The sequence below is a fragment of the Zea mays genome, chromosome 1 (genome assembly GCF_902167145.1).
Source record: "Zea mays cultivar B73 chromosome 1, Zm-B73-REFERENCE-NAM-5.0, whole genome shotgun sequence".
Lineage (NCBI taxonomy): Eukaryota > Viridiplantae > Streptophyta > Magnoliopsida > Poales > Poaceae > Zea > Zea mays.
In genome coordinates, this window is record NC_050096.1 from 91,353,190 (window position 1) to 91,423,830 (window position 70,641).

Consider the following 70,641-nt stretch of genomic DNA (forward strand, 5'->3'; position numbering starts at 1 on the left):
GTTTGGAGGAGTCCTCCTTCTTCTCCTTCCTCTTGGTGCGGGACTCTTCCGATGAAGTGCTCTCGTGGCTCGTAGTGGGCTTGTCGCCGGTCTCCATCTCCCTCTTGGTGTGATCTCCCGACATCACTTCGAGCGGTTAGGCTCTAATGAAGCACCGGGCTTTGATACCAATTGAAAGTCGCCTAAAGGGGGTGAATAGGGCGAAACTGAAATTCTCAAAAATAATCACAACTATAAGTCGGGTTAGCGTTAGAAATATAATCGAGTCCGCGAGAGAGGGTGCAAAACAAATCGCAAGCGAATAAGGAGTGAGACACGTGGATTTGTTTTACCGAGGTTCGGTTCTCGCAAACCTACTCCCCGTTGAGGTGGTCACAAAGACCGGGTCTCTTTCAACCCTTTCCCTCTCTCAAACGGTCCCTCGGACCGAGTGAGCTTTCTCTTCTCAAATGCTTGGAACACAAAGTTCCCACAAGGACCAACACAAGATTGGTGTCTCTTGCCTCAATTACAAGTGAGTTTGATCGCAATGAAGATTGAAAGAAAGCACGATTGCAAAAGCCAAGCGACAAGAGCGACAAATAACACACGGATCACTTTCTCTCTCAAGTCACTAATCACTAATGATCTCTTTTCTCAATTGTGAAGCTTGGAGAGATGGAGGCTTTGAATGTGTCTTGGAATGGATTGCTAGCTCTTGTATTGAATGTTGAAGGTTGGAATGCTTGGGTGTAGTGAATGGAGGTGGTTGGGGTTGTATTTATAGCCACCAACCACTTCCTAGTCGTTACTCCATTCTGCTGAGCGCGGACGGTCCGCCCCTGTAGATCAACGGCTGAAAATGCAACGGTCAGCAGTAACGGCTATATCAACGGCTATATTGCATTTAATGCGTCGTCAGATGTCAGACAGACCTAGTCGCGGACGGTCCGGTCGTGCACCCCGGACGGTCCGCGAGGCCGCTATAATTCATTTTTCCGAACCTATCACCTTCGGGTTTTTCGGATCCTTGCCTACCGGACGGTCCGCGCCTGAGGCCGGACGGTCCGAGCGAGGTCTCAGATGGTCCGCGCTTATCCTCCGGACGGTCCATAGTGCAGACTCGAATTTTTGCATTGGTTCTGTCCGAGGGTCATCCTTGTGTCGCGGACGGTCCGCCGCAAGGGCCCGGACGGTCCGCGCTTGGCCTGTTTTTCCAAAAAGCTTCTCCTGTCCGGAATAATCTACGGTATTCCGGACAGTCGATTTAGTATAGTTGTAGATGAACCTTTGACACCTGTAGAACATATAATCTAGAGCAAACTAGTTAGTCCAATTATTTGTGTTGGGCAATTCAACCACCAAAATCAATTAGGAAGTAGGTGTAAGCCTAATTCCCTTACACTAAGCATCAAAATCTTTTGTAAAACGGTTGATCAAGGAAGGTAATCAAATTCAAGGAAGGTAATGCAGGAATTGTTTTAGCAATCAACTCCTATCACCTAATGCACCAATCAAGTGAGAAAGATTTTAAAAACATCAAGGAAGGTGGCAAATGCACCGGGGCTTGCCTTCGTTCGTAGGTGAGTCTGGCTCAGGCCCGCAGATGTCAAAATAAAGACAAGATCCTGCCTGAGAGTCCGAAGGTGGTGGTGTCTTTTCTTCACTTACTTCAGTTTCTTCTTCGTTTTCTAAACATAACCACATATATGTATAAGAATGAATGCCATATAATGCTCATGAGAGTGCAAAGATAATATAAACTTATTATCTAAGTCTTGAATACAACTTTCCTTCACGGAACTCCGAGAACTTAGGGTTTCCGGAGTCAGTAAAGGAGTTCATAGAGCAGGGGTGGGGTTTTGGGTTCTAGTTATCAAACAAGGTCCAAATCAACCCAAACTTTACCCAAGGCTTCTAAATAATGCATAGGACTCACATAAAAAGTTTGGACATTTTTGGAATTACTATATGTTTTCTAAAAATCCAGAACTAGTACTTTAGGCTATTTTAAATGATCCAAAATTCCCTATTTGTCCCAAAAATCATAAAACTATTTTTATTAAATTCTATGAAAAATTAGGAATCTAACAAAATTGGTTTGACATTTTTAACATTTTTCTATAATTTTCTATAGATTTCTAAAGCTTGCTAGAAATAGAAAAAGAAAAACAATGAACAGACTCGGGCCGAAATTAGCCCAAGTCGGCCCAACTACAGCAGAAACACGTCCCCGTGCGCGCGCCCGCGGCAACTATGCACAGAGGCCCTTGGTTTAATAACTAAATCGAAGTAGGTTTGCTTACTGTTCCTCTGTGCCACTGACGTTTTTCAAATAAGCCCTCGAACTCCTATGTCTTCACAGAGTCCAGTCCACGACGGTGGACGGCGACACACCGATCATCGGCGTACCCGTACTGGCCGATTTACGCAATGACCGGTGCTCTCCGTCGACTGACACCTAATTCACACCTCAATCGACATTTCCCCTAAATTAATTTCACCAATAGCGCACTAAAACGCCCTGGCCACGGTGACCGTATGGGCAATGGAAGAACACGGGCGTTCATGGCAACCCAGGGCGGTCTAGTTCAATCAGAGGGGTCGTGAAGCTTGAGGAGGACCTAAGGACGCTAGAACAATTGATCAGGACACTGGGACTGACCTGGAATAGGCTGGCCGCGGTGAAGTGTTCTTGCGGTGAGTTCAAACCGATTTGGGGAGAATTAGAAATTTGAGCTCACTGGTGATTGACTGGGAGTAATATTGGTTGGGGTGGTGTGGGATAATGTGGTGGAGCTGGCCACAGGCTCAATTTATAGAAGGAGCGAGCGGTGACAAGCAATTTGGGCAGATTTCGCTGGCGGTCGGAGATGAAGAAGAAGGCACTGGTCGCGTGAGTGCGTGTCCACAGTCGTGGCGAGCTCACCGGCGACGATGGGACTGCTATAGGGAGTCACGGCGACGCGGTGGAAAGACTTGGACACGCGGCGCGCACGGAGATGGCACGACGGCGGCGAGCAGCTTTATCTACGGCGATGAGCAAGGGGGAATGAATTACGGCTAGCCGGAGTGGCTTCCAAGTCACCGGCGGCGAAGATATTTTGACCCAGCGACGTTATCGACTTACCCCGAGGGTGAATCATGACGCCGACGACGCGAATCACGGCGGGGGGTCACCGGCGGTGTGATTTTTCTGCGCTGGCAATCTGATCCGGTTCAGGCACTGTACCATGGCAATTCCCCCATCAGTCGACCTGATAGAGTACTTTGGAGCACCATTTTCTCCCAAATTTCTATGGCAACATCCCCAAGTCTCTGTATCAAAGTTGTAGTGCCACATACCAGCTACAAATCGACTATAGGGATTACACTTAGTTGAGCACTGGATCATGCTCAGAATTGAGCTTGAAGTTGCTGTCAGTCCACTGTTAGTCTGAAAATTCAGACTTTAACAGCCTCACAGCCAAAGTTTGAGCATGATTATCTCCAAATTTCTCACAAGAACATGGCTTGCACTCTTAAGCAAACTTGTTATCCATTAATAGGTCTATAAGTTTGATGTGGTGCCCTAGGGCAAAAACCCTATATTTTAAAAGTTGCAAGGCTCCAAAGTTGAGCTCACCAATCTGAAATTCAAACTTAGGCTGAAACCACAACTAGGGGCCTTTTTGCAAATGAATCCAAATCTTAGGTTTGGCCTCCAAATTCACACCTTAGTGAACCAAGTGACTTAAGATACTTTATTAACTTGGTTTTTGCACTTTAGTCCAAAAGTGGACTAATTTTGCACATAAGCCCTTAGGTTTTAGTTTTAGGGTTTTCCAGGGTTCAAATGGGGATTTTTGGTATTCCAGGGGTATAAAAGTGATTCAAGTTCATTTTTGGGAACATTTTGTGACCATTCCCCTAAAGCTTTTAGGTTTTCTTAATTTGGGTTATGTCTTACCCCTTTGATCCCTATTTAGGGTTGAGTTTCCTATTCCAGGGTCTTGTTTGCAAAACACCAAAACAATCCAACTTGTTTGAAATTTTTACCTAGTAAATGCACTCTAGGTGTGTCAAACATATGCAATGCCAATGTTTATGATGCTGTTGGGGACTTGTTCTCAAATGCTATGAGTTAAGAACAAGGCAACACAGAAAATGTTAATCGGTAAAGCCCTTCGTCCTTCAAAGCATTATTTCCCTTAGGATATAATGATTTTCGGACGAAGGTTATGAAGGACGTACCTTCATAAACACAGGCTACGATGACGAAGAATGAATCATAAAGAATATGAAGGATAACATAGGCAATTATATATTATTATCAACTTATTTTTGCATTATTATTATGGAGAAACAGAAATTACATCGAATTACAAATGTACCTTCAGCTTGGAATGAGATGAAAGTATAGGTGTGACGCAAAAGCAAATGCCAAATCAGCGTGAACAGTACGGGGGTACTGTTCACCTATTTATAGGCACGGGACACAGCCCATACAAAATTACATTCATGCCCTTTACATTTGGTAATAATTCTACAGTAATCCACCGAGGTCTGAATAGCCTTTTCATCTTTAAGTCGGTTTCATTTTCTGCTACCACGCCGAAGCTTTCCCGCTCACATCTTCGGCACTGTATCAACCTTCGTATTATTTTGGGCTTCTCCCACTGTGATACCGACTCGAGTCCGAAGATACCTGTTCACACATTATACTCCAGAAATACTGTTAAATCCTGTTTTTGAGGACCTTCGTAAGCCGAAGGCCCCCAACAGTAGCCCCTCGCAATATTAATTTGTTAAAATAATAAATTTAGATTGCGACATGGACGAAGGCTTTAAGTCGAAGGTCCGAAAAAACACCTTCCCTTTGCTAGAATAGCAACATTCACTGACAGGCGGTGTCTTTCAATTTTCAACGCACTGGGCGTATAAATAAGATCATACCGCAAGCTCATTTGGCACGCTCTCTTACCATCTGCTCTCGCTCACTCAATTTTTAGCTCTTGCGCACCAAGATTTGCTTAGCTTTTTAAGTTTTGAAGCTTCGGCATTGAAAACAGTTTTTTAGTGTTTCCGAAGATGTCTGAAGATAAGAAGGCTGCTGCCGAGATGAAGCTGAGTCTCTCTGAAGAGAAGAATCTGGGGTTTCTTATAGCAATGTCGAAGACCAATACAGAAAAAATCACCAAAGAGATTTTAGAAGGTTTGTCTGAAGATACTGATGACAGCGACAGTTATGATGTGGATAGTGGTGGTGAAGACTCCGAAGATCGCCCTTGGCGACCAAGCCATGCGGTTTTCGGCAAATCAAGTATCAAAGAAAATCACCTTGTCAACATGAGAGGAAGGTATTTCCGGGATTTGTCCATTGTGAGGGCCGACGAAGGAGAAAAGACTTGTCCGAACCCTGAAGAAAATGAAGTCGTAGTGTACCGAAGCTTTTTGAAAGCTGGACTTAGATTTCCCCTGAGTAACTTTGTCGTAGAGGTGCTGAAAATATTCGAAGTCTATCTTCACCAACTTACCCCCGAAGCAATCATAAGGCTGAATATCTTCGTGTGGGCCGTGAGAAGCCAAGGTCTGGAACCTGATGCGAAAAGTTTCTGCAATATACACGAATTATCATACGAGACAACCTTGGGGTAAGGAACAGTATCACAATAATTTTGGCTGCTACAGTTTCGTTTCTCGGTCTGGGTCAAGTTGTCCCGTGCCAACCTTTCGGAAGAGATGGCCCGGCGACTGGATGACAGAATGGTTTTATGTGAAGAATGACCTGAAAGTACGGGAAGATATCAAAGGTATAATTATGCGCCCTATTTGGCAAAGCTTCGGCCTGCGGAGGCCGAAGGTTGAAATGAATGAAGCTGCCGAAGAATGCCAGAGAGCCTTCGGTGTTATTTGTTCTTTTATTGGAACGAGAGATTTGGTACAAGAGCATATTGCCTTCAGAGTATGGCCGCTCGCGGAAAAATGGGAAATGCCGCAAGAAACCATAAAGGAGGCTGACGAAGGTGGACTTATCAGGCTGAAGTATACTTTCAAGTTCGGAGATAAATTCGTTGAGCCAGATGATGACTGGCTAAAAAGCATTGAAAATTTAAGTGATGAACTGCTTGGGGCTTACTCGAAGGCCGAAGATACTGCATTGTCAGCAGCCTTCGTAGGCCGAAAAAAGAAAAGACTGAACCGGGTGTTTGACGCAATCGGGTTTGTCTACCCTGACTATCGTTATCCCATTCGAGGGCAGAAAAGAAAAGGCACAACCTCTGCGAAAGAAGAAGCTGCAACTGCTCCTAGTGAGCCAGCACCAAAAAGAAAAAGGATAAAGGTCCTCACACATCGGCCACGCTATATTGAACCAGCCTCGGTGCCTGAGTTCACCGGAGAGACCTCTTCGGCCACCGAAGCTGAAAAGCCAACCAAGCCAACCTTGCTGCCAGAAGTCGCAGAAATGGCCGAAGCGCCAACAAGAATAGAATTGGAAGAACCAAAGATTTTGTTACCAGAAACCAAAGAGATGGCCGAAGCGCCATCGACAGAAAAAATGGAAGAAGTAAAAGGATCAACCGAGGGATCAAAAATATCAGAAGTTTTAAGTCCTTCAGCAAATATTGAGACAATAAAAAATCAAAAGGGGCCAGCGGTGACTCCGAAAAGAAAGAGAATGGTCAATGTGTTAGATGTTCTGGAAACAATTAAGTCCTCAAGCACAACTCCGAAGAAGACTGTTGCAACTTCTGAAGCGAAAACAGAAATTTCTGATACTAAGGCTCCGGAGCAAGAAACTGAAGCTGAAGCTGGGCCCTCAGAGCCTACGAAGGTAAAATCCTTGGAAACCGAGGAAGAAAAAATGACGGAGCCAATTCTTGTTGAAGAAATCAGTGCTGTTGCCCCCGAAGCATCGCCCAAAGTTCTTGATTATATTGTTCGTCATGCTTCGGGGAAAAAATTATCAGAAAAAGAGAAGCAAGAGGCCCAGCTTTACGCCCAAAAACTGAAGTATCCAAAGGGGGCATTAATATTCAACGGCAGTGGAGAAGAAGACTTTTTGTATTGTCTCCCTGACAGCAAGGAGATTTCTGTTTGTCGGGAGATGGGCAAGAGCTTCGGATTCCCAACACTAGAAGACGGGCTCTCGGTGCTGTCGAAAAACGAACTGGCCGACAGCCTGGCATACAATAGCTTAAAGGTGCAAAAAAATGAGATCTTTGTATTTTCTGTTGAGATCAAAAATTTTCGTTTGCTTAAATCTATTGACGCACACACATTTTTTTTGCAGGGCCTTATACTTAGCAATGCCCTCAGGGCCCAAAAAGATGCCGAAGACGAAGGGTGCGCTATAGCCCTAAGCAACCTTCGTTCCGAAGTAATTGAACTGAGGAACGAAGGTCTCGAAAAAGATAAAATATTACATTCATTGATAAATAGAATAAAAGAAGACGAAGCTACTTTTAAAGGTCAAGCTGAGGCTCAGAAGCGTGAAATTGAAGATCTTCGAAAACAACTGGCCAGAGCCAAAGAGGAACGCATACTTGAAGAAACGAAGCGAGAACTTAGCGACCAATGGGCAAATCATTTAGAGGGAACTGTTGAAGAGCTTCGTTCGTCCAAGAAAAGATGCTATAACAAATCTATGGAGTGTGTTAGGAAGCTGAAAGCTAGCTTCGCCAGCGTCGGCGCATTCTCGAGCGAAGAAAACTTTACAAGAGGCAACCCCGAAGGTCCCATCGAATGGATTAATCACGAAGCAGAGGCCTTCGAGGAAATTTTAAATAGCCGCAGAGACATATGTGCTTTCTCGGGTGCCAGGGGGATTGCCACCATTTTGGAGAAAAAGGGCTGCGAGCATGTAAAGATTTTAGCGCAATCCGAAGCTACCTTGTCCTTCGAAGATGCGAGAGATCCTTCAGCCGAAGCTAGCATGGTTGGTGGAAAAATTTTCACCGATGTCTGGGACAATGGTGGTCAAGAAATGGCTCGAGAAATTATCCAAAAAAGCAAGAAGGGCATTCACGATGCTAGAGAAGTGGCTAAGGCTGCTGAGAAGAGCGCAGAGCCCGAAGGGCAAATAGGTATTAACTAATGGTTTTTATTGTGTTGTAATTTTTGGTTTTAAACTTCGTTCGCAATTTGTAATAGCAATGTAGTCGTATCCTGTCCTCCTTCAGATCATACTAAAGCGTCTCCGGGCCCTCACCCGAAAGGAGACGACGAAATTAAAAAGATGGCTGAAGCTATCATGGATGAAGTTGTTAATCGGCTCCTGAACGAGGCTGCGGAAGTTGTTCTGAGAGAAGATTAAGTACTATTGTAAAAACTTCTGAAATGTAACATGTGTAACATCTTATAACCTTGAATATAATATACCTGTTTTTATTGTTCAATTCTTTACGATGCATGAAATTTTACATACGTACCGTTTTTGGGTCTTTGACGAAAAAACACCTTCCCTTCTTTTCATGCTTCGTGAAGAAGAATTTTTATTTGTCACAACAATATCTGTAGTGTTCTGATGAATAATATCCAAGCTTCGTGAAGATATTTTCCGAAGCTATACTTCCGAAGATCAATAGTGTATCTCCTTGTGACTTAGCATGATTTTCCCCCTTTTCCAAAACATTCTTCTGAAGATCGACATTGTGTCCCCCTCTTGTGCCATATGCAGCATGATGTATGATGCTTATGCTATGCAAAATGATGTGATGATGTTATGTTATGTAAGATGGTGTTTATTCCGAAGATACGCACACATCCTTGCGATAAAACACATAATCTTTTTGAATCAGCGTTGACTTTTGCTATAAGCCTCCCTTAGGAGCTTCTTCGCCTTTTACTTCAGCGGAATCAGCGTTTATTTTTCGCTGTAAGCCTCCCTTAGGAGCTTCTTCGCCTTTTACTTTCAGCGGTATTCGCGTTGACTTTTCGCGCTTCGCCTTTTACTTAGGCGGTATCAGCGTTGACTTTTCGCTGTAAGCTCTGCATTCCCTTTGGAACGACTTTGGAGCAGAAAACTTACACTGCGTTCCCTTTGGAACGGCTTTTTATGACTTCAGCAAACTTACTCTGCGTTCCTTAGAACGACTTTTTGTTGCTTCGAAGAATTTTTTGATAATTCGAAGGTCCTCCTTGTTATCGCAAATCTTTAAGCTTCAATGACTTAAGCCTGTGAAGAAAATATATTTTCCTTGTGGCAAACAACGAAACTATTACATGAAATTTGAAAAATGTCCTTTATTACACAAAAAATAAAACTGAATGAAAAAGACTGCTATCAAGGTAGGATATTTGTCAATAGATGTGCTTCGACTCTGGCACAGTGCTGTTGACTGTGCGAGCTTCGGACTGTTCTCTGAAGTCCCTTTGGTGTGGAGCATATTGGCTCCCTTCTGGCTGTTGGCCTTGTTGCAGCGGTGGTGGAGGCGGAGGCTGTTGCCAGGAAGCTTGAGGTTGACTCGCCGAAGCAACAGAAACTGCAGGGTGGTTGCCTACATATTCTGGGATGTAAGGCGAATGATACGAAGCAGTGTGCATGACCTGCTTCGGCTGAGCCTGTTGTGCCGCAGCTTCGGCTATTTCCTTTTGCTTCTGGATGGTAACATGGCACATCCTGGTGGTATGGCCCTTGTTCTCACCACAGAACAAACAAAAAATTCTTCTTGGTTGATCTCCAAATCTTCCGCCGAAGCCCCTGGCGCCTCTGCCTCTTGGAGCTGGTGGTCGGAAAGAGCCTTGCTGTTGCCCTGAAGCCTGTGAGGAGCACTGTGGCCTTTGCTGCTGGCTCCCCTTATCATCATTTTGAGTAGAGTTATGGATTGACCTAACGTGCCTCGGATAGAATCTTCCTCCGAAGCCCCTGGTCATTTCAGAAAACCTGAAAGCCTCCTCCCTTCTTTGACGAAAATCATTATCGGCCCGAATATATTCATCCATCTTCTGGAGCAGCTTCTCCAAAGTTTGAGGAGGCTTCCTAGCGAAGTACTGAGCTGAAGGTTCTGGCCGAAGCCCCTTGATCATAGCCTCAATGACAATTTCGTTGGGCACTGTTGGGGCCTGTGCCCTCAAACGCAAGAACCTCCGGACATACGCCTGAAGGTATTCTTCGTGATCCTGGGTGCACTGGAATAGAGCTTGAGCAGTGACCGGCTTCGTCTGAAACCCTTGGAAGCTGGTTAACAACAAGTCCTTCAGCTTTTGCCATGAAGTGATCGTTCCTGGTCGAAGGGAGGAATACCAGGTTTGAGCAACACTCCTGACAGCCATAACAAAAGATTTGGCCATGACTGCAGCATTGCCACCATACGAAGATATTGTTGCTTCGTAGCTCATCAAAAACTGCTTCGGGTCTGAGTGGCCATCGAATATGGGAAGCTGAGGCGGCTTGTAGGACGGAGGCCAAGGTGTAGCCTGCAGCTCAGCGGACAGAGGAGAAGCATCATCAAAAACAAAATTCCCATGATGGAAATTGTCATACCAGTCATCTTCGTTGAGGAAACCCTCCTGATGAAGGTCTTGGTGCTGAGGCCTTCGGTGTTGCTCATCCTGAGTAAGATGACGAACTTCTTCAGAGGCTTCGTCTATCTGCCTTTGCAGTTCAGCTAGCCTGGCCATCTTTTCCTTCTTCCTCTGCACCTGTTGATGAAGCATCTCCATATCTCTGATTTCTTGGTCTATCTCATCCTCTGGCGGTGTCGGGCTAACAGCCTTCCTTTTCTGGCTTCGGGCCTCCCGAAGGGAGACAGTCTCCTAATTGTGGTCCAGCGGTTGCAGAGCTGCAGCCCCAGTTGCTGAAGCTTTCTTCGGCGCCATAGTAAAGGTTTATGATCGCCGAAGGTGTTCAAAAACTCAAAGAGTGGAAGTGAGTTCACCGGAGGTGGGCGCCAATGTTGGGGACTTGTTCTCAAATGCTATGAGTTAAGAACAAGGCAACACAGAAAATGTTAATCGGTAAAGCCCTTCGTCCTTCAAAGCATTATTTCCCTTAGGATATAATGATTTTCGGACGAAGGTTATGAAGGACGTACCTTCATAAACACAGGCTACGATGACGAAGAATGAATCATAAAGAATATGAAGGATAACATAGGCAATTATATATTATTATCAACTTATTTTTGCATTATTATTATGGAGAAACAGAAATTACATCGAATTACAAATGTACCTTCAGCTTGGAATGAGATGAAAGTACAGGTGTGACGCAAAAGCAAATGCCAAATCAGCGTGAACAGTACGGGGGTACTGTTCACCTATTTATAGGCACGGAACACAGCCCATACAAAATTACATTCATGCCCTTTACATTTGGTAATAATTCTACAGTAATCCACCGAGGTCTGAATAGCCTTTTCATCTTTAAGTCGGTTTCATTTTCTGCTACCACGCCGAAGCTTTCCCGCTCACATCTTCGGCACTGTATCAACCTTCGTATTATTTTGGGCTTCTCCCACTGTGATACCGACTCGAGTCCGAAGATACCTGTTCACACATTATACTCCAGAAATACTGTTAAATCCTGTTTTTGAGGACCTTCGTAAGCCGAAGGCCCCCAACAGATGCCATGCTCAAGTTTTAGTTACAGTAACACCAGGGGTGTTACACACTCAACCCCGCAGCTCCTTCGCGTCGTTGTCGTCGTCGACATCCCATAACCTCTCCTCTCACTTCATCGCACTCGCGGTGTCGTCGTGAGGCCGCTAGGTGCCTGCCTCACGGGTTCGCTGTCGATTTTTTTTGTTTGGAACTGCTGGCCATATAATTAGCATTATTGTTGTCGTTATCTCCTGCAGCTCTTTGCGCTCGGCAAGCTGTCGTGCTCGACGTGCTTTTTCTGTGCTGCCCTACATGTTCCTCTCAATTCTTCGGCTTTGTCACGTGTTAGAGCAGGTATGGTTCGAATATATGCGTAAATGTGGGTGAAAGTCCAAAAGAAATGTATTCTAGTGTGATTGTGGTTGGCTATGGTTAGCGCCATTGTCCTTATTCCATATTTGTGCATGGTGGATTGGAGAAGAAAGGATTTAGATTGTATTTTACCCAATGCTTCTGGCGTCGCTCACCTGCTGATTGGTGTTTGGGCTAAACCAGGGATCGTCGTCGTTTCTCAGTTCCTGAGTCTGAATTAGTCGTGATTAGCTAGTTCGCTACTCCCGGTAGCTGGCATGTTGTATAGATAGGTTAGATTGATATGTTGGTCACCAAAATTAATGGTGGGTGCTGGAAGTGTTTAAAAATAGAGCACTAAAGATTGTAGAAAAATTTGTGTAAGGTTATCAGGGACATATTGGCTTTTGGATAAAGTTTAAAGCTGTTGAGCAGGGGTTTTCTTCGCAAACTATTTGTTGCTCAAAATAGAAAAAGGATTTCAACCTTGAGTACTTGGGCACCTAGTGTCTTATTGAAGTGATGAGGTGGCTCAACAAGCTTTGGAGTGATAGGTGAGGTCTAGGGTTAAGTAGCTCCCTGGTAATTGTAGCTTAAGATGCTGGATTATAGATTTAGTCTAGTAGTAATCTGGGTTGTCTCTTTTACGAGTTGCATTCTCTTTGACATAAGCAAGCATTCATATTCATATCATTTCATGTAGAACACCTAGAAGAAGTGATGTTTGAAGGAGTTCACTTCAGTGTCTGTTGATCCAGTGGTGGAGTTTTATCTAACTACTTACCAGAGTAGAATAATTTTGGGATCTTCTCCTGCAATAAGGCAAGCCCCGGTGCATTTGCTACCTCCCTTGTGTTTACAAAATTTTATCACTTATATGCTGCATTAGGTGATAGGAGTTGATTGATTAAACACTTGATACATTACCAACCTTGAAAGATTGATTACCATACCTTGTCACCTGTTTTATAAAAGCTAGAGATGCTTAGTCATGCTGATAGACTAAGAAAAATGTTTTTGATCTATGACTCATGTTCTTTTTACAAACAAGAAAATGGGCTTGGGATAATGAAGGCATCAAGACGTTGATAAATTCATTATCCAGGCATGGCCCCTCTACCAGGTGCCAAAATTTTGAAATAGTTTAAAATGGGACCAGACGCTGAGCAGGAAAGGTCGCTCGTCTGTGTCGATTAAGGACCGTACCGATTGTTGGCCTGATGATCGAGGACCTTTTAACTAGCCACATACCTCGTCATGGGTAAGCCTGAACCCGGCTATTCCATACGTGAAAAGACAACCGCACACTTAGCGCGGGAGATGGTGGGAGTAGCAGCTACCCTCCTGGCAAGAAGCTGAATGGTAGGGTAATGTGCTCCCGGGTAGCGCGGACCAGTTCATGTAGTGGAGGATCCGTGGGAATGGTTGACATATGCAAGGGTTAAGTGCTATATATGTCGTGTGGTTGGAGATCCCCAGCTGGGTATTAATCGATTTGGATCGCCGTTACTTCTCGGATATGAAGACTGGATCGCTGCCCATCATCGTAGATAACAAGTGAAACAAAATTTGGATTTTAAAAGCAACCTAGTGTAGGTCAAGTGAATGATCTAGATTAGAAAAATGCTAGATTCAGGCTAGAAGATTCAGGTAATAAACTAACTTGTGAAATAAAACTTGGCTTAAGGACCCACTTCTATTAAGCTTTTCTGCAAAATGAGTCCTTGAACTTTGATGAGCTTTACCTTGATTCCCAAAAGCCAGCATACCCTTGAGAGTCTTTTCTTTAGTCGGGTAAGTCTTGCTGAGTAATTGCGTACTCAGGGTTTTATCCCTTGTTGTTTTTGTAGGAGAAGTTTTATTCCCTTATCTTTGGGTTAGTTATTTCACGTGGAGGACTTGAAGCTTAGAAGGTTTTTATATATCTCTTATGGAAAGGCTTCACCCTTCCAATTATTCTAGTTAAGTTATGCTCTTCGAGTACTATCAGGACTTGTAATAAATACATCTCTTTCTACCATGTAAATTGTACTTTGAAAAAGTCTTCTGCTCTATCTCCAATGTGTGTGTATCAAATGCGATTACTATAATATACCTGTTATGTGGGAGATCCTTGGGATGATGAGTTCCAGTTGGCGAACTCGATAGCCTTGTTAAGTTACCTGGTACACGTGTACAGCCATTTGAGGCCATTAAGGCAAGGATTGGTGCATGTGGGCCAGATAACTTGGGAGGGCTGTCACAACGATTTTCCTCCATACTAGATACGAGATGTTAACTTGATTAGTTAAGTAAATCATGCCCCTAATCTAATAAACCACACTAATACAAGAAAAATCATTTCACGGGACCCTAAATCATATAAAATAACCTTATTTCCGAGGGCATAATAATTACCCTCGGAAATTAATAGTTTAATTATATAGGCACCACTACATAACATTGTCACGGGTGACAAATCATATAAAATGACCTTATTTCCGAGGGCATAATAATTACCCTCGGAAATTAAAAATTTAAATTATCTAAGCACCACTAAGTAAACGAAAACAAACTAAATTAATTACATAATCAAAAATGGCAACTACAAAACAATATTAACATATACAAAAATAATATTAAAAATACTCACTTAGAGAATGCGGGGCGGGGCAGTTCCGACGTGGGCAGCGATGCGGTCGGCGGCGACGGGGCAGCACCGGCGGGGGTGACCGGCGCGAGCGGGGCTATGGCGGGCAAAGGCTACGGCGGCGGGCGGGGCGGCGACGGGGCAGTGGGCGGCGGGACAGGACGGCGCTGGCGGGGGTGACCGGCGTCGGCGTGGTCGCGACTGGGCTGGCGGGGCGGCGCGTTGCTGTCGGCGGCGGCAGGCGACGACGGCAGCAAGCAGAGAAAATGGCAGCGCGCGCATGAAAATGAAACGGCGCGCGGGGCCTGGCCCGCGTTAAAACAATTTATCTCCGACGACTATTAACCCGGTCGTCGGACGTAAGCTTATGTCCGATGGCTACCCTAACAGCCATCGGACATAAGGTACTATTTTCGAGAGCCAGCAGAGGCCGTCGGACATAACCTTATGTCCGACGACCTCGTAGGCAGCCGTCGGATGTGCGTCGTTTTACTGTAGTGAAAGCCGGTTCGATTGAATAAGGCCAATATTGAAGTAAATCACTTAAAAAGAGTTATAATAGTTTTGTAAATTAGTGTGATCAATATGATAATCTAAAGTGATCATAGAATGAGTTATTCTATGCCTGACCATTGAGTACTATATGTTCTTGTTAATTTGACGCACGGTCGATCGATGCAAGAGTTTCCGGCTAGCTTAACACGTGCCTTGCATCGACTTGTTGCGCTGCGAACAGTGTACAGTTCTGTGATGTTTGCAGCTGCCCCAGCAGAGGCGCTGTAGTGCGTGGAGCTAGGAAGAACTCCCATCACACATGAAGCCTCGTATAGTCATGTCCTTTTTTGCTGTCAAACGTGGATCTCCTGTGTCCAAGACTTCCTCCATGAGTGGATGAAATGGACCCGTATTTCCGTTTTCGCCTTTTGGGAACATCCAAGAAAGCAACCCCGAGTAGCAGAATCATTCACAAGATTATTATTCTTCGCGCACCAACGACATTCAACCAGCGGAAATTTGCAAGTGACAATGAGCAAACGAAATAATTAATAAAGGACGATATATATATGGACCAAGTTTGTTTTCAGTTCCTACTTGAAAGTTGAAATCAGATTAATACAAACCCAAAAGGTGTCTTCAGGGTGTGACAGGGTGCGATACTTTGTGTTCCCCGACTTATTACCAGCTGATGATGATAAATGACCCAGAGTCCAGCTGCCCGCTCCATCTCCGCTGCCTGCCCCAGCCCCCTACCCCTAGATCCAGCAGCGGATATTGCCCAGCGGGCGGAGCTCCGTTCCCTGGTTGCGGCTTCTGGGGAAGGTGGTAGCAAGGACGGTTGTTCTGGGTTGGTCCTCGAGGCAGATCTGGCGGAGCGGATTTCGCAAAAGAGGATCTCTGCATCTGAGAAGTTGAAGTGGGGTCTGGATGAGCACGTCTTCAATGCTTCGCGGGGCTTGAATGCTGGTGGTGCTGGTGGTGTCTTGTCCCATCGGCGTGGGGAGTTCGGCGGAACAGTACCGACGGTCACTTCGTGTCGCCCTTTCCATAGGTCGTGCAGCTGGAAGGTGAAGGCAGGTGCTTCGTCGATCTTTGATGAAGGCTGGTCACTGGTCAAGCCAAAATTCTGGTGGAGGAAGAGTCTTGATTCTCATGGAGAATTGCCTCTGAAACAGCATAGAGAGATGAAGAACACCAGTTTTTTTAAGAAGAAATTAAGTGGAAAATGCTTCAACTGTCTGGCGTCTGACCACTACGCCTTTCTTTGCTCAGCGCCGGTTCGCTGCTGGCAATGTCTGCAGACCGGACACAGGGCTAGGTCTTGTCCTAGAGATATTTCCCAGAGAAGATCTCATTCATTTCGTGACCTACCTGTTTCACTCAAGCATTCAATTCAGAGAGACGGGTATTCAACTCAGAGAGTCAGCCCTTTCTCCTCGAGCCATCAACAGCTGAATCCTCTCTCAGGCCCTCTTCAAAAGGGGCTGGAGTTGCATCCTGTGCAAGCACCTCCCACTTCCTCCTTGCTGCAACGGAAGTCTTACCTTCAGGTTGTCCAGAGTGGTCAGGCAATGGATGCTCGCTACCCCGGAGACCCAAGGGCTCGGTCTGCAAGGGCTGTCTGCGCCATCACCGCGACTGGTTTGATCCGTCGACGCAGGGATGAGTTAATCAGTAAGGCGGTGGTTTGCTCCTTTGATGGGAACAGTCATGAGGTGGATGTGCTGGCAGCGGGGGATATGCTGAGGGATTCTTTTGATCTTCATCACGGTCAGTATCAGCTTGTCAAGCATTTTCCTGAACAGTTCTTTATCATCTTCGCTGATTCAAGAACCAAGCAGTGGGCTCTGGATAGGAGGTCGGTCTCATATCGTGGTCGGGTTTTTCACTTTGGGGACTGGTCTGAAGAGTGTTATGCCAGGAAAACTTGCTTTGAATTCAGAGTGAAGGTTAGGGTTGAGGGGATTCCAGTTCACTGTTGGGGAGAAGATGTGGCTGCTAGGGCTTTGGGCAGGAGCTGCGCTATTCACTATGTCCAGGAGCGCTCTAGGCGTAGAGAACGCACTAGGTCCTTCGATCTTTGGGCTTGGTGCTCAGATCCTTGTGATATCCCCAAGGAGGTCTGTTTAACGGTCACAGTTCCTGATAGGGAGCTCCCTCCTTCTAGTGCCCCTCTTCCTCTAGTTGGGGCAATGCATGACTCACCAGCTGATCTAAAGGAGGGCCATGTGTACACCATTCGCAACCACATTGAAGTTGTTGAAGATCTTTCCTTCATCCAAGGAAGGGATGTTAGAGGGGGTCCCCCTGGTCGTAGACCACGCAGAGAATTTGTATGGAGCTATGGTTTGCCAGATTCAGTTGGAGAAAAGAGAGAGAGATCAGAGGATCGCAGAGGCAGGGACTTCGTTCGACGCGACTGGGGTCACGATGATGATGAGGATTTCCAGCAGACTAGGCGTCATGGCACCCGGAGACATCGCAGTCTCTCTGGCTGGGCGCGTTCTTCGCGGTGTCGTGGAGGTCCGGGGGATTGCATCAGTTCGAGCGGCAGAAACAGACCTTCCACTCCATTCCGTCGTCGTGGCTTGGTGATTGGGCCAACTGTGCGCTGGATTCCAAAGGTTAAGACCAAGTCGGTCTCTTTTGCTGACCCCCTCATATCTGCTGTTTGGTCTCCAGCTGCTGTAGGTGAGCCAGGTGGTGATATAAGTCTGAAACATGCTACCAGAGAGACTCCTGGCGACATGGCAGTTCAGCGACCTTTTTTTGCTGCTCCTTCAAAGGTATGTTCAGACCAAAAAAATATATCAGATAATGTGATAAGTTGTAATTCAGCAGAGGCTGTTTTTGCTATTCCTAGTTCAATCATGAGTCCTATACAAATTCTAGATACTCAAAGGTTGGCAGCAGCTTCTAATTCACCTAACCAGTTGTCGGTTTTGGAGTCTCAAGCTCTGGAACTTTCTGATTTTAATAGTACTCCAGCCATTCCGTGCAATAACGCTAGTTTGCAATTGGCTGAGGAAGCAAGGGTGACAGCAGATCCTGTTTTACCAAATCAGATGTTGATTTTAGAATCTCAAGCACCCCATCTCTCAGATTTGAATAGCTCATCAGTCACGCCGCAAGGTTTATTAAATTCAGACTTAGTCCCTGTCGCTCCGTCTTGTGGCATATCAGTTCCCTCAAACAATAGTCTAGAAGATTTCATTATGTCTATCTCTGAAGATCCTGAACCACCGCTAATTCGATCACAGCCTAACACTAGCTTTATCGCAAATTCCTCAGTTGAGGGGGGGTCAGTGCAGCCGGCTGTTGATGTGGGTGTGATCTCCTCTCCTATTGGCAAGAGGTCTAGTGCTAGGTTGGCTGCTAAGAAAAAAATGAAGATTGGGAGAAATAGAAATGCCATAGTCAAAGCACAAGAAATTCTACTTGCTAAGTTAAATAATTCCGCTTCATCACATTTTCAAAATTCAAAGGCTTCTGTTTCTAATGACCAGGTGGATCTGGTTGAGCAGCTTGCGAGGCATTTCTCTAGGCCTCTTACCAAGGAACAAATGGAGGCAATTATGGAGCTGGCAACTCAGGGGAAGGAAAAGGAAAGGACCAAGAAGAAGGGCAGCAAGGTGACACCGCTCAAGGCTCCTATTATCGAGGCTGCTAAGATGCTCTGAGTTGTATTATGAGATGTGTGGGTTGTTCTAGTGAACCATGTTATGTCGTTGGTGTACTTGTCTTTGGGTCGCCCGGGATCTTTTGTTGGCTGCTTTGTGTAGCAGGTTGTTGTCTGGGCAGTGGTGTCTGTTTCCTTGGCTAGCAATGTCTGTGTTTCTGTCTGCTTTAGTTTCTGTTGTAAGTCGCTGGTTGTTCGCTGCTGGAAGGGTGTTATGGACGGTGGAATGCCGGTTGGCTCCTGTTTTCCTTTCCTATCCTGTGTACCACTTGTGTGTCATTATTTTGTTAAGTAGGGGTGCTGTTTTTGATTAATGAATATCAACTGTTGTATTCTGTCTTGGAATGTGAGGGGGCTAAATGACCCTGCTAAGAGAGAAAGTGTGAAACAATTGATTCTCTCTTCTGGAGCAACTATTGTTTGTCTTCAAGAAACAAAGATAATGAGCTGGAATTCAAACTTATTAAAGGAAACACTGGGGTGTAAGTTAGCAACTCAGTCGACTTATTTACCATCCCTTGGAGCATCTGGTGGGATTCTAATCGCTTGCGATGCAGATTTTTTTGATATGGTTGCTATTCCCTATCCATCGGTATATTCGTTATCTGTCAGGGTCTGCTCCCGCCTATGCGATGTGGCGTGGGACCTTACAGGAGTTTATGGCCCTCAACCTGAGAATGAGAAAATGTCTTTCTTAACAGAGCTGCGCAATATTCGAAATATGATGAAGCCGGAATGGTTGATATTAGGTGACTTTAACATGATAAGGAGAGCAAGGGAGAAAAATAAAGGTTCAATAAATAGAAGAGTGATAAGACAATTCAATCTCACAATTGACTACCTTCAGCTTTTAGAGATTGATCTCAACGGTAAATTATACACTTGGTCAAACGAACAAGACGACCCTACGATGACTAGAATTGCCAGATTTTTGGCGACTACGGAGTGGCATGATACGTTTCCTCAGGCTGATCTGCAGGCCATTGGGACCATGACCTCGGATCATTGCCCTCTAGTTTTGCAAGGTTGCTCAGATTTTGGTTTCTATAGGGGGTTTCGTTTTGAGGCTTTTTGGACAAAAATTGATGGGTTCAATGAGGTGGTTCAGCAAGCGTGGACGTCTAGTGTTAGTTCCTCAGATGCCATCCTTCGACTGCATGTGAAAATGGCCCGAACGGCTAAAGCTCTAAAGATCTGGAGTCGAAAGACTGTAGGCAATTTTAAAATGCAATTAGCAATCATTCAGACCGTCCTTACCTTCCTTGAGAAAGCGCAAGAATCCAGACAACTCTCTGGGGATGAGCTAGAATTTAGGAGAAGTCTGAAATTGAAAATCCTCGGAATTGTGTCAGTTCAAAAGGCAAGAGCTAAACAACATTCAAGACTCGTCTGGATGCGCCTGGGTGATGCAAACACAAAAATTTTTCACTTGATGGCAAATAACAGAAGAAGAAAAAACTTTATTAGATCGCTGGTTCGAGACGGTAGACTGCTCACTAGTCAGGAAGATAAATTGCACGAGGCCCATAATCATTTCACTCAAGTTATTGGCAGGGCAGGTGCTAGACAACGTGCTGTTCGTTGGGACAACTTAGGCTATAGCCCCTTTGAGTTATCAGATCTGGACTCTACGATCAACGATGATGAGATTAAAAATGTGGTTATGGGGATGCACTCTGAAAAGGCACCGGGTCCAGATGGTTTCATAGGGTTATTTTATAAGTGTTGTTTTGAGCTGATTAAGGATGATCTATTCATTGCTATTCATGATTTTTATAATCATAGATGCAAAAGCCTGCATCTTGTTAATGAGGCAAATATCACTCTTTTGCAAAAGAGGGAAGGGGCTGACAGGATTGACATGTTTAGACCAATCGGTCTCATCAACAGTTTTATGAAAATTCTAACCAAGATTTTAGCAAATAGACTTGCGCCAAGAATGAACGAGATCGTCTCCACTGCCCAGAACGCGTTCATTCAGAAACGATCAATTCATGATAATTTCCTCTACGTTCAAAAAGTTACTCAGAAACTTCATAAGAGCAAACAGCCAGCACTTTTTGTCAAGCTTGACATATCAAAAGCGTTTGACTCCATCAACTGGGCATATTTGATAGAGGTTTTAAGAGCTTTAGGATTTTCTCAGAAGTGGAGGAATTGGATCGCCACAATTTTGGGCACTTCCTCCTCCAAAATCTTAATCAATGGCCAACAAACAAATGCAATCAGGCACATGCGTGGTGTTCGTCAAGGGGATCCCCTATCCCCGTTCCTGTTTATTTTAGCTATGGACCCGCTTCAGAGGATGATTGAGATGGCGGCAGATGTTGGGCTTTTGGGGCGGGTTTTGCCGAGAGCAGCTAAGCTTCGCTGTTCTCTTTATGCTGATGATGCAGGAGTGTTTGTTAAAGCAGAAAAAGAGGATTTGAAAGTTCTGAAGAGGATCCTGGAAGTTTTTAAAGGGTGTTCAGGGCTAAAGATTAATTTTGATAAAACTGAAACTTTCCCGATTTGTTACCCTGAGACTCTCTGGCCAGATCTGATGGATGTGTTCCCTGGCAAATACTCAAAATTTCCGGGGAAGTATCTTGGTCTGCCGCTTCATTTCAGGACTGTTAGGAGAGTGGATTTTCAACCGTTAATCGATAAAATTACTAATAGGCTAGCAGGATGGAAAGGCAGGATGCTCTCTAAGGCAGGTAGGGAAACCTTGGTTAAAGCGGTGCTATCTGCTCAGCCTATTTACCATCTGACGATCTTTCCGGCGCAGAGATGGCTTCTTAAAAGAATTGACAAATTAAGAAGAAGCTTTCTTTGGAAAGGGAATAATCTAGAATTTTGCAGTGGGGGTCATTGCTTGATTAACTGGTCCACAACTTGTCTGCCAAAGAATAGGGGGGGTCTAGGAATTCTAGACCTGGAGCGTTTTGCAAGAGCGCTAAGACTAAGATGGTTGTGGCTACGGTGGACGGTTAAAGAAAAGGCATGGGCTGGCATGCCATTACCATGCGACAAGGTGGATGTAGATCTTTTCAATGCTTCAACAATTGTGACTATTGGTAATGGGAAGATGGCGGATTTTTGGGGTTCCAGTTGGATTGAAGGGCAGGCTCCAAAGAATATGGCACCAAATCTATACAAGAAAGCAAGAAGGAAAAACATCACGGTGTTCAAGGCTCTTCGAAATAATTATTGGATTCGTTTCTGCGCGCCGTTCACTCGGGAGGAGGAAGTGAGAGAATTTGTCTCACTTTGGCATTCAATCAGCAGACACAGCCTTAATGATCTCGATGACACCATTTTTTGGAGATGGTCGGCAGATGGGAACTATAGTTCAAGTAGTGCCTATAAAATTCAGTTCGCAACAAACTTCTGTAAAATTAAAATCAATCCCATTTGGAAAGCAAAAACTGAACCAAAGTGTCGTTTCTTTGCTTGGACTTTGTTGCACAACAAAATCTTAACTGCTGACAATTTGCAAAAAAGGGGATGGCCCTGCAATCATAATTGTTCTCTTTGTTCTTTGTCCCTGGAGACAGTGACTCATCTTTGTAAGGATTGTCCCTTCGCTGTGGAAGTGTGGAGCATGATTTTGTCTTGGGCTGAGCTGCAGTTCCTTTTCGGTATTTCAAAGACGGGAACGCTTAGCGAATGGTGGTATAGACTGAGGATGCTCTGTAGCAAGCATTCAAGAAAAAGTTTCGATGGCCTTCTAATTTATTTCTGGTGGAGCTTATGGGTGGAGAGAAACAACAGAATCTTCAAGGGTCAACAGAGAACGACAGAGCAAGTTGTGCAGATGGTGAAAGATTTTGTGGGTAGAGGTATGGCCTGCTAGTAGTGTCCGGGGGACTGGTGAGGGGGTTAGTTTTTTCCCCCCTTTTCTGGTGCCAGTGTCATAGCTAGGTCTTGCTTGGCTAGTTGTTTTTTGTGGTGGCGCCAGCTTTGGTGCCAGTATTTGTACAGTGTTTGCTCTTTTCGTCTAATATATTGGAAGGGCAATTCTTGTGTCTTTCCATTTCAAAAAAAAAAGATGATAAATGACCCATTGTTTCTGCATTTTGTAGCAGATTGTATGAAAAAAAAAACACAAAAAAAAAGTTATGTAGCTCCATTCTGTGATGCAAAAGTTAGTATTTTTCTGACGATCAAACCAGTACAGCACAAACAACCAAATCGATCCATAGAAGAAAGAACAGGAACACCCATGTATTGCCTGTTGGCAAACGATCCACGCTATGGCCTATGGAGCGACGACAAAGGTGGCTCCGGATCCTCCACGTAAGAATCCCTCGCGTCTCATATCTCTTGCTCCTCTCTTATTGGCCGCATCAGCATCACGGCACGCGCGTACTTATTCTTCTCCCCCGCCCTAGTTCTCTCCCTCTCTTCTCCTCCACACACCAAGCCTGCCCCGCCGATCGAGCACGTCATCATTCGCTCGCCCAGCTCGCGGGAGGAGCAGGAGCTAGGAAGAAGCAAACAAGCAGGCCGGGGGCCGGGGGGAGAGACAGAGTTCACAAACCACACAGGGAAGAGTGGTGGAAGGAGGAGGAAGAGGGGTACGTCAAGAGAGCGAGTTCATTATTCATACGTGCGGCGGCGACATCGTCGCGCGCACGCAGGATGTCGGCAGCGTCGAGCGCCACGTGCCGCGTATGCGGTGGCGCAGGGGAGTGCGCGTGCCGCCACGGCCACGGGATCGGCGGCGCGCGGTGCGGCGGGGTCGTCGCTGTCGCCGACCTCAACCGCGGGTTTCCTGCGTTGTGGCACCAGCCGGAGGAGGAACCCAGTGGCGCTGGCGCGGCGCCGGGGCTGCACGAGTTCCAGTTCTTCGGCCACGACGAGGACCACGACAGCGTCACGTGGCTGTTCACCGACCCGTCTCCCCACCTGCACCGCGGGCCGGCGGCCGCCGAGGTCGGGAACGGGGTGGCCGAGGCTGAGCAGCGGAGGCCGCCGCCGGTGTTCGACGGCGGGTACGCGCACGCACAGTACGGGGAGCTGCCGGGTCACGGCCTCACGTTCGACGTGCCGCTGAGCGGCCGACGCGGCGGCGAGGTGGCCTCCGTGGCGCCGGTTCTGGAGGCAGGGCTGGGGCTAGGCGGTGGCGGTGGCGGCGATCTGGCCACGTCCTCCAGCGCCACAATCGTGAGTGCTTGCGCTTCGGTTCCAAAATCTCTTTCCTGAATCATGATCGCCCCTGGACAAGTCTAATAATTTCAAGATGATGTGCATGCGGTTTGTGTTCGTATGTGCACGCTGAATTAACCGCTGACGATCGATGTGTCCCTCCAGGCTTGCCAGCCACACCACTGCTCGTGCTCGGCCATTTCAGTTTCGAGTAAACATGCATGCATCTTGACTTGGTGCAATCAATCTATCGCGCTAGCTTCCTGTAAAGATTCCGCTAGCGCACGTACATGATTCCGCTAGCTAGCTTAATTTGCATCTTTATATTTATCTAGCTGTTTGGCCCGATTAAAAGTGACTGAAAAATAGTGACAAAAGCCGCTGTCAATTTGTGGTCCAGCGCTCCAACTAGTAAAGGACTACGGAGGAATAGCTAGTCCAAAACATGAACCATCATGTGACTAAGTTTTCCTGTTCGTCTCTACCTATCCAATAGGATGAAGCCACATTATTATCAAAGCTTGACTGTGTTATTTATCTAAGAAGAAGGTACAGAAACTGCAAACCATGCATGCATACATACTAATTTATAGTATATAGGCAGATGGATGGGAACAATCATGGAGAACATCAGTTAATTGCAGATTTACATTTGATTTTATTTGTTCAGAGGCTACTGACTTACTGAGAACACTAAAAGGACATTTGATTGGATTTACAAATGAACTCGAACAAAGGTCCCTGCCCAAATGCAAGTTTTTTTCCTGTCTCTTCACCCTTCAGTATCGCTATCTTTCTGTCGACATGAAAACCACAACGCAATTTTCTTTCTTGCTTGCTTGCACCGTCTGTCTATAAACATGCTCACGCCGGAGTGTCTTGAAGATAACCATGGCCACCAGGCAGATCAACTCTCATTTCATGTGTGGTTCTACAATATTGATCCCAACTTCTCGTGTTTCTATGTTCGAGTAGTGTTAATAGTGTATTCGGCACGTCCTTTTCAGATGTCCTTCTGCGGGACCACGTTCACAGACGCGGCGAGCGCCGTCCCGGGCGACGCGGCCGCAGCGGCGCCCAACGGCAGCGCAAGCGGTGCCGCCGACCCGGCAGTGGACCGGGAGGCGAAGGTGATGCGGTACAAGGAGAAGCGGAAGAGGAGGCGCTACGAGAAGCAGATTCGGTACGCCTCCCGCAAGGCCTATGCAGAGATGCGGCCGCGCGTCAAGGGCCGCTTCGCCAAGGTGCCCGACGGTGAGGCTCCGTCGCCACCGGCGCCGGCCGCAGCATGCTACGAACCAGGCCGGCTCGACCTCGGATGGTTCCGTTCATAGCAAAGAGGCCACTGGTTAAATTCTTTTTTTTAGAGTGTGTAACGTACAGATAAACTACAAGCTTGATAGGGTGTTTGATTTGAGGAATAAATTAATTTATTATCTTCTCATTTCTCATTATTTTTATTTGGTTTGTGACATATGACCTTATAGTTAGTTACTACTAACATGAGAAATAGGGTAATCCTACCAAATTTAAAGAATAAACTTATGATACACCACTTCATATAGGATAGAGTGATTCCTCAAACAAAACACCCCCTTAGAACTAATTTGGAAGCACCACAATTTCTAAGAAATTGGTTTCTATCTAAAAACTGATTTATACAAGAAAAAAACTAGGTATGCTTGTTTGGAAATAGTTTCTTAGAAACCAATTTCTAACTTTTTCGATACACAAAAGACAAGTCTAACCTTACTGAATATAGGACTAGGAGCCGTGGCAATCATAGTAGTTTTTACCAAACCAACTAAGAGCAACGCGTAATTTACCAAGCAAAAACTGGTTTTAGCTAGCTTCTTGGTTTCTTAGAAACTGGGAATCCAGTTTCTGGAAATTGGAGCATAAATGGCATGTTTTGAAGCACCCCTATTTCTATAAACCAATTTCTTAAAAAGTTCGGTGCTTCCAAACAGGCCCTTAGACTGCGTACGATGTGATTAGATGAACATTGGTTAATTAAGGGTACATAGATAAATATGCACGAAAATATCAAATGTATAATGGAGCCGTCTTGGGACGGTGCCATGCGTGTGGATCGTATATAATGTATAACTTCTGTAAAGTTTACAATCCATTCAAATGATCTCTATGCTTGATATATGATATGTTGGACACTATAACTATCTAAGCTACATGCTCATGGACCGACGTAAGTGGGCCGATCGCACATAGCCTCTAAAATTTTAAGGTTCCCAACTCTTGCACATATTATGCTATGATCTGCTATATGCTAAAAATACGGATACTTTGTTCAATTCGAATCAACGAGATAATAGAATATAAGGGCCTGTTTGAGAGAGCTTTGCTTCAAAAAATTCAGCTTTGGTTTTCTAGTTTCACTATAAAACAGCTCCAGCAAATTGTTAAGGTGAGTTCTAGGAGCGTTTGGTTTGTATATGGACTCCAACTTCTATAGTACAATTGATTTGTGTGGGTTTCCTTGATTACCCTTCATGATTAGTGGGTTGTCGCCAGAGAGAACGGAAGTTGTATGTTGCGTAACCATGGTATGGTGGGTAATTTTCGTACAGCTTCATGAGGAGATATAAAAATAGTGATTTTGAAGCACCCTCTAAGGAGCTTCATGAATTTCATGAAACGGGCCTCTAGTTTCGATTTTTTTAAAAACTAAAGCTCATGGAGCTGGACCTGTTTGGGTTGAAAAAGTTAGAACGAAATTGAAATATTTGAAGTGAAGCTCTCCCAAATAGGGCCTAAATGCCTATTGTTTCTAATTTCTTATTTGATAGTTTGGTTATTTATATTTCCTTTTATAGGACCTCAATCTATGTTTCACGTCAAGGCGCTTCACTAATCCGCATGGATAGCCAACATGGCAATACTAGGCAAACGAGAATCTAACTGAGTTGGTTAAATGGCTTTAATAGCACTCCTCGAGTTCTATGTTTGATTTTCAAGAAATTTTATTTTCAGTTTAAAAAGGTCACTCGTTGTTTTCTGTGCACACGAAACCTGATATACAGAGCGCGGACCCTCATGTAGGCCAGCTTTTATGACCTTTTCTAGGTTGGTGTTGGGGGCTATAGATATCCCTTGGCTAGCTATTTGAAGAGTGTAGGAGTTGAGGAATATGGCAAAGGAGTTGAGGCTCCACTCTAGCACTTTTATCACCATGATGCTTATGAAATCACTTGGTGTTTTACATATGTGTTTTGCAAAGTACTTAGGCGAGTTAGATTACTACTAAAAGCACTTGCTCTAGGTTTAGGCCAAGTGTTAGTGGGGTTTACATATCTTTCTTACTCAATGTTTTGTGTGCACTATTGTTAGGCATGAGAGGGCTTGTAGTCTTGTGAGACCACACCAACCATGTTTGTGGTATAGCCAACACTGTGTATCAGAGGAATGAGACCTACAACGATTTGATCGGATCTCGATAGTGAAGACGTCAGAGAGTGTTCTAGGAGAGACCATGTTGGACACTCATTTGCATGTGGGTAAGGCTCATGGCTATCCACAAAGTTTCCAACTAGGACCTTGGCTCTTACGAAGACATATTTCTGAGGGGCTCCAATAAGAACTAGGGTAGAACGTGAGCTTCTCGATACCTCATTAAAAATACTAGAATCGTTAACCGGAGTTTGCATCTCTATCTCTGTGGAGCATCCGCATTTATATTGTGCACTTAGGTTGTGTGAGAAAGGGGCCTCTAGCGTAATAATTAAGTCTTCCGAGTAGCACCTCCAGGTCCCGGGTTTGATCCCCTCAGAGGTGAATTTCTGTCTTGGTTAAAAAATCTCCTCGTTATGCCTCGCTCGCTCCCGAGTTACGTCATACGCGCCACCCTCTAGTTGGCCCGTTGCAGAGTGGACAGTGACAGCCCGGTAGTGATGGGGCGCCAAAGTTCGAGAATTTTCTAGATCGGACCATGTTTAGGTCTCTTCTTAAATTAATACCAGAAGGACGGTCTTTCCTAACTGAGTTTTTTTTACAAACATATAAAAATATTCCGTATAAATGTCATCATTACATAGTATGTGGTATAGCGTGTAAGTCAGTGACAAACAAGAGCACGACCAATCTGCTACCATGAAAGTGGATATACTGAGGCTGCACTAGCTGAGTTTTACTAGTCCCATTCCATTCCCTACTTGACCATGGCCATGCAGAGCCGCCTCACGAAGCAGGCTCTGCACGTCGTCAACCCACTTCCGCTTGCTCGCGCTGCCCTCGCACTCCAACTCCACGAGACCTTGCGCGGTGCTAAGGCCGAAGCAGCATGTCTCCTCTACGGAGCCCTTCCCAGCCCACGTCGGAAGCTCGCTGTACACGCCGTAAACCACGCCTGCAGCACCGGTTACAATTACAAGCCAAGAGGGTTAGTTCTGAAATTGGATCTCATAAACCAGCACCGGTTACAATTACAAGCCAAGAGGGTTAGTTCTGAAATTGGATCTTATAAATCACTCGATGTCTCGGAACCTACTCTTGTTGTTCTTTGACAGCGCGCCTCCAAGGTGTTTGCTTTTCAGCTTCAGTATCACCTGTCGTCACACACGTATCACCTGCTGTCAGCAACTGTGCATCTCTCTCTCTCTCTCTAGTCTGCCACTCTGCCTGACCAGTATCTGGAGCTCAACGATGGAGAGAGATCTTCTTACCTGTGACCTCTTGTTGATGTAGATAGATACTCTTATCCTGTGCAAACCCCCTGCATCATCAAGAACGGAACTCTGCGCCTTAGCTTTATTATTATTATTATTATTATGCTCCAGGTTTCTGTAGCTGGTGGATGCGTGTTCTGGAACCTGAACTTACCTTTCCTCGTGCGTTTCAGCAGGTCCCCCTCCTTGCACCAGATGTCCGGGCTCCACGAACTCCCTCTCTCGTACGGGAGGACGCTCGCGTTGCTCCTCGCCGTCTCTCGCTGCACCCTCTGCTTCAGCGTCGCCGCTCCTCGCAGAGCTGGTCGACGACACAGCCAGAGAGCGCACATAGAAACTTAGCATCCTGTTGTTGAATCCAACTCAACCTCCAACGCCACGACGACACGGCACCGTCGGACTGCGTACGTACCGGTCGCGGCGGCCGCCGTGAGCGTGACCAGATCGCCGGGGCTTCCGACGCCGACCGCGGCCTGCACCGCGGCAGCCACCTGATCGTGGCGCGCGCCCGCGTGCTGGGCCGCCTCGACGCAGTGGGAGGCTAGCAGCTCGGTGGCCGACGCCATGGCCCTGGCCATCTTGGTGGCCTGGGTCTGGGTGTCGCCGGAGCCCGCGACGGCGGCGACCGCGGCCGCCACCCGGGCCACGGACACCATGGCGTGCACGTGGGCCTTCTCGGCGCGCTGCTTCTCCTTGCCGCTCTGCTTCGCCCGGCACGTTTCCCTGTGGTGAGCCTGCTGGAACCACCTGCCGATCGATTGGTGGTGGCCGCCGCTCGTGGAGTACCTCCTCGCATCTCTCTGCAGGTAATTAGGTATATCGCAGTAGCACCAAGAATCAGATGAGGGGAAAAGAAGATACAATAAAATCACAAAGAGGACTGAGCGAGCGAGATGCGCGTTGGTTACATTACATACATGCTGCTGAGGAGACGGGAGATGGACGGTGGAGGACGTGGCGAGCACAGGCGCCTGCTCCGGTATAGACATAGCCGCCTCCGGAAGGCGGCACGCCGCGGCGGCAACGCTGCTGGGCTTGTTGCCTCCGGCGACGAGGATCTTGGAGATCTCCGACGCCGACACGCTCCACGACCGAGAGAGGTACTCCATGGGCTCCAGCGGCGTCTGCGGCGGCGGTATCGCCGGCGGCGCCGCGTCGTCCTCGTCGTCCACCAGCTCCAGCGCCATGCTGAAAGCACCGGCAGCGGCGTCTCTCGGCTTCCAGCGCTTCTGCATCGCGCCGTCCTGTGGTTCCAAGCTAGCTGCCTCAGACCAGCTGCTGCTGTGGTCGCGTGCCGTGCGTACGTGTCTTTGCAGGCCACTCAACTAGTGATGGATGGTTCTGCAAGTGTCCGAGACGGAGGCGGCGTGTGTACTTATAGGGAGGGAGGCAGAGGCACGCACGCACGAAGCACAAGGCCAGGGGTGTGGAGGCAGGCACAGGCAGGCAGCAGGAGCGAGCGAGAGGGGGGAACACGAGGCTGACAAGCTCCTGGCCTGGCCTCCTCTTCTACCCACTACGTAGCTGGGACTGGGCACCCGTGTCGCCGTTCTTCAAACGATCTGTTCGCAGCAGGTGAGCTATATCGGACCTCTGGTGGTGCCGTGGTGAGACCGTGCGAGTGAGACTGAAGAGGAACCAGGGAGGGTATTGGTTGTTTGGATCGCCATTCCGGCGGTTGTTGGAGACGGCCCTGTACTGCACGGGCCCAAGCAACATCATCATCATTAGTTTAGGGATTCAAGAACTGTTGAATTGTTGTTTTGCAGTTGCAGCAATGTGGACGGTACTACGGGCATGTACAATGAGTGTCTTAAGTTGTGTCTTAAAGTGTATTTAGGAGGGTGAATGTAAAAACTCAAGACATGTATCTTAACGAAGACACAGTGTCTTAGCTCTATGTTCGAGACATGAGACTAGTTGATTGGTCACTTTAATTTATTGAATGCTCTGATTGGTATAATGAATATGGTAAGACACATGTTTTAGATATGACCACTGTAATATATTGTGTTTTAGTTGTGTCTTATATTTAGAATACCGTGCAGCAATGTCTAGGTTGTACATGCCCTGCTACTGCTTCGTTTTTCTGCCAACGGGTTCCGTTTTGCAAACCCTAAAAATCCACACGGACCATGCATCACTACTATGAGTTTATGACGACGCGAGATTCCAGATATTTTGGCCCGCGACAATCTGGGGTCTCCTCCTAGTAGTATACTACTATTTTCCGGTCTGCCGCATCTGGAGACGAGACGAGTCATCAGTAGCCACGCACGCCAGGGGACGCCGATGACAGAACAGGATCGGAGGAGACGACCCAGGGAAGCTGGACAGTGTCCGTCCGCTGCTGCACGGTTCTCCACACCTGTTCCCCCGGTAGCGATAGGACAAACAAGGAGCTCTGGACGCTGTCGGTCCCCTGGTCTCGGCCCGTGCTCTTCGCTTGATCTTGACTGCGCGTCCGCCGCCATTTTTTTTTATTTTTATTTTTACTTACCAGGCGTGGGGGCGTGCCTGATGCCTGCCTGCCTCTCGATGCGTTTGTCTCGTCTCGTGCAGGCCAGGACCATCGCTTTTGTCTGTCTCTACTCTCTACGGAAACGGAGCCTCGGGACAGCACCACAGCGAAACGGAACGCCACGCGCACTCATCCGTCATCAGCAGCAGAGTACACATGCGCCTGAGGAATCGGCGCTAATTGCCACGCTGATGGATGGTGGATGAGATGGGAACAGAGCTACTCTTCGGCTACTGTTAACCTTTCTTCTGAGCCGTGTGTACTTACTTCTTCGCTCTGTTCCACGATTCCATCCCTAGTCGAGGGGGGGGGGGGGGGTCCAAACCGATCTGTGCTAGTAGAGATTAATAATACCAATGGCAAGGCTAGCAGCTGGTCAGTTCAGACTTAGTGGAGCAGTCAAGCAAAGCCAAGCGACCTTCACTGTAGCTAGGAATTTCCGTCGCTGTGAGTCTGGTGGGCGTGCCTTTTTTTTCTTTGCTTTCTCCAGTTTTTTTTCTTTTCTTTTCCTGTTGGCCTGGCCCGGCTTCAGCCTTCAGGGCAGGCCTTCAGCTCAGCTGCATGTGGACTCGAGCACTAGCGGCGACCGAACAAAAAAAAGCACAGGATATTAGGTGTCAGCTGGTGGGCCCCGCGTTCGGGACGAAACGTTTTTTTTTTTTTTTGCCTCGGCGTCCTAAATCCTAATCACTTTGATCAGGCAGCAGCCGCACCGCGCGCTTGCTGAGCAAGCATGGATGATGAGCTCCGGCCGTGCCGGTAAGGCGCGCGTAACGACTGACTGTCCAGAGGGCGGCCGGGCGGCGGGCAATGATAGGTGCCTGCCTCCTCCCGAGCGGAGTCGCACGTAGAGATGGCAACGGGTACAAACCCGTCGGGTTTTGCTATCCCAAACTCGTACCCGTGAAAAATATTTACACCCATTAAAGAACCCGTACCCATGACGGGTTTGAAATTTTGCCCAAACCCGTATCCATCGGGTTTGCGGGTACCCATAGGTTACCCGCGGGTTTTTATCTCCAATATGTTTATTCTTTTTATAATCAATAAGTATTGTAATGTAATGAGATCATGGTCCAAAATTTATGTAATGAACAACGAGTTCATGATTTGGTATAAAAAATATTAGTAGAGAGAATTAAATACAAATAATAAGTTGTATAATCAATTTACCTTGCACTAAGTTATACATTCAGCACATATATAACGCTAGTAATACCTATAATAGCAAGCAAGCAACACTATCACCAACTACTTATACATTCACTATTTGATAAAAAATAGGAAGTAAATAGGTAGATAACAAGTTTGTTGTTTTTTTATAAAATAAAATGACAATATGCACTAGGTTTGGTCGGGTTTAAAAAACTCATGGGTTCACGGGTTTGGGTACTATAGGAACAAACCCGTACCCATAAACCCGTCGAGTATACATTTATGCCCATTAACAAACCCATGGGTATGAAAATTGACCCAAACCTGTACCCTAATGGGGTAAAAACCCATCGGGTTTCAGGTTTCGGGTACCCATTGCCATCTCTAGTCGCACGCGTGGGGGGTCGTCGCTTTCTAGTGCTGCCACGGCTGTTGCTGGTGGGCAACCGATGCTTATGTTACGAATATCCATCAGCGGATGGCTTTTGGCACACCACAATAATTTCTATTCCTGCGAGATTTTGACGTGTCAGCTTCTTTTACTTTCCGCATCACATTTCTCTTGCGCTAAAAAAAACCCCTTCTGCTCCATGCATGCTACACTCTCTTTTATTCGGACCATCTGGTCCAGTGTCCTCTTTGCGCGCGTGATCCAAGCGGTGGCCCAGTTTTATCAAAACACCTAGCTGCTAGTTGGGTAAAAGAGAAAGTGAAGGCACTCTCCGTCTCTGCTAGCTACTGATACATACGGCCATATGTGTGTGTCACTTAATTAGCTTATTAAATAGCGGCAGCTCAAAGTGTGCTTGCTATTGCTAATTACTTACTCCGGAAGTACGTGGCGATGATCACCTCCGCTCCCCCTCCACGGATAAGCACCACGAACGTCTCCTTTTCTCCCCCCGCGCAGGCGCAGCCGCGCGCGCTTTGTTCAGTGCCTTTGCTTCCTGTGGAAGCGACGCGTCCTTGCAGTCCTCCTGCTGCGAGCGAACAACACTTTCGACTTCCCTGTTTTCCGCTCGTAGTAGACTTGCCTTTGTTTAGCAGACGCATCATGGATGGAATGGAACATCTAACGCGCAGATGCTGAGAGCTCTACCACTAGCAGCACATCCAGATCGACCCGCGTGCGCGTTGTCTTGTCAGGGCTAGGGCCAGTGCGACAATTATACAATGAATGAATGTATATGCTTGAGAGACGGCTGACTGCAGATTGATGTCTGCCTGCAATACTTGTAAAGTGAACGTTTGAAATAAGGGTGAAATTAGAAGGCTGTTGAAGACAGCCTAATAACGCAGCCTGAAACAGCAGGGCAGAGCGGTAGGGTGATGTTTATAGTAAAGTATCAGTACGTACTCAGAGCAGCGATGATGGCGTTCTCCCACAGCCGACGGAGGCGCCCAGCCTGATGCATGTTCGAAAACGGCAAGAGGCACACACAGGTCGGGACGGGAAGCGTGCGCAGGCGGCGCAGGAGACGTGCTGGACTGTTGGTCGAGGTCGAGACCTGACACTCTCATCTCACCACGTCAGCCAAAGGCTTGCCACCCGAGCCTGTCAAGTCCAGCAGCAACAGCCTGGCATGCCTACAGACGAAGGTCACAAGGATGCAAATGCAACTGGGTATCCAATGATGTTCATTTGAGCAAAAAAAATATCAACATAAGGACACAAAATAATTCGACCTGCAACCCTGGCAACAGATAAACCCACGCGCAAGTTCCAACAGAACTACTACTCATACTCATACAGCACCGAACTCAGTCAAGGTAAAGTTTCACATTGATCCCGTTATCGATCAGCGACTGAACAACCGCCCTGATCTTCCCCTCGAACTTGTCCCGTTCCCTCGGCGTGTACGTGCAGGTGTACACGTCGGCCTCCTTCGCCCTCTCGGCCAGGAACCGCCCGACGGCCAGGCAGGCCGGCACGTCGGACCTCGACCTGAGCGCCGCCTTGATGTCCTTGGAGTTGGTCCCGGCGACCGCGACCTGCCTGCAGGTCGACCGGTGCGTGAGGGACGCCGAGACGAAGCGCTTGGAGATGAACACGTCCAGCGTGAACGGCTCCATGTGGGCGATGGTGCGCTGCTTGAACGAGATGTGCTTGTGGGGGTTCTTGGACCTCTTCTCCTTCTTGTACGTGTATGGCCTACTGTTGTCCTCGTCCACGAAGTCCTCCACGCCGAAGAAGCTCCTGGAAGAACTCCAGACCTGGAAAACAGACACATAGTCCAATACTTTGTCAGCGACTGGATCTGAAAAAAAAAAGATGTAGCCTAGCCGGGTCACATTGCTTGCAGTTATAACAAAATGCAGAAACTGCAGTGCTATTCTGACTTATTAGGTAGTGCGTTGAACTTACGTTCAACACGTTACATTGCCCACAAGACTAAAACCCAGTTCAGGCATGTCATTTCTTCTAGGCACTACTACAGAGGGAAAGGATTTATATGGATTTTGCAAGAACATTTTAGGACTGAGGGAGTATAAAAAGATTTGCTATCTGTGTTATGTCATTGTAACATCCTCATCTCACCATCAAATTGAAGAACCACGAGAGTTCACCGTGCCAGAATAAAGGCAAACCCTGCAGCCTGCTTGCCATGTCACAGCTAACCAGGCCTAGAAAGGAGCCAGCCAAACTGCATACTCAGCCGTTGAGGCAAATGTCAAAGTTGATGGGTCTGTCAATGTTGCTGGCAATATCAACGACATTCCCAACAATATGCCAGCACGAATGAAGTTCGGACTTTGTAGTAGTGCTTATACGACTTTGTAGTAGTGCTTATACAGTCAATGTCCATTGTTCCTCAACATGAAGCTGTGCTGTAAGGGCACACATCCATGCAAATATTCAGGTGGCACAGCAGCGATCATCCCCATCCTACTGGTGCTTGATTGTTTCTGCTGTGTTGGTACCACACTAACAAGGCCTGTAGGAGACACTGGCTACATCAGCGCGCAGATGCCAAATGGCCTCAAATTCTTCGCATGAAGCAAAGGTGAACATTGTATCATTATGTTTAGTCAACATGAGCTATTTAACCTTTCCATGGAATAAAATAACCTAATTGGCTAGGTCGATCAACAAAAGTCTTCCTACTTGGCAAAACCATCTAATCTAGTGCACAGGTAGGGAACACCAGGAACTGTTAGCAGCAAAAAGGATAAAAGAGGGTTAATTAAACGCTTTAGGGGGTTAAGCAAATTCTGGCTGTACTTTATGAGAGTAAGATGGACCTTTCCAACTTTACTGTATACAAGAAAACAATCCAGGCTAATGTATATGAGTCTACTTATCATCAAACAAGCCAGCCATCATAGATTTGCTTAGTTTATGGATTACAAGGACAAGCTATTGTACAATCACTTGACCTAGCCACATAGGAGAGGTACCTGTCACTTGAGACATGAGTAATAGTGATATACAATCAATATATGTCAAACTTTCATCATTCATATTCTAAATCCATTGCAAGCAGTAATTCACAATCCAGATAGGAACTTATAAAAGAAAACTTAGCACTAATCCAACCAGGATGTTTCATCCTAAAAATATGTAAAAAAAGAAAAGAGAAACAATCCTTTCAGCATTTGTACCTTCACATCATCCATTAAACATTTTTCCTTACTTTTCATGGTGTGTAAGTTGCTGAGTTAAAAAATCTGCTCATTTAATCATTGTAATGACAGAACTTTGATGGTTAAACTTATCGTAGTCATACAGTGATCTGTGTTACCTGCCCACTGTGAAATTGACTCCAGCAAGTTAGTACAGCTGGTGCTGAATTTCCTGCATGTAGCATATGTGCTCCTCTCTTCCATGACTGGCTCAAGATGCACTTCAGCATGTTTACCTCAAGTCCTCAACCACTTGCAGTGCTCAATAAATACCAAGAGAATGATTTGAAGGTAGATGCTAATCAATCTGTGTAAGAACAAAAAGTGTATTAGAGCCCAGAAACTTTCACACACATTTGACCTTATGTAACTGAATTTGGGCGATTCAATTTGCATGCAGATTCCTAGTAGAATGTGGTCGTGGATGTCGAAATGATACACATCAAGCAACGTTTTCAAATCGTACAATCGAGCCTAGTCAGAAATATAGGGGCTGTTTAGTTCCTGGAAGTTCTCTTGCCTGACCTATAGCTGAATTTGGTCCATTCAATTTGCATGCAGAATCCTAGTAGAATGTGTTTGGCGAATGTGGAATTGATACACATCAAGCAACGTTTTCAAATCGTACAATCAAGCCTAGTCAGCAATATAGGGACTTGCTTTGTTCCTGGAAGTTCTCTTGCTTGGCAACGACATGCGCTTGGCAAGTGCTTGAAATCTTTGTTTACCCAGCAATCTCGCTTGGCTTGGCAATCATTTCCTTGCTCATGCAGGGGAGCCAAATCGGCTCACCCGCGTGAGAAAGAGCTGGCTGCTCAGTCACATATTTCCATCCCGCTGTTTGAAGCCCCTGATGAAAAGGCAGCAACCTGATGCTAGCTGTAGAACCAAACAGAGAAAGCAAATCTCACTTTGCTTTGCTGGCTGGGACAAGGTGAGGCGAGCAACAGCAGTAAAGATTCCAAGCACACCCATAGTCATCCTGCCTTCATACCCCGGTAACCATCATTTACAAACTACTGAGAGCAGACATCAACCAACAATTGACCAGCAGCAGCAAAGAGATTCAGTGGAAGAGAGCCGGTGGTGGCACCTTGAGGAAGTGATCCAGCAGCGGCAGGAGCGGGGAAGGAAACGGTGCTTGAGGGCTTTTGCTTTATGCTTTTTCATGGGAGTAATCAAAAACTGCAAATCTTACTAGTGACACACCGCACAGGCACACACTAATACATATAACAACGAATAACATCACGATATCAATTCCAAATGCTAGTCTTCGACACGGCTCTTTTTGGTTCCAGTACTAATCTTAGACACATCTTTTGACTAAATACTTTTCCATTGTAGCCTCCCAATGTTTTCCGATCAGTTGATCGTTTCTGATCGCCATAGGAGCGATCAAGTCAATCAGAACGATTAATCGGATGATCAGGCCGATTAATCGCTTTCTGATCGGTCGATCAGACCTCCTAATCGTCCAAACATATAAAAGCCGATCAGGCTGCCTATATATAATATATATTACTAAATTCTAAATTATTTTGCAGTTTGACAGTTTAAAGATAACAGTAAAGAAAATATACACAGTTTAGAAGCTCTATGGAAATTGGAGAACCATAATAATTTGATGCAACAGTGTCTAGTTTCAAGAAAATCACTGCCCAGATCTAGCAATTAAGTTGCAGTTAGAACTTAGAACTTAGAAGTATCAAGATCTCACCTCACACAAAACCATAACCTCTATTCCTCTTCCCTGGACGAACCAACTTTCTTGCACTCTGAGTCTGAGAAATAATTTACCATCTGCAGCAACAACCACACAAAACAATGGAATCAATTAATCAAACAAAAATCCCAGCAAAGTTAGGAACACAACAAAAATCACAGGATAAGTGTACCATCTGCTTTCTCCTGCACTGTATGGCTGTCAGACATTACCATAGGTAAAAGTAAAACATAGTAAAAAACAGTACAGCCATTGCAAACTCACAGGAACGGGTTAATAAGCCATTACATTAGTAAAACTGCATTGCTGCAGGTTGTCCAGCAAAAAAGTACAAAGTCCAACTGCAGCAAAGTCAAACATGAAACAAATGAGCAAATCTTCATCCACTTGATAAGTGATAAATGATCTACTAGCTAAAGTAAATCTTCATCCACTTGAAATGCATTTTCAGTCCCAAATGAGCTAGAAGGCCCAGAACCATCTTCCTCATTCATTTGCATTTCCTTCCTCAGATTCTTCATCATCTTCAAGGATCTCATTTTCATTAATAACTGGGTGGGGACTGGCTCGGATCGGATCACAAATTCACAACGAGCACATCACATGAGCACAGCAGGGCAGCAGGCCACTCAACGGTGAACACTGAACAGGAAGTCGGGGAGACGGGGACTGGGGAGAACTGGAGAAGAGAATCAGACATCAGAGATCACCTGCTGCAGCAGGCCGTCACCGTGCTGGGGAGTGGGGACCGAGAGGGGGCACCAGCCGCCAGTCGCCGGTGGCGCGGCGCCAAACCGTCGCCCCGTGTGATGTGCTCTTGTTAGGGTTCCTCGATGGCGTCCGTACGTGCTGCGTGGGAGTCCGGCGGCTGGCGCTCTGCTGCTGAGCTGCTCTCGTCTCAAAACCGTGCATGGGCTCTGCGTACAGGACGGTTTAGTGGGCTGCAGTGGGCCAAATCAAATGGGAAGAAAAATACGAAGTGGGCCAGCCAGCCAGACCAAAACTGAAAATTCCTAGGCAAACTAATCGTCCGCGACCGGATCGGACAGAATCGCGACTATTCGATCTACTACTATCCCTTTCTATCCAGCGGGCCCCAGTTTGCCAGTGCCAGAGTTTTAACAAAAAAACACACTTTGACAGTGCCAGCGTTTTAACAAAAAAAATACTGTTTGCCAGTGCCAGCGTTTTTAACAAGAAAATAGCAGTCGTGCAGTTTTGAAGCCGTGACCATGCCTGCCAGATTGTATTCTTGGGTGCCAGTGCCGCCCAGACAAATACAACCCAGATAGCCTTAGACTGACTGCAACGCTCCCCCTTCCCCCCCTCCGCTAGCACTGTTCACATTTTAGAGGATACAGTTCCCCCTACATCCCGCAGCGGCGCGCGCTATCCGCTCCCCTCCGCTGCGACCCTACTCTCTCTCACGCCAGATGCAGGGGGTCACTGTGCACTCCCCATCGCCTGCTTCTCACGGAAGAAGCCGCCCGCGCCAGACACCGGACACTTCACGCTCGACGTCTCTCCCTTTTGACGCGTCTGTGGAAGGGCGATTTCCGGCGACGCGGCGGCGGATCTGCCGCGGGAAGGTCGCGTCTGCGCTGGTCCCCGTCGGCTGTGTAGAAGACGAAGTGGAGGTGGTCAGCAGGCAGGTCTGTTCGCGAGCGAAGACGAAGAGGCCTCAAATCCGCTTCCGCCGAGGTTTGTCGCGACCGCTTCCTTCCTTTCCGGCTCCGAGCATCGACGGCTACCTCAGATCCGGACATCAACGCTTCGATTCGTGTTGTTTCGGCCGTAATCTTCGGTTCTTGAGGTACGCCCTTCATCTTGTATACTTTGTCTACTTCATGCGCCTCCCTTTGATGAATGAAATTCAACACCAATCGACTATTCCAGTTAACCGAAGTTCATTACATGTGACACCAATGGACTATTCCCCGCACCAAACATGTACACAGATCTGGTGTGGCTTTTAGGGTTTTTTTATGGGAGTGAACATCCGGCGGAATAACCTTGATATTTACCAAACGAAGGGAAGTCCAAACGATTACGCCCTATTGCTCTGCCGATTCGCATTTACTTGAAACCCTAGATTATGCCTAAACTTCGAAGGTGCGTTAAACTGTCAAGTGTTGTGGCACATTATTTTGGTCCCCACTTTCCAGTACAATTGACCATTTACGAATGTTTGTGCATGATTCATCCTAGGTTAACCCAAAAAGTCTAACCTTACCCGCGCCTAAGTAATGGTCATTGTTTACTTCACAAGTTCAATGTGTGAATTACATTTCAGATGGTCCTGACTTCATTATTTACTGTGAATGATGTTCAATAAAATCAGCAGGTCTAATGTAATGACCATATTGTATTGGTCTCCTTTATCAAAATTTTTGTCACCCTTTATCTAATGTAATGACCATATGTGTGAATTACATTTTGAATACTATTTGTGCCAATTGTATGCTATTGTATACTTTGTACAACAAAATATGATTCCTGTACTGAATTGCAATGGTATGTTTGCACTTGCTACAAAATAAGATGCATGTTATGCAATTCATGTTATGGTGTACCTGGTACACAAAATTGATGTATGTAAACACATATGAAGATGCCTATTGTTTCTAATTTCTTATTTGATAGTTTGGTTATTTATATTTCCTTTTATAGGACCTCAATCTATGTTTCACGTCAAGGCGCTTCACTAATCCGCATGGATAGCCAACATGGCAATACTAGGCAAACGAGAATCTAACTGAGTTGGTTAAATGGCTTTAATAGCACTCCTCGAGTTCTATGTTTGATTTTCAAGAAATTTTATTTTCAGTTTAAAAAGGTCACTCGTTGTTTTCTGTGCACACGAAACCTGATATACAGAGCGCGGACCCTCATGTAGGCCAGCTTTTATGACCTTTTCTAGGTTGGTGTTGGGGGCTATAGATATCCCTTGGCTAGCTATTTGAAGAGTGTAGGAGTTGAGGAATATGGCAAAGGAGTTGAGGCTCCACTCTAGCACTTTTATCACCATGATGCTTATGAAATCACTTGGTGTTTTACATATGTGTTTTGCAAAGTACTTAGGCGAGTTAGATTACTACTAAAAGCACTTGCTCTAGGTTTAATATACAAAATAGATTACTACTAAAAGCACTTGATATACAAAATTGATGTATGTAAACACATATGAAGACGAAGTGGAGGTGGTCAGCAGGCAGGTCTGTTCGCGAGCGAAGACGAAGAGGCCTCAAATCCGCTTCCGCCGAGGTTTGTCGCGACCGCTTCCTTCCTTTCCGGCTCCGAGCATCGACGGCTACCTCAGATCCGGACATCAACGCTTCGATTCGTGTTGTTTCGGCCGTAATCTTCGGTTCTTGAGGTACGCCCTTCATCTTGTATACTTTGTCTACTTCATGCGCCTCCCTTTGATGAATGAAATTCAACACCAATCGACTATTCCAGTTAACCGAAGTTCATTACATGTGACACCAATGGACTATTCCCCGCACCAAACATGTACACAGATCTGGTGTGGCTTTTAGGGTTTTTTTATGGGAGTGAACATCCGGCGGAATAACCTTGATATTTACCAAACGAAGGGAAGTCCAAACGATTACGCCCTATTGCTCTGCCGATTCGCATTTACTTGAAACCCTAGATTATGCCTAAACTTCGAAGGTGCGTTAAACTGTCAAGTGTTGTGGCACATTATTTTGGTCCCCACTTTCCAGTACAATTGACCATTTACGAATGTTTGTGCATGATTCATCCTAGGTTAACCCAAAAAGTCTAACCTTACCCGCGCCTAAGTAATGGTCATTGTTTACTTCACAAGTTCAATGTGTGAATTACATTTCAGATGGTCCTGACTTCATTATTTACTGTGAATGATGTTCAATAAAATCAGCAGGTCTAATGTAATGACCATATTGTATTGGTCTCCTTTATCAAAATTTTTGTCACCCTTTGTTACCAATGCATGATACAACAATTGTTTGGACCTTCATATAGTTGGTTTCTAAATGCTTACAACAACTAGATGTCTTGGTTTTGTTGACCAATATATGTCTGTACACACAGATCTTCAGTCTGTCAGATTTTTTTGTGCTTACATGGACTACATTGTTTGTTGATTTGTATTGTTGAAGTTTTCTGCAACACTGACCTGTTTGCACATTATTTGACAATGAAGTTAATGGTTCAATTCATGTATCGTATTCAAACAACCGACATATTATCTCATGAGTAGTACAAGTTTTTAAAGTTCAGTAACATACATTGGCCTGTTCAAAATCATCATCAGTATGTGAGATACATCTCTATGTCCATGTACTACACTTTATTTCAATTTCATTGTCATACATTCGGGTTAACATTGAGAACATTATCAGTTAAAGTTTCACTAAGTTCTTTATGTTCCTGCCTGCAATAAGACTCATGGTTTTGTAATCATTACATGTCCTTGCCTATATTTTTGTTCATGTTTTTGGGAACTCTTTCATTCCAATAGCCTATATGGTTTATAAGGGTATGCACGTGTTACTTCATATATTACTTCTTTGCAACACACTTGATAATGGCATCCTCGACAGAAGAAAAAATGAAGGCTTTGCTTAAAGTCCTTGTAGACTGTGCCGAGGATGCCACAAAATCCCTTGGTGGATTAGTAGATCATGCATTAGACCACATGCATGATGAAGAGATCGTAGCTAGAACCTTGTTTGCCATGAAAGAAAAACTTGAATTGCTACAACAAGATGCCTTAGAGGCAAAAGTGCAAGCTTTTCCAGAAATTGCTAAGTACGACGGGGATGCCATAAGTGTTGAACCTACATCTCTGTCGACCCCTCCAACAGTTACTGAACCATCTGTCGATGAAGAGGAGTTCTACTGCCCCGATGTCAGTGATGAGTGGTACTTCAGCGATTCAGATAGGTCAACTCGTAATAGCTACTGGAATATTTATTAGCTCCATGTATTCCAGTTGTAGTTGTAGGATATCCTTTTGAACTTCCAAGTACTCGGGTTGTCCAAGTAGTCGTGTTGTCCAAGTAGTCGTGTCATGTATGTCTAAGTCTCAATGCTACCTCGTGACCTTAAGTTAGAATGATGTCATGAATTATGTAGTATGTCTACTATGTTTACTCTTAATTGTTCTAATGCTGATGTTCCTAGTGAAACAGTTCATGAGAACATTTTATTATTACTGTCTTCGTTTAAATGCTTAGTCTCTTCTTATGTGTACCTCGTTTTGTCGATTCACTTCAGTTTATACCATATCACTAAATGTCTGCCATGTCCACATATACTAGCATGGACCCAGCAAACAATGCCACATCTCGCAGCCGATGTCAAATACCTCCAGTGCCCAGCAATTTCCCCCTCCACCCCCTTTATGGTCTACGGGCTTCATGCACCAGACTCCTGTGGATTGCAACATGGTGGGAAACCTTAATTTTCCTAGTCCTGGTCAAGGTCCAACAACAATGTGGGCTCCCATTCAGACAGGGAATACTAGTTCCCAATCTACCATGATTCCGGCTTCGCAATCTGCAGTATATTGGAATCATTACATGAACTTTGTGAGGAACCCTCTTATTTCAGTTGGAGTGAATCCTTTTACAGAATCCTATCCTCCATCACATACTAGTACACCGTTGCAGGGTTCCAATAATATACCTTCATTACCTGTAAACTTGGGGTCAGATGCTGAACATAGTGTTCAGGACATCAATAGTCCAGAAAAAATGCACCTCCAGTTCAAAAACAAAAGAAATCGAATGAACAAAACTTTACTGCTCCAGAAGACATACTCCTTTGCACTACATGGTTGCAAATTAGTAGTGACCCTATTGTGCACACTGGACAAAGGAGGGAGGGGCTTTGGGCTCGAATTGAAAAAAGGTACAATGAACAAAGGGGGGACTTCCCTTGTAGACTTAACAGAGCACTTAGTAGCAGATAGGACAAGATTAGAGCTGATGTCAGTAAGTTCTCCGGATACTACGCAAGAGTCCTAAGAGAGAAACAAAGTGGCTTAAGTGACGAGGATAAGGTTAGACATTTTGTAACTAATTTATTTGAAGTTCAACTTGGTGTCATTGTACTAATTCTAATTGAACATCAAATTTTGGCAGACATCCAAGGCAGCTACATTGTTTGCTCATGAGGAGAACAAACCATTCCATTATATGCATTGCTGGCATCAATTGAAGGGGGAACCCAGATGGGAGAGCATCTGTCAAGGACATTCGTTCAGAGGATTAAATGCTAAATCTATTGGATCTTCGGGGTGTCCATCAGTTGATGCACCAGAAACTGATAGTGGGTCTGCCGGGTTGACAGGAAAACGGTCCCGTGGTCGTGATTACAGTAAAGCAGAGAGAAAGAAAGGTGCATCTTCTTCGTCTCCAGAATACTTAAGTCGATTGCAAGAAATTACTGAAAAACAAATACAGCGGTCCATAGAAAAGGGTGAAAAAAAGAAAAGTGCAGTGAAGAAGACAGGGAAATACAGAAGAAGAGATTGGAATTGGAAGCACAAAAGTTAAGCATTCGATAAAGGGAACTCAAACTTGAAGAACTCGAATCGGCAAACAAACGATTGCAGATGCTGATGTCAACAAATGAAGAAGATGTTGATCCAGAAGTTTGGATTATGATGAAGGAACAGAAAAAAATTGCAGCAGTTTATATTTAGTTTTGAGTAATCTTGAGCGATTCTGTTACATGTAGTCCACCTGGTGTTGAAACATGTTGAGACAATTTATCTAAGTTGCTTACGTAATATGTTTTTTGCAGAACATTATTTATTTGGTCGAACCATTGTAAGTTAAGTTGTATGCTGTTGTATTACAAAATAATGAACTCGGCTGTGATAAATGTTTGAATACTATTTGTGCCAATTGTATGCTATTGTATACTTTGTACAACAAAATATGATTCCTGTACTGAATTGCAATGGTATGTTTGCACTTGCTACAAAATAAGATGCATGTTATGCAATTCATGTTATGGTGTACCTGGTACACAAAATTGATGTATGTAAACACATATGAAGACGGTTGTCCGAACATATTTCGTACAAGTGAGGTAATTTATTGGAATACTAAAAAATACGACATGACATTACAAGTACTGAATTGAAGTTCGAACTAAGCTGCTACGACACGCCATTATTAGATGCTTCCACGGTGAGCCCACAAATGCTCGACAAGATCATTTTGTAGTGAGCACGATCTTTCTTGGCGACGAAGATCAAAGTGGTTAATAACCCATTCCGCCCGTCCTTCTCCAATTATTTGAGATGGTTCAATCCCTGATGTGTTATCTCCGAAATCTATGTTAGCAGCAAAAGGGCCTTCGTCTTCGACAATCATGCTGTGCATGATGATGCAAGCTGTGATTATCTCAGTTAAACGATTACGATCCCAACCATAAGCTGGTCCACGGAGCACCGCCTACCGGGCCTGAAGAACTCCAAAAGCACGCTCAATATCCTTTCGGCAACTTTCCTGCATCTGTGTGAAATATACTTTCTTTTCCTCATATGGGTGTCGGATTGCTTTTACAAAAGTAGGCCAGTTGGGGTAAATACCATCAGCAAGGCAATATCCGAAGTTGTACGCATGACCATTTACTGTGTAATTGACAGGTGGAATTCGACCGGTTGTCATTGGGTCAAATACTGGGGATCGGTGCAGCACGTTTACATCATTGTTTGTCCCAGGCATGCCAAAAAAAGCATGCCAAATCCAAAGATCATACGATGCTATAGCTTCGAGTATCATCGATGCTCTACCATTTCGGCCACAAAATTGACCACGCCAGGCCGTAGGACAGTTCCTCCACTCCCAGTGCATGCAATCTATGGAACCCAACATGCCAGGAAAACCCCTTGCCTCGCTATTGTGCATGATGCGTGTTATGTCATCTTGAGTAGGAGTTCGTAAATACCAGCCACTAAAATATGCAATGATTGCGCGACAAAAATGATGAAGGCATTCCCTTGCGGTTGATTCCCCAATTTGAATATACTCGTCTACCGCATCTGAAGGTAACCCATAAGCAAGTATCCGCATTGCCGCACATACTTTTTGTAGTGGACCGAGTCCTGGCATGCATGTTGCGTCTACCCTTTGTGTAAAGTAAGTATCCTGCTGTTGAAGACCTTGCATAATGCGGAGAAACAAAGGCCTACTCATGCGGAACCTAAGAAATTTACATTGGTTCATTGTGAATAGTATGAAAAATGAGAACCTATTACAATAAAATCAAGTGTGTACCTTCTACGAAACACATGGGGTGGATACACTGGGTTCGCGCCGAAGTAGTGATGCTGGATGAGGTTTTCTCCGGCAAAATGATCCCTGTGAATGACGCGGCAAGGTAAACCCGACCGTCGTCGGTGATGGCGTTGAGCCTCAATGTTGAGGGTTAGTAGATTGACAAGCAAAAGAGTTTCGTCCTCACTATCACTCGAATCAGAATCATCTTCCGTATGCCTGAGACATACCAAACTATGCCTAACTTGATGAAGTAACAACAATGGGCGTACATTTGGGTAGAGAATGATTGCATATATATAGGGGAGACCAAAGCGGCTTCAAGGGGAAGCTGGGGGCTTTCATTGAAAGCCAACCGTGGCTTTCTTTGAAAGCCAACGGTGCCTTTCGTTGTAAGGCACTCGTGGCTTCGTCCGTACGACTGGGCGGGTTTGCTTGCAACGTAAGTGTGGTTCAATATATTACGTCCCAATATATATGATAAATTATGCCATACCACAATTGTGAAGTAATGTTTGCATTTTGCAATTAAATGTTAAATGAATTGATGTATGCATTTTGCAATTAAATGTTAAATGAATTGATTTTTTCTATATTATGCGTAATTTAAAAGAAATAATTAAATATAATTTTTTTCTTTTAAAAAATACGAGCGGTTTAAGTCTAACGTGTTAAAAGGGAAATATATAAATAAAAAATGAAGTTGGTTATGTTAGTTATATGTAAATGTATATTTAATGAGTAGAGGGATATGTAGGGTAAAATTTAGGGGGAACGATTGCGGGACGAGTGAATATAGGGGAGAGAATCTTGCTGAACATAGTAAGATTTAAGGGGAAAAATTTAGGGGAACGACTGCGGACAGCCTTAGACTGTCTCCAGCAATGTCCTCTAAATTTCGTCCCCTAAAGGAATATTCTATGTCCTTTACAGCACCCTCTAAAAGATTTCGTCCTCTATATCTTTTTCATCTCCAACAACGTCCCCTAAATTTCATCCTCTATATCTACAGTGTTAACAGATTTCATAAACTACCATATTTATTCTCTCTTTTGCATATAATTTGAACATATGACTTGATGAAACTAATGCAAAAATGATGTAATTAACATTTTCACTTTGATAGTTTTGGAGGCATAATTAATCCGGTCGCACTGCATGACTAAGGTTGGGTACGCAACATTGTTAGGCTTGGGAACAATTAAACGTCACATAATCCTATGATTGAAAGTGTTTCATGATCAAATTAACTGCTAGGATTCTAGGCGGTGGGCGACATTTAGTATTCGTGTATCACCAGTCTGAGGAAACCGTAGGACAGAATGCTACAACGCATGGAGGAGCAACGATTCACCTGTGTCGCTTTGGATTCGGTGGCGTCAAGTGAATCGAAAACGACGGCGAGGACAGATTTGGGCTGCGCTTCCTTTTCTCGTCTCCAAGCTTCAACACGCGGACAGATCGTCGGCAATGCTTGGCGACAGCAAGAACAAGAGTCATTGTCTCCAGAAAGTAACGCAAGTTCTTTCTCCTATGCACTTCTCATATCAGCTAAAGCCTTCATGCTTTCCTGCACAAAACAGTTAAAATAACAGTTGAAACAGGTAGATGGTCATCACAATGGATGGAAAATAGATTCGTGCTGTAATTTCAAACTTCATATCATGTAATGAGCACTGTACTAACCATCTCAAGTTCATTATCGTTTTCTTCACGTGCAAGCCGTAACATCTCAATGTGTTCAATCAATTCCTGCTCAAATTGGTTCACTGACTTAATCTTGCCCATGAGCTCACCCTGCTCACGACTAACCCTCCCAGCAAAAACTGGGTCTTCCCAGAGGTCTGGCTTCTTCAACACCACAGCTAATTGCTTCGTTCTCTCAAGTATCCATCCCCACTGAACAAATCAAAACAATGCCCAATTCGGACCGGATAATATAGCCCAGTTAGCTAGCAGAAACACACTCCACACATAAGATGTTCGCTCAAATGCCTAGACGAATCAAGAACTTAACTGCACATACAAATCAAAAAATGCCCAATTCAGACTGATAAAAATGTTCAGTTAGCGAGTGTTGGGGACTTGTTCTCAAATGCTATGAATCAAGAACAAGGCAACATAAAATGTTAAATATCAAAGCCCTTCGTCCTTTGGATCATTATTTTCCTTCGGATATAATGAATCTAGGACGAAGGTCATGAAGGACGTACCCTCATAATCATGATAAAGAAATGGACAATATTCATGCAAAGTACAAGGAGTAACATAATTTAGATAAACATAATTATCAACCTATTTTCATTTATATTACTTGTGTAAACAATAATAAATTACAAGTGTACCTTCGGCTTGAAGGAATAAGAATACAGGTGTGACGCAAAAGTAAATGCCAAGTCAGCGTCCCCAGTACGAGAATACTGTTCACCTATTTATAGGCACGGGTCGCAGCCCATGCAAAATTACATTAATGCCCTTTACATTTATCAATAACTCTATAGTAATTCTTCAAGGTCTGATTTGGCTTTTCATCTTTAAGTCGGTTTCCTCTTCCTGCCGTTATACCGAAGCTCTTCTGCACACAGCTTCGTGATTGTCTTATCCTTCGTCGTGATCGCCGTCCCAGTCAAGCTTCGTCTTAACCATGTTCTTGTATACTCGCAATCTGTCTTCGAAGGTACCTGTTCACATATTTCTCTTGGAAAACATAGTCAAATTACGTTTTTGAGGACCTTCGGAAGCCGAAGGCCCCCAACAGTAGCCCCTCGCAATATTAATTTGCTGGAATAACAAATTTATATTGCGACTTCAAGCCGAAGGTCCGAAAAAACACCTTCCCTTTGCTAGAATAGCAACAGTCAATGGCAAATGGGGCCTTCCAGCCTCCGACATAATGGGTTTATAAATACGGGCTCGCCACAATTTATTCGGCACGCTCCCTTGCCATCTGTTTTGCCTGCTCAAATAGTTTTCTACCCACAAGTATTTTGTTGCCTTCCTAGTTTTAAGCTTCGGAAGCGAGAGGCAAGAATTCCGAAGAGATGTCTGAGGAGAAGAAGGTTGTTGCCGAAATGAAGCTGAGTCTTTCTGAAGAGATGCATCTGGGTTTTCTTCAATCTATGTCGAAGACCAACACAGAGAAGATCACTAAAGAAATTTTTGGAAGGTTTATCTGAGGATACTGGTGATAGCGACAGCTATGATGCAGATAGTGGTGGCGAAGACTCCGAAGATCGACCCTGGCGACCAAGCCATGCGGTTTTCGGCAAATCAAGTATTAAAGAAAGTCATCTTGCCAACATGAGGGGAAGATATTTCCGGGATTCGTCTATGGTAAGGGCCGACGAAGGAGAGAAGACTTGCCCAACTCCTGAGGAAAATGAAGTTGTAGTATTTCGAAGCTTCTTGAAGGCTGGACTACGATTTCCCCTGAGCCGTTTTGTTGTGGAGGTGCTGAAGATATTTGAAATCCACCTTCACCAACTTATTCCCGAAGCGATCATAAGGATGAATATTTTCGTGTGGGCTGTGAGGAGCCAAGGCTTGGAACCTGATGCAAAGAGCTTCTGCAATATACACGAATTGTTATACGAGACAAAACCCTGGGGTAAAGAACAATATCACAACAACTTTGGCTGCTATAGCTTCGACTCTCGGTCTGGGTCAAGCTGCCCCGTGCCGACCTTTCGGAAGAGGTGGCCTGGCAATTGGATGACGGAATGGTTTTACGTGAAAAATGACTTGAAATCTCGAGAAGATATAAAAAATATTATTATGCACCCCATCTGGCAACGCTTCGGCCTGCGAAGGCCGAAGGTGGAAATGAATGAAGCAGCCGAAGAATGCCAGAGAGCCTTCAGAGTTGTTTGTTCTTTTATTGGGTCGAGGGATTTAACACAAGAACATATTGCCTTCAGAGTGTGGCCTCTTGCGGATAATTGGGAAATGCCGAAAGAAACTATTAAAGAAACTGACGAAGGTGGGCTAGTGAGAGCACCTAGAGGGGGGGGTGAATAGGTGATCCTGTAAAATTTAAACTTATAGCCACAAAACTTGGTTAATCGTTAGCACAATAATTGCCAAGTGGCTAGAGAGGAGCCAAAACACAATAACCACAAGAAATCAATCACAGAGATGACACGGTGGTTATCCCTTGGTTCGGCCAAGTACAAAACTTGCCTACTCCACGTTGTGGCGTCCCAACGGACGAGAGTTGCACTCAACTCCTCTCAAGTGATCCAATGATCAACTTGAATACCACAGTGTTCTTCTTTACTTTGATCTTTTCCCGTTTGCGAGGAATCTCCACAACTTGGAGTCTCTCGCCCTTACAATTGAGTTTCACAAAAAAACACGGAGTAAGGGAGGGAAGCAACACACACAAATCCACAGCAAAATGCGCACACACACGGCCAAGAAACGAGCTCAAAAGACTATCTCAAAGTTCTCACTAGAACAGAGCTCGAATCACTGAGAATGACAAACGAATGCGCAAAGACTGAGTGTGGATGATCAAGAATGCTCTAAGGTTGCTTGGGTATCTCCTCCATGCGCCTAGGGGTCCCTTTTATAGCCCCAAGGCAGCTAGGAGCCGTTGAGAGCAAAACTGGAAGGCCATCCTTGCCTTCTGTCGTCGGGTGCACCGGACACTGTCCGGTGCCCGATTTCTTTCCATAAACGGCGCAGCCGACCGTTGCAGATCTGGGAGCCGTTGGCGCACCGGACATGTCCGGTGCCCCCTTCCGACCGTTGGCCCAGCCACGTGTCGCGCGCAGATTCCGCGGCCGACCATTGGCTCGGCCGACCGTTGGCTCACCGGACAGTCCGGTGCACACCGGACAGTCCGGTGAATTTTAGCCGTACGCCGTCGGCGAATTCCCGAGAGCGGCCTCTTCAGGCCGAGTCAACCTGGCGCACCGGACACTGTCCGGTGCACCACCGGACAGTCCGGTGTGCCAGACTGGGCTGAGTCTTGGCTGTACACAGCCAAGCTTTTCCCATCTCTTTTCTTTTCTTCTTCTCTCTGTTTCTAACACTTAGACAAGTATATTAGTACACAAAACCAATGTACTAAGGCTTAGAAACATACCTTCACTTGTGATTTGCACTTTGTTCATCCATGGGCATAGATTCACATTTAAGCACTTGTGTTTGCACTCAATCACCAAAATACTTAGAAATGGCCCAAGGGCACATTTCCCTTTCAATCTCCCCCTTTTTGGTGATTTATGCCAACACAACATGAAGCAACTAGAACAAGTGCAAAATCACTTCAAATAAAACTCAAATTTATTTTGATTCATTTTTGGCATATATGGATCATCATTTGCCACCACTTGGTTTGTTTTTGCAAATCAAACTCAAATCTCTATCTCTAAGTCAAACACACATGTTGAGGCATAAAGAGAGTCATTTCAAAAGAGATTGATCAAAGATTTCAAAAACTCCCTCTATTTCCCATAATTACTACTTCTCCCCACAAGAAACCAACTTTTGACAAAAGAGACAATAAAAGAGTTTTGACAAACCAAAAGCTCTACTCTACTATTTTCAAATTTCTCAAGTGGTAGCTGATCCATTTATTGCTTTGGCCTTTATTTTCTCCCCCTTTGGCATCAAGCACCAAAACGGGATCAATCTTGGCCCTGTAACCCCATTGCCTCACCAAAATCTTCAACTAAGAGCAAATGGCAATAAGAGTTCGTGAGATGAACTTGGAATAAGTTACCCTCTCATCAGAGTGCAGTGGAAGTCTTTCATGATCCAAGTCCACCTTTTACCTTTCAATTCTCCTTCGAGACTAAAGCAAACTCAAGCATATGGTTAGTCTCAAAGGGTCAAGTTGTAACACATCTCCCCCTAAACATGTGCATCACTTTGCAATGGACTTGTGAGGTCCAGGGAGTGTTTGTACAACTTGAGCACCATAATAAGCAACAAAATGCAGAATTAACATGATCAAAAGGCATAAACACATGTATGCTACAATTCAATCCAAGTTCCGCGAGTCTAAGACATTTAGCTCACTACGCAGCCTGCAAAAGGTCTTCTCATCTAGAGGTTTGGTAAAGATATCGGCTAGCTGGTTCTCGGTGCTAACATGAAACACTTCGATATCTCCCTTTTGCTGGTGGTCTCTCAAAAAGTGATGCCGGATGTCTATGTGCTTTGTGCGGCTGTGCTCAACAGGATTTTCCGCCATGCGGATAGCACTCTCATTATCACATAGGAGTGGGACTTTGCTCAGATTGTAGCCAAAGTCCCGGAGGGTTTGCCTCATCCAAAGTAGTTGCGCGCAACACTGACCTGCGGCAACATACTCGGCCTCAGCGGTGGATAGGGCAACGGAGGTTTGTTTCTTAGAGTTCCATGACACCAGGGACCTTCCTAAGAATTGGCACGTCCCCGATGTACTCTTCCTATTAACCTTACATCCAGCATAGTCGGAATCTGAATATCCAATTAAGTCAAAGGTAGACCCCTTTGGATACCAGAGCCCGAAGCAAGGCGTAGCAACTAAATATCTAAGGATTCGCTTCACTGCCACTAAGTGACACTCCTTAGGATCGGATTGAAATCTAGCACACATGCATACGCTAAGCATAATATCCGGTCTACTAGCACATAAGTAAAGTAATGACCCTATCATTGACCGGTATGCCTTTTGATCAACGGACTTACCTCCTTTGTTGAGGTCAGTGTGTCCGTCGGTCCCCATCGGAGTCTTTGCGGGCTTGGCATCCTTCATCCCAAACCGCTTCAGCAAGTCTTGCGTGTACTTCGTTTGAGAGATGAAGGTGCCGTCCTTGAGTTGCTTCACTTGGAACCCAAGGAAGTAGTTCAACTCGCCCATCATTGACATCTCGAATTTCTGCGTCATAACCCTGCTAAACTCTTCACAAGACTTTTTATTAGTAGAACCAAATATTATGTCATCGACATAAATTTGGCACACAAACAAATCACCATCACATGTCTTAGTGAAAAGAGTTGGATCGGCTTTCCCAACCTTGAAAGCATTTGTAATTAAGAAATCTCTAAGGCATTCATACCATGCTCTTGGGGCTTGCTTAAGTCCATAGAGCGCCTTAGAGAGCTTACACACGTGGTCGGGGTACCGTTCATCCTCGAAGCCAGGGGGTTGCTCCACGTACACCTCCTCCTTTATTGGCCCGTTGAGGAAAGCGCTCTTCACATCCATTTGGTACAACCTGAAAGAATGGTGAGCGGCATATGCTAGCAAGATACGAATTGATTCTAGCCTAGCTACAGGAGCAAAAGTCTCCTCAAAGTCCAAACCTGCGACTGGGGCATAACCTTTTGCCACAAGTCGAGCCTTGTTCCTTGTCACCACTCCGTGCTCGTCTTGTTTGTTGCGGAACACCCACTTGGTTCCCACAACATTTTGCTTAGGACGAGGCACCAGCGTCCAAACTTCATTTCTCTTGAAGTTGTTGAGTTCCTCCTGCATGGCCAACACCCAGTCCGGATCTAGCAAGGCCTCTTCTACCCTGAAAGGCTCAATAGAAGAGACAAAGGAGTAATGTTCACAAAAATTAACTAATCGAGACCGAGTAGTTACTCCCTTGCTAATGTCACCCAGAATTTGGTCGACGGGATGATCTCTTTGAATCACTGCTCGAACTTGGGTTGGAGGTGCCGGTTGCGCTTCTTCCTTCATCACGTGATAATCTTGTGCTCCCCATTGATCACACGTCTCCTTTTGATGAACCTGTTCATCGTCTTGAGTTGGGGGATGCACCGTTGTTGAGGAAGAAGGTTGATCTCGTTCATCTTGTTCCTGTGGCCGCACTTCTCCAATCGCCATGGTTCGTATAGCGGCTGTCGGAACATCTTCTTCATCTACATCATCACAATCAACAACTTGCTCTCTTGGAGAGCCATTAGTCTCATCAAATACAACGTCGCTAGAGACTTCAACCAAACCCGATGATTTGTTGAAGACTCTATACGCCTTTGTATTTGAGTCATAACCTAACAAAAACCCTTCTACAGCTTTGGGAGCAAACTTAGAATTTCTACCCTTCTTCACTAGAATGTAGCACTTGCTCCCAAATACACGAAAGTAAGATACATTGGGTTTGTTACTGGTTAGAAGCTCATACGACGTCTTCTTGAGGAGGCGGTGAAGGTAGACCCTGTTGATGGCGTGGCAAGCCGTGTTCACAGCTTCCGACCAAAAAAGCTCGGGGGTCTTGAATTCTTCAAGCATCGTCCTCGCCATATCGATTAGTGTCCTGTTCTTTCTCTCTACCACACCATTTTGCTGAGGTGTGTAGGGAGCGGAGAACTCGTGCTTGATCCCTTCCTCCTCAAGGAACTCCTCCACTTGAAGGTTCTTGAACTCGGACCCGTTGTCGCTCCTTATCTTCTTCACTTTGAGCTCAAACTCATTTTGAGCTCTCCTGAGGAAGCGCTTGAGGGTCCCTTGGGTTTCAGACTTATCCTGCAAAAAGAACACCCAAGTGAAGCGGGAAAAGTCATCAACAATAACTAAACCATACTTACTCCCTCCTATGCTCAGATAGGCGACGGGTCCGAAGAGGTCCATATGCAGCAGCTCCAGAGGTCTTGAAGTGGTCATCACATTCTTGCTGTGATGTGCTCCTCCCACTTGTTTACCTGCTTGACAAGCTGCACAAGGTCTATCTTTTTCGAATTGCACGTTAGTCAAACCTATCACGTGTTCTCCCTTTAGAAGCTTGTGAAGGTTCTTCATCCCCACATGTGCTAAGCGGCGATGCCACAGCCAGCCCATGCTAGTCTTAGCTATTAAGCATGCATCTAGACCGGCTTCTTCTTTTGCAAAATCAACTAAATAAAGTTTGCCGTCTAATACACCCTTAAAAGCTAGTGAAGCATCACTTCTTCTAAAGACAGACACATCTACATTTGTAAATAGACAATTATATCCCATATTGCATAATTGACTAACCGATAGCAAATTATATCCAAGAGACTCTACTAGAAACACATTAGAGATAGAGTGCTCATTAGAAATTGCAATTTTACCTAACCCTTTTACCTTGCCTTGATTCCCATCACCGAATATAATTGAATCTTGGGAATCCTTATTCTTGACGTAGGAGGTGAACATCTTCTTCTCCCCCGTCATATGGTTTGTGCATCCGCTGTCGATAATCCAGCTTGAACCCCCGGATGCATAAACCTGCAAGGCAAATTTAGGCTTGGGTCTTAGGTACCCAACTCATGTTGGGTCCTACAAGGTTAGTGCAAATATCCTTAGGGACCCAAATGCAAGTTTTGTCTCCCTTGCATTTTGCCCCTAACTTCCTAGCAACTATTTTCCTATCCTTTCTACAAATAGCAAAGGAAGCATTTAAAGCACAATAAATTGTAGAAGGTTCATTCACTACTTTCCTAGGAGCATGACTAACATTCTTTCTAGGCATATGATGAATAGCATTTCTCCTAGCAACATTTCTATCATGCACATAGAAAGAGCTAGAAGCAAACATGGCATGAGAGTCAAAATCATTATAACTTCTATAAGCATTTTTAGTTTGTCTCCTATCATGATACATAAAAGCATGGTTCCTTTTAGTACTACTAGCCATAGGAGCCTTCCCTTTCTCCTTGGCGGAGATAGGAGCCTTATGGCTTGTTAAGTTCTTGGCTTCCCTCTTGAAGCCAAGTCCATCCTTAAGTGAGGGGTGTCTACCAATCGTGTAGGCATCCCTTGCAATTTTTAGCTTACCGAAATCATTCTTGCTAGTCTTAAGTTGAGCATTAAGACTAGCCAATTCATCATTAAGCTTGGAGATTGAAACTAGATGTTCACTACAAGCATCAATGTCAAAATCTTTACACCTAGTACAAATTATAACATGTTCTACACAAGAATTAGATTTATTTGCTACTTCTAATTTAGCATTTAAATCATTGTTAACACCTTTTAAAGTAGAAATGGTTTCATGACAAGTGGATAGTTCAAAAGAAAGCATTTCATTTCTTTTAACTTCTAAAGCATAGGATTTTTGAGCTTCTACAAATTTATCATGCTCTTCATACAATAAATCCTCTTGTTTCTCTAAGAGTTTATCTTTCTCATTCAATGCATCAATGAGTTCATTTATCTTATCTATTTTAGATCTATCTAAGCCCTTGAATAAGCATGAATAGTCTATGTCATCATCATCACTAGACTCATTATCACTAGAGGAAGCATAAGTGGAGTCTCGAGTACTCACCTTCTTCTCTCTTGCCATCAGGCATGTGTGACGCTCGTTGGGGAAGAGAGATGACTTGTTGAAGGCGGTGGCAGCGAGTCCTTCATTGTCGGAGTCGGAGGAGGAGCAATCCGAATCCCACTCCTTTTCCGATATGTGCCTCGCCCTTGGCCTTCTTGTAATGCTTCTTCTTCTCCCTTTTATTCCCTTGGTCCTGATCACTATCATTGTCGGGACAGTTAGCAATAAAATGACCAAGCTTACCGCATTTGAAGCATGAGCGCTTCCCCTTGGCTTTGGTCTTGCTTGACTGTCCCTTGCGACCCTTGAGCGCCGTCTTGAATCTTTTGATGATGAGGGCCATCTCTTCATCATTAAGTCCGGCCGCTTCAATTTGTGCCACCTTGCTAGGTAGCGCCTCCTTGCTTCTTGTGGCTTTGAGAGCAAGAGGTTGCGGCTCGTTGATTGGTCCATTCAAGGCGTCGTCCACGTACCTCGCCTCCTTGATCATCATTCGCCCGCTGACGAATTTTCCTAGGACTTCTTCGGGCGACATTTTGGTGTACCTGGGATTCTCACAAATATTATTCACCAAATGAGGATCAAGAACGGTAAAGGACCTTAGCATTAATCGGACGACGTCGTGGTCCGTCCATCGCGTGCTTCCGTAGCTCCTTATTTTGTTAATAAGGGTCTTGAGCCGGTTGTATGTTTGAGTTGGCTCCTCGCCCCTTATCATCGCGAACCGTCCAAGCTCGCCCTCCACCAACTCCGTTTTGGTAAGCAAGGTAACGTCATTTCCCTCATGAGAAATCTTGAGGGTGTCCCAGATCTGCTTGGCGTTGTCCAAGCCGCTCACCTTGTTGTACTCGTCCCTGCACAAGGAGGCTAGCAACACAGTAGTAGCTTGTGCATTTTTATGAATCTGTTCATTAATAAACATAGGGCTATCCGAGCTATCAAATTTCATTCCGTTCTCTACAATCTCCCATATGCTTGGATGGAGAGAGAATAAATGACTACGCATTTTGTGACTCCAAAATCCGTAGTCCTCCCCATCAAAGTGTGGAGGTTTGCCAAGAGGAATGGAAAGCAAATGCGAATTCGAACTATGTGGAATACGAGAATAATCAAATGAAAAGTTCGAATTGACCGTCTTCCTGTAGTCGTTGTCGTCGTCCTTTTGGGAAGAAGAGGATTCGTCGCTGTTGTAGTAGACGATCTCCTTGATGCGCCTTGTCTTCTTCTTCTTCCCATCTTTGCGCTTGTGGCTTGAGCCCAAGTCGGTAGACTTGTCATTCTTCGGCTTGTTGAAGATAGACTCCTTCTCGTTGTTGTCGACCACCATCCCCTTTCCCTTAGGATCCATCTCTTCGGGCGATTAGTCCCTTCTTGAAGAGAATGGCTCCGATACCAATTGAGAGCACCTAGAGGGGGGGTGAATAGGTGATCCTGTAAAATTTAAACTTATAGCCACAAAACTTGGTTAATCGTTAGCACAATAATTGCCAAGTGGCTAGAGAGGAGCCAAAACACAATAACCACAAGAAATCAATCACAGAGATGACACGGTGGTTATCCCGTGGTTCGGCCAAGTACAAAACTTGCCTACTCCACGTTGTGGCGTCCCAACGGACGAGAGTTGCACTCAACTCCTCTCAAGTGATCCAATGATCAACTTGAATACCACAGTGTTCTTCTTTACTTTGATCTTTTCCCGTTTGCGAGGAATCTTCACAACTTGGAGTCTCTCGCCCTTACAATTGAGTTTCACAAAAAAACACGGAGTAAGGGAGGGAAGCAACACACACAAATCCACAGCAAAATGCGCACACACGGCCAAGAAACGAGCTCAAAAGACTATCTCAAAGTTCTCACTAGAACAGAGCTCGAATCACTGAGAATGACAAACGAATGCGCAAAGACTGAGTGTGGATGATCAAGAATGCTCTAAGGTTGCTTGGGTATCTCCTCCATGCGCCTAGGGGTCCCTTTTATAGCCCCAAGGCAGTTAGGAGCCGTTGAGAGCAAAACTGGAAGGCCATCCTTGCCTTCTGTCGTCGGGTGCACCGGACAGTCCGGTGCACACCGGACACTGTCCGGTGCCCGATTTCTTTCCATAAACGGCGCAACCGACCGTTGCAGATCTGGGAGCCGTTGGCGCACCGGACATGTCCGGTGCACACCGGACAGTCCGGTGCCCCCTTCCGACCGTTGGCCCGGCCACGTGTCGCGCGCAGATTCCGCGGCCGATCGTTGGCTCGGCCGACCGTTGGCTCACCGGACAGTCCGGTGCACACCGGACAGTCCGGTGAATTTTAGCCGTACGCCGTCGGCGAATTCCCGAGAGCGGCCTCTTCAGGCCGAGTCAGCCTGGCGCACCGGACACTGTCCGGTGCACCACCGGACAGTCCGGTGTGCCAGACTGGGCTGAGTCTTGGCTGTACACAGCCAAGCTTTTCCCATCTCTTTTCTTTTCTTCTTCTCTCTGTTTCTAACACTTAGACAAGTATATTAGTACACAAAACCAATGTACTAAGGCTTAGAAACATACCTTCACTTGTGATTTGCACTTTGTTCATCCATGGGCATAGATTCACATTTAAGCACTTGTGTTTGCACTCAATCACCAAAATACTTAGAAATGGCCCAAGGGCACATTTCCCTTTCAGCTAGTCCGGCTGAAGTACACCTTCAAGTATGGAGACAAATTCGTTGAACCAGATGATGTTTGGTTAAAGAGCATTGAGACTGTAAGTGATGAATTGCTTGGGGCATATTCAAAGGCCGAAGATACTGCTTTGTCAGCGGCCTTCGGAGGCCGAAAAAGGAAAAGAATCAACCGGGTTTTTGATGCAATCGGGTTCGTCTACCCCGACTACCGCTATCCCATTCGAGGGTAGAAAAGAAAAGGCACAACTTCTACGAAAGAAAAAGCTGTAGCTGCTCCTAGTGAGCCAGCACCGAAGAGAAAAAGGGTAAAGGTTCTGACACATCGACCACGCTATATTGAACCAGCCACGGTACCTGAGTTTACCGGAGAAACCTCTTCGGCCACCGAGGCTGAAGAGCCAACCCTGCTGCCAGAAGTCGCAGGAATGGCCGAAGTGCCAACGACAGAAAAGATAAAAGAACCAGAGACGGAAGAGGCGAAAACATCAGCTGAGGGAGTGAAGGCATCAGAAATTTTAAATCCTTCAGAAGAAATTGGAGCATCAGAAATTAAGAAGGGGCCGACAGTAACCCCAAAAAGGAAAAGAATGGTTAATGTGTTAGATGTTTTGGAAACAATTAAACTTCCAAGCACAACTCCAAAGAAAACTGCTGAAACTTCTGAGGCACTTGCTGAAGTGTCTGTTGCTGAAGCTCCAAAGCAACAAACTGGAGTTGAATCTGGGCCTTCAGAACCAACCAAGGCAATACCTTCGGAAGCAGAAGAAGTAAAAATTGCAAAGGCAACCGAAGAACTGAAAATGTCGGAGCCAGCTTCGGTTGAAGAAATTGATACCGCCGTCCCCGAAGCATCTTCCAAAACATACGATTATATTATGCGTCATGCTTCAGGGAAAAAGTTATCGGAAGAAGAAGTTTTTGAAGCCAATCACTATGCCAAGGAATTGAAATATCCGAAGGGGGCATTAGTATTCAATGGGACGGATGAAGAGGATTTCCTATACTGCCTCCTAGACAATAAAGAATTATCCGTCTGCCGGGAGATGTCTAGAAGCTGGCTTAAGCGCTATGACGAAAGAAGATCTCGCGAATAGTCTTGCGTACAATAGCCTGAAGGTATGAGAATTAGACGTTTGAAAATTTTATATTTCGTAACTCATTCTTTTATTCTTATACGGACTCTTTTTCATATAGGGTTTAATTCTAAGCAACGCATTGAGAGCACAAAAGAGTGCCGAGGACGAGAGCTATGAAATTGCGTTCAACAATCTTCGATCAGAAGTTATTAAACTGAGAAACGAAGCTCTAGAAAAAGATAAAATTCTACTTACATTGATAGACAAGGTAAAAAAGGATGAAGCTGCTTCAAAGGTTCAGGCCGAAGCTCACAAACGTGAAATTAAAGATCTTCAGAAACAGCTAGCTAGAGCTAGAGAAGAACGTATACTTGAAGAGACAAAACGAGAGCTTAGTGACCAATTGGCCAATCACTTGGAGATAAGTGTTAAGGAGCTTCGTGCATCCCAGAGAAAATGCTATGTTAAATCCATAGAGTGCGTAAAGAAAATAAAATCCAGCTTCGCCAGCGTTGGCGCGTTTTCTAGTGAAGAGAATTTTTCAACAGGCAATCCCGAAGGTCCCATGGAATGGATCAGTCACGAAGCAGAGGCCTTCGAGGAAATTCTGAACAGCCGCGGCGACATCTGCGCTTTTTCGGGTGCTAGAGGGATTGCTACTGCTTTGGAGAAGAAAGGCTGCGAGCATGTAAAATCTTTAGCGCATTCCGAAGTTACTTTGTCTACTGAAGACATTAAAGACCCCTCACCCGAAGCAAGCATGGTCGGCGGAAAATTCTGCACCGATATCTGGGATAACGGCGGCCGAGAACTGGCGCAAGAAATTATTCAAAGGAGTGAAAAAGGCATCCACGATGCTAGAAAAGTAGCGGAAGCTGCCGAAAAAAGCACAGAGCCCGAAGGGCACATAGGTATTAATTAGTGGTTTTTATCATGCTGTAATTTTTATTTCCAAACTCCGTTCTCGGTTTGTAATAGTAATATAGCCGTATCTTTTCTTCCCTCAGAAGCTGCTGAGGCATCTCTGGGCCCCCACCCGAAGGGGGATGATGAAATTAGACAAATGGCCGAAGCCATTATGGACAAGGTTGTCAACCAACTATTGAATGAAGCTGCAGAAATAGTGCTTAAAGAGGATTGAATGCCATTGTAAAAACATTTGAAATGTAAAAATGTGTAATATATTGTAACTTTAAATTTAATATACAATCTATTTATAGTTTAATTCTTTACGATGCATGAAACTTTGCATACATACCATTTTTGAGCCTTCGGCGAAAAAACACCTTCCCTTCTTTTCATGCTTCGTGAAGAAAATCTTTTCTATAAGAATTTGCTTACTTTTCTGATAAAAAATGTCCCCGCTTCGTGAAATATTCTTCGAAGCTGTAAAAAAGCTGTGTGTTGCTTTTCCGATGGGGCTACACTTCATCCCGATTTGCCTTGTGCCTTAGCACGATTTTTTCTTTCCCAAAATATGTTCCGAAGGTCAATACTGTATCCCCTTCTTGTTCCAGATGCATTATGCTGTATGATGCTTATGTTATGCAAAAATGATGTGATGATGTTATGTTATGCAAAAATGATATTTGTGCCGCAGATACATATCCCTGTGGTAAAGCACACACACTTTTTATATCAGCGCTGACTTTTCGCTGTAAGCCTCCCTTAGGAGCTTCTTCGCCTTTTACTTTCAGCGGAATCAGCGCTTATTTTTCGCTGTAAGCCTCCCTTAGGAGCTTCTTCGCCTTTTACTTTCAGCGGAATCAACGTTTATTTTTCGCTGTAAGCCTCCCTTAGGAGCTTCTTCGCCTTTTACTTTCAGCGGAATCAGCGTTTATTTTTCGTTGTACGTTTAGAAAACTTACACTGCGCTCCCTTAGGAACGACTTTTTACTGCTTCGAACAATTTGTACTGTGTCCATTAGATAATACAAAGATCCTTCAAATCAATATAAGTTCGCATGCTTCGGCAACTCGAGCCTATGGAAAAAACATAATTTTATTATGGTAAAAGACGGGAGTATTACATGAAATTGAAATTCAATTAAAGACATTTAAACTCTTCATAATTGTTCCTTATTAACAAAAGGGTAATAGGGAATGTAGAAAATGCAAAAGAACTGCTGTTCAGGTAGGATATTCGTCAGTAAACGTGCTTCGACTCTGGCACAGTGCTATTGACTGTGCGAGCTTCGGACTCCTCTCTGAAGTCCCGCTGAAGGTTAGTGCGCTGACTCCCTTCTGGCTGCTGACCTCTTTGAATCGGCGGTGGCGGTGGAGGTTGCTGCCAGGACGCTTGGGATTGGCTTGCCGAAGCAACAGAAGCTGCAGGGTGGTTGCCTACATATTCTGGAATATAAGGTGAGTGATACGAAGCGGTATGCATGACCTGCTTCGGATGACTCTGTTGCGCTGCTGCTTCTGCTATTTCCTTCTGCTTCTGGATGGTAACATGGCACATCCTGGTAGTATGGCCCTTGTCTTCACCACAGAATAGATAATATATTTTTCTTGGCTGGTCTCCAAACCTTCCCCCGAAGCCCCTGGCGCCTCTGCCCCTTGGCGCTGGCGGCCGAAAAGAATTCTGCTGTTGGGCCGAAGCTTGTGAAGAGTGTTGTGGCCTTTGCTGCTGGCTTCCTCGATCATCAGTTTGAGCAGAGTTATGGATTGACCTAACATGCCTCGGGTGAAATCATCCTCCGAAGCCCCTGGTCATTTCAGAAAACCTGAATGCTTCCTCCCTTCTTTGGCGGAAGTCATTGTCAGCTCGAATGTATTCGTCCATCTTCTGGAGCAGCTTCTCCAACGTTTGTGGTGGCTTCCTGGCAAAGTACTTCGCTGATGGTCCCGGACGAAGCCCCTTAATCATGGCCTCAATGACAATTTCATTGGGCACTGTTGGCGCTTGTGCCCTCAGACGCAGAAACCTCCGGACATACGCCTGAAGGTACTCTTCGTGGTCCTGGGTACATTGGAAGAGAGCCTGAGCGGTGACTGGCTTCGTCTGAAACCCTTGGAAGCTAGTTATCAGCATATCCTTCAATTTCTGCCAAGAAGTGATTGTCCCTGGCCGAAGGGATGAGTACCAAGTCTGAGCAACGCTCCTGACGGCCATGACAAAAGATTTTGCCATGATTGCCGTATTGCCACCATACGAAGATATTGTCGCTTCATAGCTCATTAGGAATTGCTTCGGGTCTGAGTGACCGTCATACATGGGGAGCTGGGGTGGCTTGTAAGACTGTGGCCATGGTGTAGCCTGCAATTCTGTTGAAAGAGGAGAAACATCATCAAAAGCAAAGTTTCCATGATGGAAATCTTCATACCAGTCATCCTCATTGTGGAAGCCTTCCTGATGAAGCTCTCTGCGTGGAGGCCTTCGGCTTTGATCATCTTGAACAAGATGACGAACCTCTTCAGAAGCTTCGTCTATCTGTCTCTGAAGATCAGCTAGACGAGCCATCTTCTCCTTCTTGCGTTGAACCTGCTGCTGAAGGATATCCAGGTTTTGGATTTCCTGATCTAGGTCATCCTCCGGAGGTGTTGGACTGACAGCCTTCCTCTTCTGGCTTCGGGCCTCTCTAAGAGAAAGGACATCCTGATTGGGATCCAGCGGCTGTAAAGTACCAGCCCCTGTCGCTGAAGCTTTTTTTGGCGGCATGACGAAGGTGATGCTTGCCGAAAGTGTTCAAGACTCCAAAAATGGAAGTGAGTTCACCGGAGGTGGGCGCCAATGTTGGGGACTTGTTCTCAAATGCTATGAATCAAGAACAAGGCAACATAAAATGTTAAATATCAAAGCCCTTCGTCCTTTAGATCATTATTTTCCTTCGGATATAATGAATCTAGGACGAAGGTCATGAAGGACGTACCCTCATAATCATGATAAAGAAATGGACAATATTCATGCAAAGTACAAGGAGTAACATAATTTAGATAAACATAATTATCAACCTATTTTCATTTATATTACTTGTGTAAACAATAATAAATTACAAGTGTACCTTCGGCTTGAAGGAATAAGAATACAGGTGTGACGCAAAAGTAAATGCCAAGTCAGCGTCCCCAGTACGGGAATACTGTTCACCTATTTATAGGCACGGGTCGCAGCCCATGCAAAATTACATTAATGCCCTTTACATTTATCAATAACTCTATAGTAATTCTTCAAGGTCTGATTTGGCTTTTCATCTTTAAGTCGGTTTCCTCTTCCTGCCGTTATACCGAAGCTCTTCTGCACACAGCTTCGTGATTGTCTTATCCTTCGTCGTGATCGCCGTCCCAGTCAAGCTTCGTCTTAACCATGTTCTTGTATACTCGCAATCTGTCTTCGAAGGTACCTGTTCACATATTTCTCTTGGAAAACATAGTCAAATTACGTTTTTGAGGACCTTCGGAAGCCGAAGGCCCCCAACAGCGAGCATAAACACACTACGGACATAAGATGTCCGCTCAAATGCCTGAATGAATCAAGAACCTATGAGTAAGATACACATCCTTGCGCAACAATAGAAGTCAATTTTGCCAACGGAAAAACACTGAATTTCGGGTGTCATGTGAATATTGTACCTTGAGACGCTTCTTGATGAGCTTGACTGACTGTGCGACGGCCGCGGCATGGCTGCGCCAGTCGCTCTCGGCTTCGGGAAGAATCGTCCACCCCTTGTCGGCGATTGAGTCTACAGTCAGACTATCTCCAGCAACGTCCCCTAAATTCTATCCCCTAAAGGAATATTCCCTGTCCTATACAGCACGCTCTAAAAGATTCTATTCTCTATATCTTTTTCATCTCCAACAACGTCCCCTAAATTCGGTCCTCTATATCTATAGTGTACCGGAATTTATAATACACATTATTTTTACATGTCACTTATAAAAAAATTAATTAACTTATGTTGCGAAATAAAAATACTTCTTACAATACATTTTCATTTTATATACAAATTACTCATCGATCATATTATTTACAAAAAAATGTATTATGTATTTCCTATTATACGCACGGAAACAAAAAATCATTCATGTGATCCAAGAATTAATTAGAGACTAATTAATTTTTAAAACCGACTACAACCAAGCGATAGCAGACAAATTTGCATGGCATCTGCACGGCATCTGACAAGCGCAGGAGAAAAAGTAGAGAGAGGAAGAGGCTGGACTGCACGTGAGAGCAGGATAGCGGATGAACAAGTACGCTCTGGCTTTAGCGCTCGTCAAAGTTGTCCGCTATTTTACAGTTTCATTTACAGGTTGCTGCTGGAGCCGATAGTGGACGTCTCATCCTCTAAATTTAGAGTACAGGACCATTTAGGGTTCGTTGCTGGAGACAGCCTCAGGCCGTCCGCGGTCATCGGAGCAGGATGCAGGAGGTCGCTGACCCCTAGATTTAGCGGACAGAACCATTTACCGACCCTTTTGGAGGCAGTCTTACAATCTCCGGTGTAGGCGTCCTGGTGGTCATCCTCCCTCACGTCGGCTACCTCCATTGCTCATCTCCTCGAATGCGGGCGACAGAATTAACGCAACGCAACTGCTCAGCTCCACTCCCTCACGCTCCCTCCCCACGACCTCCACTTCGCCCCATTCATCGCACAACCGAGGATGATAAATGGTGACCATGCGACCTCCACTTCGCCCCGTTCACTTCGCTCCCTACCTCTGTGTTCGAGTTCGCGTGGACGCCGGAGCCACCCGAAGAGAGAGGAGGAAGCAGCGCGCGGACGCCAGATCCGAAGGACGGCTCGCCGCTAGGACGTTCCTTTTCTGCCTCTATGTTAGAGCGCACGCGGACACCGGAGCCGGAAGACGCATCGCCGCCAGGACGCGCGGGATAGCGAGGTCCACGAGGTTCCACTACACGCCGCTAGGTCCGGTGAGTCTTCTGTCGTTATCCAGTTGGTATATAAATACTGGAATATATAATTAGAAATTAAAATCAACTTTTTAAAATTATGTTGTTTGGTCGTGGAAGTGAGATTTGAAATCAAAGGTACAATTCTATAGAATTAGAGCATCTTCAAGAGCTCTCTTAAAATATTTCCTATCTTAAAATTAAAGAAAATAGGAAAAATCAAGCCTCCAACAAGTTTCTAAACCTTTCTCAACTTTTTCATAGCCCCAGAAAATTCTCATTGTGTAGCTACAAACAGGGAAAATTTGCGTTCTCTAAAACTCCTTCCGTCGGCCTAGAGTGTCCCGCCGGCCCATCCACACCATTTCTTCGTCACTTGGTTCGTTCGCCGTGCTTTCTTCGTGAAGTATCCGGTGCTGGCGCCGCCAGCCACTCTCCCCCGCTCCTACATTCCTCTTCACCGCTATACTCCTCAGTGTGGATCGATTAATGGAACTTGTATAGCAGCAAACAATACGCCGAGAAGGTATGGCAATACCTGACTCCAACCAAGATCACCGGTGCACAGGGACGGTTTTGAAGATCCACAGGCACAGTTCTTGCAATCGACGCTGGCGATAGTACGGCCACATAGCAGACGATGGCGCACAAGTATGAAGACAGATATCACCGTGCAGTTGTATTGGGATGCAACAAGGAGATTGGAAATGATGGTTCGATGGCCTATGAACGAGTTTGGGCTGGCCCAGTTTATTTTTTTGTTTATTTTTGTAACCTGTTGGAGATTACAATAAACAAACAACTCCAATACGGTTTAGGGTACTCCAAAAACTACTTTTAAGAGATAATTTTATGGGATTTTTTTGGAGATGCTCTTAGAAACTCCTCTCTCAAAACAAAACCTCACCCCATCGATAATGTGTGGAATTAGACCGCACGATTCAAAACTCCAATTCAATGAGATCCAAACAACATAATTGAAATTACATCTCATTTTAATACCAAGCCTGATTTGGTATTCAACTTGATTCAATTCCACATCCAAACAGAGCATGACTACTTAGAGTCCTCTGTCATTCTTGCCTGATAAGGTGAAATGCATGGATATAGATGTCGCTAGGTCCGTGTTTTACTATGATTTGATGTGTATTTACTTCGTGGACTGTAAGACTCTTCTGCGCAGATGTCATTGTTAGAAACTACTCTAGCAATTAATGCTTTTTTACTATGTTTAGTTTACCAACACAGAGCAGACTGGCATTCTTAGAAACCAGATAAGTATTGAATCTGTTATGGACAACATGTTTTGTTTCACGTATGAACTAGGTATTGGACTGCTGAAACTGATATGAACTAGATAAGTATTGGATGCTCAATTAAGGATGCCAAATGCTCTGTAGGATTCAACACTATCACAGTGGGTTTCCTCTGTAGGCTTCAAGGAGTCAAGGTCCACCCTAGCTTCTAAAGTTTCTCAACGGTTCATCAAAGCATTCAGAGTTAAAATCAATGTTTTCAAGTTAGACAACTTGCTGGTCGTTCTGGCTGACCGACTAGAGCGATTAATCATCATTAGTCAGACAATTTGGACGATTAATCGTGATTTGTCCAAACCGATTTGGACGATTAATCGTGACTAATTACGATTATTCGGACGACTTGAAAATTGGTTAAAAACCAATATTTAGTTCAGTAGACACCTCTACATAACTAATTGTGTGGTCATACAATTAGTTCAGGAAGTAACATAACAAGAACAAACGATATAATTTTGTTGTTGTTAAATCAGTTGCATTTTAGCATCCTTCTCTTCTAATGCCATTCCGTCAGCATGTATTATTGATGCATCGATAAAATCAGCTGTTGAACTTAATAGGAGAACAAAACTGAATGCATAAAGATAAGATAACTGTTTTAGGGGTGAGAGATACTTTTTGGGATAAGGGTAAATTGGATATAAGGTCTTCAATATGTTTAGAATATTAGAAACTTTTAGGCCCTGTTTGGGAACAAAGTTTTTGAAAACTACAGTTTTTGAAATACTATACTATACTTTAGTTATGACAATACCGTAGTTTATAATACCGCAGTTTTGAAAACTGAGGTCCAGAGCTAAGTTTAGAATGCCTTAAAACAACTATAGTATTTGCAATACTTCAGTTTTGAAAACAGAGATTTTACCCAGCTTGCCAAACACCATTATGTATATAATACTGCAGTATTTGAGAATACTGCAGTATTCTTCCAAAACTGCAGAAAAACTTTGTTCCCAAACACCCCCTTATTGGTTGTGAACTGCATACGTATCAAGGCAGTTTTCTATAAAATGGATTGTTTAGTTCAAACTCAAAAGTCACGCATTGCATCATGTTTTAAATCAATTCATGAAAGCAGCTCCTAACCAATTTTTTTATAATCTCATCCAAAATCTTTGTTTTGCCTCCACTCAACCCGCAATCCACATATATACAAAGATCCTCACCATTTAGTCCAGTTTTATTTAAAACCGACCTTGAACTTCTAGGAAATAGTGGCCGCGGTTTGTTTGTCTAGGAAGTTATAAAATAAATATAAAAAATGTTTTAAATGTAGGATTAATTCAATAAACTTTAGATAATTCATACATACCTCATATTAACTTCGAACTTAGTGATTCTCGAACCTTCGGATTCATTGCGATGCGTAAAATTTTATTACGCATTTGGTCCCATGCTTAGCGTGATGTTAATTTTTGTATATATATTGTGTGTATGTATTGTTGCGAATAGACGACCAAGCGATTGAGGAACTCGAAGCACCGCAGGTTGATGAATCTAAGCAGGATCTCGCAGAAGGCAATTTGTGTCTTTGATTACTTTTGTTTGTCTAATAATGTTCTCGATGATCACTATGACATGCTCAGGTTAACTTGATGGACCTAATATGTTATTCTAGTTTTGATTACCCTATACATTGCAGACATATGAACTATTGAGTAATCTTTCTATTGCTCTACCTGGCTTTGGGATTGATGCTATATATGAATTATGATCATGCTTTAATTATTGTGGGAATATTTATTGTTCATGATAAGAATATCTTGTTAATTGAAAGATGGAGCTTAACCTGAGAATACAGTGCTACCACAAGGGTGGAAGGGGACGTCCTTAGCTGACTAATTAGGAAAGCTAGTGGAGGAGTGTCTTATCCGAAAGGGGGAACCGCAGCGTGAGGAGTTGCCGATATAGGGAGGTTCTTGGACGACCATACTGTGATGGCTTTTCGGACGAGAGATTACTATATCGCCCCTTCTCGCAGAAACCATAGCGGTTTTTCTGAATCTAGTGTAACTTTGTAAATGCCTCGTAGTGCTACCCTGTCTTGTTTCATCGGTAGAGATGAACATGATTTCTAGACCCATTGGCAAATGAGTAACACGACTTATGGATAACGGGTATAACCTCTGCAGAGTGTAAAACTAGTACATCAGTCGCGCTCACGGTCATGAGCGGCTAAGTACTCTCGCATGATTAGCCTATGTAAATAAACTTAACCTATCATTTGCATTGCATTGCGGGATTTATTATCAAATGTGATCTCTCATTTAATTGGGTTGATATACACTTATACTTAGTAACTACTAATAAAATTTTGACCAACTTATTAAAAGCATTGCTCAACATTAACCCTTATTTGTTGATGAGCTTTACATTACACATGAGCCCCCACCGTAAGTGAGCTCATGCACATTATTTTCACACTTAATGAGCGATGAATGTATGTGAGCTCACTTTTTCTATAAAACTATCCCCACAGGTGAAGAGCAGGTATCCCTGGAGGAGGACTACTACGACGAGCCCGATGAGATATAGACGTCGTCTTCCAGTTAACTGTTGGTGCCAAGGATATGGTTATATTATTTCGGTTTAGTTATTATCAGCTATTATTTTGGTTTAGTTATTATCTGTCTTGAGGACGTCCCAAATTTGTTTGGCACTCTTCTACCCTTGCACCTTGTTGTACTCCTCTCGACACATGGAAGCGAGGAGTATAGAGGTGGCTTGGGAATTGAAGTGCCTTATTTGGGCGGACTCATTGGAATCGTAATCCTCGTCGCCCACCTGTGGTACCTGCGCTCCATAGTCCATACTCAACAATATCCCATATGCTTTTGTGGAGTGAGGTTAGATGGTGCCACATTTTATCACTCCACATGCAATAATCTTCACCATCAAAATATGGTGGTTTGCCTAGGGGAACAGAAAGTAGAGGAGCGCGTTTAGAAATATGAGGATATCGAAGGGGAATCTTGAAAGAGAAATATGCCTTTGGGCCATTTCAAGTATATTTTGGTGATTAACTGCCCAACACATATTGAGTGAGTAATTATGTACCAAATGATGGATGAAGTGCAAATCGATAAGAAGGTATGGTCCTAGACTTAGTACATTGGTTTTTGTGTACTAATATATTTGTCTAAGTGCTAAAATCAGGAAAAGAAAAGGATTGGAAAAGAGTTGGCTGTGTATAGCCAACTGCTGCTCAGTCTGGGTGCACCGGACAGTGTCCGGTGCGCTAGGCTAGTCTCTGTCGAACTGGCCATTCTCGGGAATTCGTCGGCGGCGTACGACTATAATTCATCGGACTATTCGATGGTGCACCGGACTGTCCGATGAGCCAACGGCCGCCAGAGCAACGGTCGGCCGCGCAATCCGCGCGTGACGCGTGGCCCACGCCAACGGTCGGCTGGGGCACCAGACAGTGTTCGGTGCGCCAACCAGCCCGAAGATCCAACGGTCGGCTGCGCCAGGAATGGAAGGAGATCCGCACCGGACATGCTACAGTGGTTGTCCGGTGGTGCACCGGACTGTCCGGTGCTGTGGGGGACAGATATCCCCCGGGTCCACTGGAAGGATAAAAGACCTCACGAAAGGCCCAAGGGCCCAATAAATCGTAAGGTCACTCCTTCATGGGCCTGGGGAGGAACGATCAGTAAAGCAGATTGACATAAGGCCGGATCGGTGCGAGCCCGGATGGCCCAACAACGTTGAGCAAGCAACCACAAC

At 44.9% G+C, this 70,641-nt stretch overlaps 4 protein-coding genes and 1 long non-coding RNA gene across 9 annotated transcripts; 3 read left to right on the plus strand and 2 right to left on the minus strand.

The window, feature by feature from the left end:
• Window positions 1-15,645: 15,645 nt before the first annotated feature.
• LOC103644775 (uncharacterized) lies at window positions 15,646-19,171 on the plus strand. The gene is made up of 2 exons (XM_008667934.3): window positions 15,646-17,766; window positions 18,487-19,171. Exons 1-2 carry the CDS (start codon window positions 15,679-15,681, stop codon window positions 18,658-18,660), a joined length of 2,262 nt encoding a protein of 753 aa, XP_008666156.1. The 5' UTR covers window positions 15,646-15,678; the 3' UTR covers window positions 18,661-19,171.
• A 3,828-nt stretch (window positions 19,172-22,999) lies between these two features.
• LOC103637642 (transcription factor GHD7) lies at window positions 23,000-25,241 on the plus strand. The gene is made up of 2 exons (XM_008660049.2): window positions 23,000-23,810; window positions 24,800-25,241. The coding sequence occupies exons 1-2, from the start codon at window positions 23,286-23,288 to the stop codon at window positions 25,124-25,126; spliced, it is 852 nt and encodes a 283-aa protein (XP_008658271.1). The 5' UTR covers window positions 23,000-23,285; the 3' UTR covers window positions 25,127-25,241.
• Window positions 25,242-27,754: 2,513 nt separating this feature from the next.
• On the minus strand, window positions 27,755-30,462 carry LOC103637643 (uncharacterized). The gene is made up of 6 exons (XM_008660053.4): window positions 29,392-30,462; window positions 28,887-29,274; window positions 28,629-28,775; window positions 28,472-28,521; window positions 28,297-28,354; window positions 27,755-28,155 (listed from the first exon to the last, which is right to left on the minus strand). The coding sequence occupies exons 1-6, from the start codon at window positions 29,707-29,709 to the stop codon at window positions 27,926-27,928; spliced, it is 1,191 nt and encodes a 396-aa protein (XP_008658275.1). The 5' UTR covers window positions 29,710-30,462; the 3' UTR covers window positions 27,755-27,925.
• Window positions 30,463-33,765: 3,303 nt separating this feature from the next.
• Window positions 33,766-38,395, minus strand: LOC100275599 (Ribosomal L18p/L5e family protein). 5 transcript variants are annotated; one of them, XM_035965428.1, is made up of 6 exons: window positions 38,211-38,392; window positions 37,789-37,841; window positions 37,495-37,577; window positions 35,894-36,081; window positions 34,690-35,086; window positions 33,766-34,364 (listed from the first exon to the last, which is right to left on the minus strand). In XM_035965428.1, exons 5-6 carry the CDS (start codon window positions 34,756-34,758, stop codon window positions 33,912-33,914), a joined length of 522 nt encoding a protein of 173 aa, XP_035821321.1. In that variant the 5' UTR covers window positions 34,759-35,086; window positions 35,894-36,081; window positions 37,495-37,577; window positions 37,789-37,841; window positions 38,211-38,392; the 3' UTR covers window positions 33,766-33,911. The 5 variants fall into 5 exon arrangements, with proteins under 5 accessions (XP_035821321.1, XP_035821319.1, XP_008669685.1 ...); XM_035965426.1 differs by lacking the exon at window positions 37,789-37,841 and having other exon boundaries at window positions 38,211-38,395; XM_008671463.4 differs by lacking the exon at window positions 34,690-35,086 and having other exon boundaries at window positions 38,211-38,386.
• Window positions 38,396-65,198: 26,803 nt separating this feature from the next.
• LOC103637644 (uncharacterized) lies at window positions 65,199-69,531 on the plus strand. Its single transcript, XR_558228.3, has 2 exons — window positions 65,199-65,617; window positions 69,392-69,531. It is a non-coding gene; the product is annotated as an uncharacterized lncRNA (long non-coding RNA).
• Window positions 69,532-70,641: the final 1,110 nt, after the last annotated feature.

What these genes read in the sequence shown, in the direction of transcription:
- LOC103637642 (XM_008660049.2), top strand. Translation starts at nt 23,286, where the DNA reads ATGTCGGCAGCGTCGAGCGCCACGTGCCGCGTATGCGGTGGCGCAGGG. An exon ending in CGTCCTCCAGCGCCACAATC is followed by an intron (nt 23,811 to 24,799) that starts GTGAGTGCTTGC and finishes CGTCCTTTTCAG; the next exon opens with ATGTCCTTCTGCGGGACCAC.
- LOC103637643 (XM_008660053.4), bottom strand. Translation starts at nt 29,709, where the DNA reads ATGCAGAAGCGCTGGAAGCCGAGAGACGCCGCTGCCGGTGCTTTCAGC. An exon ending in GCTGAAACGCACGAGGAAAG is followed by an intron (nt 28,522 to 28,628) that starts GTAAGTTCAGGT and finishes TTGATGATGCAG; the next exon opens with GGGGTTTGCACAGGATAAGA. An exon ending in ACATCAACAAGAGGTCACAG is followed by an intron (nt 28,355 to 28,471) that starts GTAAGAAGATCT and finishes GTGTGACGACAG; the next exon opens with GTGATACTGAAGCTGAAAAG.
- LOC100275599 (XM_008671463.4), bottom strand. Translation starts at nt 36,004, where the DNA reads ATGCTGAAGTGCATCTTGAGCCAGTCATGGAAGAGAGGAGCACATATG. An exon ending in GTCAATTTCACAGTGGGCAG is followed by an intron (nt 34,365 to 35,893) that starts GTAACACAGATC and finishes TCTGTTTTCCAG; the next exon opens with GTCTGGAGTTCTTCCAGGAG.
- LOC103644775 (XM_008667934.3), top strand. Translation starts at nt 15,679, where the DNA reads ATGACCCAGAGTCCAGCTGCCCGCTCCATCTCCGCTGCCTGCCCCAGC. An exon ending in TTTTTGCTGCTCCTTCAAAG is followed by an intron (nt 17,767 to 18,486) that starts GTATGTTCAGAC and finishes TCTAATGACCAG; the next exon opens with GTGGATCTGGTTGAGCAGCT.